Source organism: Ipomoea nil, unplaced genomic scaffold (assembly GCF_001879475.1).
Source record: "Ipomoea nil cultivar Tokyo-kokei standard unplaced genomic scaffold, Asagao_1.1 scaffold0222, whole genome shotgun sequence".
In the NCBI taxonomy this organism is placed as follows: Eukaryota; Viridiplantae; Streptophyta; class Magnoliopsida; order Solanales; family Convolvulaceae; genus Ipomoea; species Ipomoea nil.
This window is the reverse complement of record NW_017616650.1, coordinates 474,761-546,544: the sequence shown is the minus strand read 5'-3', so window position 1 is coordinate 546,544 and position 71,784 is coordinate 474,761. Positions and strand designations below refer to the sequence as shown.

At 34.7% G+C, this 71,784-nt stretch overlaps 7 protein-coding genes and 2 long non-coding RNA genes across 10 annotated transcripts; 2 read left to right on the top strand and 7 right to left on the bottom strand.

The window, feature by feature from the left end:
* Nucleotides 1-14,217: 14,217 nt before the first annotated feature.
* Nucleotides 14,218-18,165, bottom strand: LOC109193107. The gene is made up of 3 exons (XR_002056205.1): nt 18,100-18,165; nt 14,435-14,531; nt 14,218-14,330 (listed from the first exon to the last, which is right to left on the bottom strand). It is a non-coding gene; the product is annotated as an uncharacterized LOC109193107 (long non-coding RNA).
* Nucleotides 18,166-20,168: 2,003 nt separating this feature from the next.
* On the top strand, nt 20,169-23,165 carry LOC109193089 (gamma-glutamyltranspeptidase 3-like). Its single transcript, XM_019343896.1, has 7 exons — nt 20,169-20,373; nt 20,717-21,027; nt 21,194-21,712; nt 21,803-22,038; nt 22,109-22,373; nt 22,557-22,694; nt 22,783-23,165. Exons 1-7 carry the CDS (start codon nt 20,259-20,261, stop codon nt 23,032-23,034), a joined length of 1,836 nt encoding a protein of 611 aa, XP_019199441.1. The 5' UTR covers nt 20,169-20,258; the 3' UTR covers nt 23,035-23,165.
* On the bottom strand, nt 21,741-22,630 carry LOC109193102. The gene is made up of 2 exons (XR_002056204.1): nt 22,520-22,630; nt 21,741-22,421 (listed from the first exon to the last, which is right to left on the bottom strand). It is a non-coding gene; the product is annotated as an uncharacterized LOC109193102 (long non-coding RNA).
* Nucleotides 23,166-23,224: 59 nt separating the features above from the next.
* On the bottom strand, nt 23,225-25,495 carry LOC109193098 (AP-4 complex subunit sigma-like). Its single transcript, XM_019343909.1, has 4 exons — nt 25,263-25,495; nt 24,410-24,496; nt 23,598-23,666; nt 23,225-23,508 (listed from the first exon to the last, which is right to left on the bottom strand). The coding sequence occupies exons 1-4, from the start codon at nt 25,401-25,403 to the stop codon at nt 23,374-23,376; spliced, it is 432 nt and encodes a 143-aa protein (XP_019199454.1). The 5' UTR covers nt 25,404-25,495; the 3' UTR covers nt 23,225-23,373.
* Nucleotides 25,496-32,007: 6,512 nt separating this feature from the next.
* On the top strand, nt 32,008-32,739 carry LOC109193692 (uncharacterized mitochondrial protein AtMg00810-like). Its single transcript, XM_019344547.1, has one exon. The coding sequence runs from the start codon at nt 32,008-32,010 to the stop codon at nt 32,737-32,739; it is 732 nt and encodes a 243-aa protein (XP_019200092.1).
* Nucleotides 32,740-35,135: 2,396 nt separating this feature from the next.
* LOC109193059 (putative dual specificity protein phosphatase DSP8) lies at nt 35,136-38,142 on the bottom strand. Its single transcript, XM_019343856.1, has 6 exons — nt 37,551-38,142; nt 36,910-37,032; nt 36,537-36,630; nt 36,374-36,456; nt 36,170-36,259; nt 35,136-35,611 (listed from the first exon to the last, which is right to left on the bottom strand). Exons 1-6 carry the CDS (start codon nt 37,749-37,751, stop codon nt 35,348-35,350), a joined length of 855 nt encoding a protein of 284 aa, XP_019199401.1. The 5' UTR covers nt 37,752-38,142; the 3' UTR covers nt 35,136-35,347.
* Nucleotides 38,143-44,597: 6,455 nt separating this feature from the next.
* Nucleotides 44,598-46,446, bottom strand: LOC109193068 (acid phosphatase 1-like). The gene is made up of 3 exons (XM_019343866.1): nt 46,036-46,446; nt 45,064-45,288; nt 44,598-44,975 (listed from the first exon to the last, which is right to left on the bottom strand). The coding sequence occupies exons 1-3, from the start codon at nt 46,401-46,403 to the stop codon at nt 44,798-44,800; spliced, it is 771 nt and encodes a 256-aa protein (XP_019199411.1). The 5' UTR covers nt 46,404-46,446; the 3' UTR covers nt 44,598-44,797.
* A 13,529-nt stretch (nt 46,447-59,975) lies between these two features.
* On the bottom strand, nt 59,976-61,197 carry LOC109193074 (acid phosphatase 1-like). Of its 2 annotated transcripts, none has more exons than XM_019343880.1 (3): nt 60,841-61,197; nt 60,528-60,764; nt 59,976-60,275 (listed from the first exon to the last, which is right to left on the bottom strand). In XM_019343880.1, the coding sequence occupies exons 1-3, from the start codon at nt 61,191-61,193 to the stop codon at nt 60,098-60,100; spliced, it is 768 nt and encodes a 255-aa protein (XP_019199425.1). In that variant the 5' UTR covers nt 61,194-61,197; the 3' UTR covers nt 59,976-60,097. The 2 variants fall into 2 exon arrangements, with proteins under 2 accessions (XP_019199425.1, XP_019199430.1); XM_019343885.1 differs by having other exon boundaries at nt 60,844-61,197.
* A 449-nt stretch (nt 61,198-61,646) lies between these two features.
* Nucleotides 61,647-64,338, bottom strand: LOC109193052. Its single transcript, XM_019343844.1, has 2 exons — nt 63,622-64,338; nt 61,647-62,616 (listed from the first exon to the last, which is right to left on the bottom strand). The coding sequence occupies exons 1-2, from the start codon at nt 64,221-64,223 to the stop codon at nt 61,968-61,970; spliced, it is 1,251 nt and encodes a 416-aa protein (XP_019199389.1). The 5' UTR covers nt 64,224-64,338; the 3' UTR covers nt 61,647-61,967.
* Between the last annotated feature and the right edge of the window lie 7,446 nt (nt 64,339-71,784).

Below are 71,784 nucleotides of genomic sequence, written 5' to 3'. Positions count from 1 at the left end.
TTAGAGTAATAGAACAAAGAGACATCTGTCTTGGATGCTTGAAAGCCAACCGATAGTAAGAACGTATGTAGTCGATTAAACCAAGCTCTGGGAGCTTGTTTTAACCCATACAGAGATCTTTTTAACAAACAAACATGATTTGGGAAGTTAGCATCAATATAACCAGGGGGTTGTTTCATATAAACTGTTTCAGCCAGATTACCATTCAGAAAAGCATTATGAACATCTAGCTGTTTGATAGACCACCCAGATGATAAAGCTAGAGATAGAAGGAGTCTTACAGTCGTAGGCTTTACCACTGGACTAAAAGTGTCGAAAAAGTCCTGACCTGGAACCTGATTAAAACCTTTCGTAACCAGCCTGGCTTTATGCCTTTCAATAGCACCATCAGCCTTTCTCTTCGTACGAAACACCCATTTACAACAAATAATATTCATACCTGCAGTGGGTGGAACTAGAGACCATGTGTGGTTATGCAGGAGAGCATTGAATTCTTGATCCATGGCTTCACGCCACTCAGGATATTTGACAGCTTGAGAGTGACATGTGGGTTCCGTGGGATGCACCTGAGCTGCTAGAGCAAAAAGAGGAGCATCTGCGTTGCTGCGAGTGGCCATAGAGTGAGTACGGACATTGGGCCTGATGGACCGCCCACGTGGACGGCCTCGCCGGCGAGCAACAGGCTCCACAGGACCACCCGACGAGGCAGCCTGTCCGGGATCCACAGCTGGTTCGAATGAAGCAGGTAGCGGCGGTTCTGGCGGCTCATCATTGGACACGACAGGAATAGGTGTGCTGTGACTGAGAACAGATTCCGCCCAAGGTCCAGAAAACGGAATAGATAGATCCTGCAAAGAAGTTTTAGTAGCAAAGGGGAAAACTTCTTCATCAAATCTGACATGCCTGCATGTGTAAATCTTATTAGTATGTAAGTCCATGCATCTGTACCCCCTAAATGACTCAGGATAACCTAGGAAGACACATGGAGAAGACCTGTATGACATCTTATGACGATTATATGGTCGAAGATGAGGGTAGCATAAACACCTAAAGACACGAAGAAAAAGATAGGAAGGAGGGGATTTATGTAAAAGGAGATGAGGACTGGAGTTATTTAATACAGAAGATGGCATTCTGTTAATTAAATAGACAGCAGTCTCAAAGGCAAAATCCCAAAATTTCAAAGGAACAGAGGCATGAGCTAGAAGAGGCAGACCAGTTTCAACAATGTGACGATGTTTTCGTTCAACACGACCATTCTGTTCATGTGTATAGGCACAGGATTGTCTATGTTGAATTCCTAATTGAACAAACGAAGAATGCAACTTTTTGTACTCAGCACCTAAATCAAACTGAATGGCCTTTATTTTGCAATTAAAGGACCGTTCAACAAGAGTACGAAATTTATCAAAGATGCCATAGAGATCAGACTTTAATTTCATAGGGAAGAACCATGTATAACGGGAATAGTCATCCACAAAGATCACAAAGTAACAGAAGCCAGATGTAGATAAAGTGGGCGCAGGACCCCAAATGTCTGTGTAAATAAGATCTAGTACATGAGAACTAGAGGAAGCAACACGAGGGATGGGAAAATGGGCAGATTTGCCTAATTGACACGCATTGCATAAAGAATTAGTACAACGAATATTATCACGAGATCCACTAACTAAACAAGATCGAAGTATATGGCTAAGAACACGGTTATGAGGATGACCCAGACGATTGTGCCAAGTGGAAGCTGAGGCACGAGCGGAAAGAAACGCTGACGGAGACGAACTAGGTAATGGAAGTGTGTATAGTCCCCCAGAACTATTGCCCCGAAGAAGTATTTCCTTGGTATTGATATCCTTCACAACAAAAAAAGAGGGGTGAAACTCAAAAAAGACTTTATTATCGGATGCAAACTTCTAAACAGATAATAAAGAATTAGACAAATGTGGAACGTGAAGTATATCAGACAATATGAATGATCTAGAAGGGGTATTAAAAGAAGCATGACCAACATGACTAATAGATAAACCCATACCGTCACCGACACGCAAGGTGTCATTGCCAACATATTCTTCTGAGGTGGTCAAAGCAGCAATGTCCGGAGTAACATGATTAGTTACCCCTGTATCCGGGATCCATGTCTGAGGAGTACCAACATTTGAATTATCTTGATATGTTAGATTGGCCTGAGGTGGGGAATCATACCGGTTATAGCATACATGAGCCTCGTGACCAGTCCGCCTACATATCTGGCACTGAACCTGATTGCCACCACTGTTGCGTCCGCGACTGCGGCCACCACGGCCACGGCCACCTTGCTGTCTACTGCCACCACCATGATTGGACCCGCCGTTGCCACCGCCTGCTCGTTGACCGCCGCCACGGTTCTGACCTCCGCGACCTGATCGGCCGCCACCGCGCTGAACAACAAGAGCCGCCGGAGCACCGCCGTAATCACGGCTGGCGATAAATTCCTGGGCGCCGAGGAAATCCGCCAACTCCTGGAACGTGACAGGCTGCCCACGGACGGCAAGAGACGCGGTGAGGGCACGGAATTCCGGTCTCAAGCCGCGAAAAACAAAGAGATTCTGATCGTCGAGGGAGACGACGCGGCCGGCGAGGGTGAGCTCTTCAACAATCACCTGAGCTCGCCCGATGTAATCCGCAACCGACAAATCACCCTGGTCCAGTCCCTGCAACTGGCCGAGAAGGTTTAACACGCGGGCGCGGGAGGAAGACGACAACGTCTGAACAATGGCCTCCCAAAGGGCACGACTCGTGCGACGTCCGACGGCGATTGGCATGACCTCGTCAGAGAGGGAGGAGACAAGCATGGACAACAATGCTTGATCTTGACGCATCCAAACAGCATAGGCGGGGTTCGGCCGTGGCATAGCGTCGGCGGTGTCGGCGTCGGCAGGAAGAAGAACAGCCGGTGAGGGTTTTGTACCATCAACAAACCCCATTAGGTCATGCCCGTGAAGAAACGGAACGACTTGCGTACGCCAGAACAAATAATTCTTGTAGGTTAACTTCGTACTGATGAAGTGATGTGCGGTGGATAGCGACACAATTGACGACGAACTTGACGACATAGCAGCATCAGACACGGTCCGTTCGGAGGAATTAACAGATCCGTCAGCCATAGGGACGAGAGACAACGAAAAAAAAACCCTAGCTTACTGATACCAGATGAGAACTGATTGTATTGTATTTACTGAACTTGATTACAATGAGATCAGATGATGTGAATATATAGAATAGAGAGTCACAGTGTGACAATGATAAGAAGTAGAGAGTCACTGTGTGACAAGGATAAGAAGTTCTAAATAGACTCATATACATAGAGTCCTAATATTATGGAATTGAAATTCGTACACCCTCATGTGAATTCTAATTCAGTGGTAGCTTGGAAAGGAAAAAACAGAAAAAGGACTAAATCGCCCTTTAATTTGTTGTTGTTGTTGTTATTACGCAAAAATATTTAGTCCTCATATCACTTCTTCCATTCTCATTCCCTATAATTCAATTCCCCCTACTAAATAATGTAATTTGAATTCCTCTACTTTATTCCCACCGCATTCCTTTTCCACCAAATTATAATTTTTTTCCTTCATAATTCCCTCCCCAACCGAACGCGCTCAAAGGCTTAGCAAAGAAACTCCAATATTCTTTCTCCTTTCTCCTCCACCTCCCCCAAAACTTGACAAAAATCCCAGCCGAAAGTCCAAAACCTCTTCATGAATGCTCTAAAACTTTTATGGTGTTTATCGATACCATAAATGTTCCTTGAAAATATATACCACTTTTTTATAATTAAAAAAAAAAAAACAAAGTAAAACAATTAAAATTGTTGAAAAAAAAAATCAAGAAATGAAGAACAAACAAACAAACAAAGAACACATGATTTATTTAGTTCGACATTGTGGTTACATCCATGAGAGCAAAATTGTTCTTCTATTTAAGTGTGATAACAACAACAACAACAATAATAATAATAATACGCACACACAAATATATATATATATATATATATATATATATATATATATATATATATGAGGTTATAAGCATCATATTTATATGTTACTCTAATGATACATTTACAAAATTATACATGTACATCCAGAATTAAAAATATATGTTCTACGGCACTCACTTCACTCTATTATGCTCTAACACCTAATATCTTTCAGTAACATATGACACACCCTACGCAACAAAAATAAAAAAATATATTAATGAGTGATAACCAAATCACGAAGACAACTAGGAGCTGAGGTTCAATATCCCAGACATCAAAATCAGATTGAGAGTCTGTAGTTTTAGCTAAAATATGAGCTCTCATGTTCGGTATATATCCCTTTTTGTTCTCATAAAATATTAAAAGCGACACATTTATAATAGTTGAAAAAGTTGATCAATTAGGGGGGGGGGGGGGGGGGGGGGGGTATAAATACTTGTTGCATTTGTTGTGTGTAGCCCGGCCCCTACCAAATTATCCAATATATATACTCCGTATTAAACACAACACACTTACACACAAATCTTGCATATAACATTATAAATTAAATATCGTACAAACGCTACCAATAACATTTTAAATCAACACTTCACTATTTAAACAATAATACACTAATAAATGTGACTCAAAATAATAGTTAAGTGCTTGAAACATGATTATCGTATTTGAAGGTCTTTTCTAGTAAACACTCTCCTAGTCAAACATGTTATATGGGATTTTCCTAATACAGTTTACTTCTCTTCTACAATTTGCAAACTATTAAATAAGAGAAGTTTACATAGGGTACACCTCGCATAGTGGTTACGACTTACGAGTTTCCTAGTCACTCAAAATATTAACAATTAACAATAATAATAATAATTCACTAAACTTTTAAATATTAAATATTCATATTTAATTGATAATGATTCATTAAATTAAAAAGTGTGCGAATAATTTACGTTACCATATATATATATATAACTCCCTATAAATACGGACAAAAAATGGTACAAAATTCCTGTGTTCAACTTGATATATATAATGTAATAAAATAACCTGATGTAGCTTTCACCTACTTCACAAGATTGCTTAAAATCATAAAATTTGACCAATTAAGTAGTTGTAGCATCGGATATGGACAAGCATGATTTGGACTAATAATAGTCCCATTTCATTATTATATTATTATTAAGAAAAAACTGTTCTCACCCTAAGTTATAGGGTAATTAATTATAGAATTCGCTTATAAATAATGTTGGTCTTACTCCCTTTTCGTCCCTAAACTAGCATTGATGTTGCACTTTTTGTCCATTTACTAACAAAACATTAGGGACGAAATGTAAGCACGAGAAGTAAATAAAAGGACGAAAAGTGCAATACCAATGATTGCTTAGGAAGTGAAAAATGAGCAAGACCAACAACTAAGGACGAATTCTATAATTACCATATAACTTAGGAATGAAATGTGCAATTTTCCCTATTATTAATTATAATTATTATTCAAAACCTACCATCAAGTGCGTACGGAATAAACATCGCTCTTGTGTCCTGTGTAATAGTTAAACTACACATGAGAGATAAATAACATTATAAATTATATATGATGAGCTCAAATAAAAAAAAAAATACAAAAATTATGTTTTACTTAGTCGAGCACTTCTTTCTGAGCAATTATATAATTATTAATAGAGTTCTATTACACATACTCTCAAATTCTACTCTCTCACTTTTATTCTGTGATATTTTTATCATATAAATCCCATAAAAAAATATTTACATTAAAGATTTGTAAAAGTAAATAACAATTATGATTAAAAAATGAGCGTACATATAGTATTTTTCTTATTCTTCCAAAGGTTGAACCCTAACCCTAAGAAGTCCTTATTAATATTGCAAAACGTTAGCTAGGTAGGGATAATTATAAAAGGTTTTGGCCACTTGTTAGAGTTGTTTGGATGGGTTGGTGAAGGATTGACGTAAAGCAAATGGGATTGCGAATTCCGGTGAGCGGATAACAATGATGTTATGATGGCTTAGCTTCCCCCTCCCTCCAAAGTCCAATCGTTGTGGATTTATCTCCTTTTATTCTTGTCTCTTTTAATTATTGTTTAGCCTTTTACCATAATGCATGTCGTTTTATATCAAAATATGTGAGTCCATGATTTATTATTTTAATTCAAAGGGACACCACGACTTGATTCAATTCATTCAATGTTCTATGTTGTATTCTCCTATCCATCCTCATCCTATTCTCGTTTGCTTTACTGATTTGAATTGTTAAAACGACTTTAATTTATCGAGTTAACACTACGGGAAATTATGAAATTTCCGACCACCTGGAAGTGATCTTAAATCAATTCGAAAACAAAAAGTGGTCGGAAATAGCAACAAAGGTTTTTTCGGATACCAAAAATGGTTGGAACAACCCTTTCGACTTGATTTAAGATCACTTTGAGGTGGTCGGAAATTTCATAATTTTTAACAGTGTAATTTATTCTGTAATCTAATTTAATAGATGGTGGATTAGGAATTTAGAGACTCCGTCATCTAATTTAATAGAGGGTGGATTAGGAATTTAGATATCTGTTAAAATGACTGGCTAACTTAGCCAACTCGTATCAATAACAGCATAAAAAATCATTATTTTTTATTATCATTTTATCATTTTGAGTTATTAAACTTTGTACTAATTTTGTTTTTTATTATTTAAACTCATTATTGAAATTAAAATTTTGTATTAATATTTGTTTAAACAATCTAAGTTATTTTATTGTTCAATTATTAGTTTTTTAAAGTTAATTTTTAATTAAATATAAACTTTGCGGAATAAACTATATTATATATTTATTTTCTTTGGCAATAATTAACATTTTTAAAGGATCTTCATGTAATATACATGTTTTAACGTCCATCTAGTTGTTTTCTCTATAATTTATTTCAATAACGACTTCGAAAATCAATAAGCATACTAAAAATATATTTAAAATATGAATTTAATTAATTAATTAATTAATTATTAAGATATAACCTCATTCAAGAGAGTCTAATCTCTTTCAAGATTGTGAGGTAAAAAGATAAAAGTTAGAAGAGAGAGAATGTGAGAGTATTCCCTACAAGTAAGGTTTTCTGTGAGGCTCGTAGGAGGAAAAAGAAAAAAAAAATCTACGCACATCAATTGCACCCCATCGGCATATAAATGAAAATGCTATTTTATTTTTACTTTTATTTTTCTTTACTTTTTCCCTCTTTTTCTCAACAAATTATTGTGTGGACCATAACAAAAAGTACATTTTTAATATGTTAAATGTATATTATTTGTGTACATACATAAATAATGTACATTCCTAAATACAAAGTACATTTTTTTTTTAAAATAAGTACATTTTAATATATTAAAAGAACATTATTTTTGTACTGAATGTACATTATTTTACAATATACAATAAAACAAAACTATGAACCACACAATAATGATTGCTTTTTATCCTCTCCTCTCTCTCACACTTGACAACAAAAATTATGACATAAAAATCACAGTATTGAAGTTGCTTTGATGGGGCAAATTATGATGTGTATAGTGTACACTGTTCTATGTTTATAATTACTGAATTATATGTTCATAATTATAAAGCTATATATTCATAATTATTGAACTTTATATTCACAATTACAGAACTATATATTCATAATTTTCGATGTTCATATTCTCAATTGTTGAACTCTGTATTCACAAATCACAGAACTATATGTTCATAATTGATAACTATACAGTTCATAAATTATGAATCTACAGTACAGAAATTATGAATCTACAGTACAGATATTATGTATCTGTAGTACAGATATTATGTATCAGCCGTATAGAAATTATGAATCTATTATATAAAAATTATGAATTTACTGTATTTAAATTATGTATCTACAATATAGATTTTATGAATCTATAGTATAAAAATTATGAATTGAAACTGTGTGCACCTTGCATGGTGCACACGGTTGCATAGCATAACTTTCCCTTTGATGGTTTTTAGGCTCTCTTGAATGCTTTGGAATATGGACTTGTAACATTGGGCTTTTTCTATTAACAAAGATTAGCCCATTAAGATGAAAAGTGTTCATTCACTATTACCTTAAAAGGCCCATAAGAATAAAGAATCCTATATCTTCGAGCCCAAAGCTTGTGTTAATTTTCATGCAGTCCATTTGATAAGCAACTTGCATCCAACCTTTATGAACCTCATAAGTCATAACCTCATTGTTATATTACAATCTTAAACCGTGTTTGTGTTCGGCTTCAAAATGTTTTCGTGTGGGCTATGCTTGTTCCATTCGGCTACATATGCATCCAAAAACAACAATCGTTATACCGTGCGCATCCCAAAACGACGTTGTTTTATATTCTGTTATAAAATTTAGTGTTTTCAGGTATAAAATTTTGTACATTCGAAACATGGAATTTTATCCTTTCAAAAAAAATTATGTGTTTTCAGGTATAAAATTTTGTGTTTTCTATTATATAATTATGTACATTCAAAGCATGAGAATTTTCAGTTATAAAATTCTGTATTTTCAGGTATAAAATTTTGTATTTTCAGGTATAAAATTCTATGTTTTCTGTTATATAATTCTGTACATTCGAAACATGGGGATTTTCAGTTACAAAAATTTTGTGTTTCCAGGTATAAAATTCTGTGTTTTCTATTATACAATTACGTATATTCGAAACATGAATTATTTTTTTAAGGGGTTAACAACAGACACGCAAAAAAAGTACAAAACGACGTCGTTTTGGGCCAGGACGCACAATGCATTGTGCGCCCTGGTGCACAGTATAATTTGCCCAAAAACAATAATATGAGCCACCCTTATTTTAAATATTAAATATGAAAATATGATAAATGTATCCTCTTAGTCAAATCCTAGAGTTTTTTTAGTGTAGTTTATTTTTGTGTATATAGTCTGTGAACTATTACACAAAAGTAGGGTTTAACCAATATATACTCTCAGTGATCTCGTGTAATGGCTACAAGTTTCCTTATTAGCCATTGGTCCAATAGGTAGTATTTGGAAGAAGATACCAAAGTTTAAATTTCGGTGATAGCAGTGTGGGGATTTCCTTATGCGCACTGACATTTGGCGGTCACCGTAATTTACATCCCTTCAGATACTTTGTGTGGTGATGATGAGTTATGCACAATTAAACAAATGTCTAATCAAAATATGAATAAAGATATTATAAAATAATAAATATAGCAATATCCATTTAAAAAGAAAGCAAGATGGATAAATATGGTCATATATAGTTGTTGTAGACGTGTGTTAAGCAATGAGTTATTTGTTTTGTGTCACATTTTTATTCAATAATAACAAATGGTGTATATTTCATAAATTGAGTAGTGAGAGGACCAATTGGCTTAATTAAGTAATTAAGTTACATGTCATTATTATAGATAGGTAGTCAATTATAAACCAAATAAAATACTTCTAATTTACTAAATCACTAATTGGTTTAGTCAAACTTACACATTACTTAATGCCTTAATAAATATACAAAAGAGAACATTTCAATTTCGGTCATAGGGATTTTGTAATTTCAGCACCTGACTTTCAAAAGTGTCAATTTTGTATCTTGACTATGCAATTTTTATTAATTTTGGTCATTCCGATCAAATTGTCGGTCAAATTTTGCCGGAAAATTTTAACAATTAAAATAATAAGGGTATTTTAGTCATTTCACATCTCTTCCTTCTTCTCCGGCGAATTATTTTTTTTCGGCGAATTTTGGTCACTCCTGTTGCACGCGATCTGATCGCGCAGAATATTAGCTTACCGTTGGTCAAATTAAACTACTATTGGCCCATCTCCATCTCCGCTTACGGGGATACTACCAAGATCTCGCCATCGGTTCAGCAAGCCCTCAATAACACCGGCATCGCCCTCAACCATGTCCCTGCAGGTATGTATCTCTGTGTTTGTAGTGGTTCTGGAAGGGTTTTAAGCGGAGAAAACGGCGTCGCAGAGAGCGCACTTGAGCAATGGTGTACGAGTTGGTGCCGGTGGTCAAGGCTGCTGCAAAGCAACTGAGGTTGTTTGGCGTGAACATCGTCGGCGTTGAGCCTCGGGGTGTTGACGCGGGTCGGGGCGACCCGGATCGCGATGATGGTGTTCTCTCCGCCGGAAAAAAGAATTCGCCGAAGAAGAAGGAAGAGATGTAAAATAACTAAAATATCCTTATTATTTTAATTGTTAAAATTTTCCGGCGAAATTTGGCCGGCAATTTGACCGGAGTGACCAAAATTGATAAAAATTGCATAATCAAGGTACTAAATTGACACTTTTAAAAATCAGGTGCTAAAATTTAACAAAGCCCCTATAGTCATATGATAAAAATTGAAATATTCTCATATACAAAAATATATATAATATCGGAAAATATTATAAATGTAACATCTAGAGTAGCACGTATCAAAATGATGATAGCTTTTAATTATACATTAGTCCCTAACAACTTCGATCAATGTTGAAAAAACGCTAGGCACCCTCTAGGCGCCTGACTTGGGGACCGCTTAGGGCGCCTATGAGGCAGACCGCCTAGTGCCTAGGCGCGATTTTTATAACAGTGACTTCGATAGAATAGAAAAAATAGAGTAAATACTAATTTTGGTCCCACGAGTATTTGCAAAATGACAGTTTTGATCCACATGTTTAATTTTTACCAATTTTCATCCACGACTATTGTTTGAATGCCAAAATTTATCACACTGGTCACCCATTCGTTTAAGACATGCCTAAATATGAAATTATGAAGGATATTTTCATCATTTTCAAATTAAAATTCCAATTTGAGCATGAATAAAGGAATTTAAGCCCTAAGGTCGATCCAAATTCGCAGTTTTTCTCCTCAAATTAAGGTAGGATGAGGAGGAGAATTGCGAATTGGGATCGATCTTAGGACTTAAATCTATTTATTCGTGTTCAAATTGGGATCTTAAGTTGAAAAGGTCAAAAATACCCTTAAAATGTTTATATTTTGACATGTCTTAAAAGGAAGCTAGGGTGGCTAGTGTGATGAATTTTGGCACTAAAACAATAGTGGTGGATGAAAATTGTTACTAAAATAATAATCGTAGATAAAAATTGATAGGAATTAAACCTGTATTTCAAAACTATCATTTTGTTAATACTCGTAGGACTAAAATTAGTATTTGCTCGAAAAAATAAGAAAGATAATATCGTAAATATTTTTTATTTTTATAAGTGTATAAGAAAGTAACCGCAGGTTATGATTATATCTAACAACATATTTAATGCTATTAATAATTTAAAAAGGAAAAAAATGATAAAATAAAATTAGAAAAGAACTTACAAGTGTATTAAAAAAAAAAAAAAACCCAATATATAAATTATGATTAGAAATTGATATACCAACTCATTATTTATTCATTAAAATATATATAATAATTATTTCACTATTATGTATTGGATAGATTAGATAAAATAGATTAAGGTTGCTTGTGGACAATTCCAATATATTGAGGTTTTTCAACTATGAATGCATATGCAAAAAAAAGGTAACATGCACGCAACACCAATTTGGTCATCAACTTGAATTGGTACTTGTTTTCATATTAGTCATTTTCCTTTAATTTTCCAACCTTTCATCTTGCGTATCTTGAATGATATTAATTTTGAAGATTTATCAAGATTCTATATCAGAATCAACAATGATGGTTTGATTCAAACTTTGGTATTGAAATCAAAATCAAAATCAAAAACTCACTAATTAAAATGAATTTTAATAATAAAAGTAGCTAGCATGTATGTTTGGTTATTACATTTGTGTAACATGGGCCATTGTTGAAGGAATCTGAACCTAAATCTCGTCCAAATGCATTTTATTTTATTATTTTGTGTAGTAAGATATATATAGATACACTGTAATACCTCATTCAAGCCTTCAGACACATTTTAATAAATTGATTAATCTAAAATAAGTTGATAGCTTAATTTTGTTAACCTTTATGATATTGCGAGTAATTATGATTTCCAACATCTAATTTGAATGTACGAATGTAGAAGTAGTTGTGTTAATCTTAATTAAGGGATGGTGCCGTTTTAATGCTTACACCCATTTCTAAGGCACTGACAAATATGATTACACCACAGTTGTTAATGCTTTTTTTTCTTTTTTTTTGAAAAGTTAATGTTGTTAATCTCGTAATATCAATAGTCGATTTTTTCTTAACATTACAAACATTTAGAGAAATTGTAAGTCACGTTAAGACATATACAATTTCTTCTCTCTTTATTTTTTATATACATTCCGCCTCCTCTTTTATTTATATATTGTTCTGCACTTCTAATCTTAACCCGATTTGAGAATTGTTACAAAAGATTATGTGAAATGACTTGATTAGAAAATTTGTTAGCAAACACCTACAAATGGACTTCACCTAATATATATTGCTTTGTTTATATAAAATTATTAATGTATGTAGTAAGTGACAATAATGTTAAGTGGGGATGAGTAGATATATATATATAATTAAGTGGGAATTGGTAGGTAGATATGATGGATGTCCATATTGAAGTTATGCAGAAATGTTTTTGTATTTGAAAAACACTAAAAAACGTGTTTAATTTTATAAATTTATGTGTTAAATTTGAAAATAGAAGTGTTTCGTTTTCTTTTTGTTATAATCTATAAATAATTAATTTCCAACCAATAAACTCTATATTTGATATTTTAATTTTTATTTTCTAATTATTACGGCATATTATCTTTTTGGTTAGGCTATGAAGTATATTGAGCAGGCTTTAACTGTAGAATACACCTTTAATCCTGTATCATATTGATGTTCCTATATGAGAGGGGTTTGAACTTTCGATCTCTCTTATGTAATGCGTGACACGAAATAAATGTTTTTTGATTTTTTTTTAAAGAATGATGTTTTACTGAAATAAAAGGACAAAGTTTAAATAATACTGCATAGCGCAACTAGTAAAAATTAAAAATAAGATCTTAAATTATTATCTCTAGAAGGAAATATAAATTATACAAATGTGAATTTCGAAACAAAATAAAAAAAAAATTGTCATAAAAACAGACAACATAAAATAAAAATTGAAGAAAAGAATTTCATGAGATAGGTCAGTTATAAGTATTGCGATATTTATCATTAATAAACAATTTTACCTTAAATAATATCATAATTTCACATATAAATATTGTAATATCTATCACTTACAAATAACGATTTATTTTTAATTCAAATTGGTATTAAATTTTCTATAATAAGTATTATAATTTCTTTGAAAAGTAACATTTCACATCTAAGTAATACAATATTTATATTAGAATAAATACTTTGTAAGTATCATAATTTCAATTATAAGTATTACAATATTTATCATTAGTAACAACTAGTATGATACCCGTGCGATGCACGGGATGAATATTGTTCATCTTATTGTGTAATTGTGTGAAAATTTTAAGAGATGATGTAATATATAAAAAGTTGGAACAGAAATATAAAATGGAAAATAGAAACAATAAAGAAATTACTTTAACATACAATATAGAAAAATAAGAGTGACAAAATTACAAATTATTGAAAATTTCGTGGTATACCACATTCGTTGTTGATGTAATAGAGGAACTTGAGTTCTTGGCAATCAATATTTTAAGACCATCTGGGTTGTTAACTCGAGAAGCAGCCACATACAACTAACCATGCACAAAAACTGGTTTTTTAAGTAACAATCCTACATGTGACAATGTTTGACCTTGACTTTTGTTAATAGTCATTGCATATGATAACATCAATGAGAATTGTCCTCATTGAAACTTGAATGGCAACCTGGTATTAGATGGTGACATTGACATTCTGGGGATCAATAATTTTGTTCCTTTGTTAGCACTTAGCACCATCCATTAACTCAGCTTCAATTACACGGTCTGCTAACTTGGTGATTACAACCGCGTACTATTACACAATCCAACTGAATGATCAATATTTCTTAACAACATGACTAGTGAGCCAATTTTTAAAGTTAATGAATGATTTGGTACTCCTAAAGCTCTAATGCCGTTAAAAAATTTCGGTGTGTGTACATCACCCAGTATTCCAACGTCTGCATCGGCTTTGCACACTGTGTCACAACTAAAATATGTTCTAGTTTCAGCCGTATGCAACTCACTCATATGCTGTACATGTTTGCACGACAAAACTGAATGAATAAAACAACTGGATTAGGGTTGTCATAGTTGACATGCTGTAATAGTTGATCAACATATTGCTCCCAAAATGTGCAAGGTAAACGTCTCTCTCTGAAAAGAGGAAAAAAAAAAAGATTGTTATAAGGCGTACACACATTAGGAAACACATATAATTCATGATTAAGTATAAAGTTGATTAATATAACATGACTTACTCATGATCCTGAAGAACAAAGTGGATGAACTTGGTCTCTCGTCCATTAATTATGGTTGTACGTGGAGATTCAATCGAGACAACAGAACCAACCAAATCTATAGAGATTTATCATCATAACAATAATTACTATATATATATATATATATATATATATATATATATATATAGATTTTGGTTCATGTGAGGTCATGTCTTCCCGTGCGGTCAGTGCGACATACACCATTAGGTATGTATAAATGCACCATACAGTGTTCGAAAATACACCAGAATGAAATGTCAAAAATACACCACAAAAAAAAAAAAAAAAAAATACACCACACATAATGGTGTATTTTCGAACACTGTGTGGTGCATTTTTACATACCTAATGGTGTATGCCGCACTGACCGCACGGGAAGACCTGACCTCACAGGAACCTGACCCTATATATATATATATATATATATATATATATATATATATATATATATATATATATATATATATATATATATATATATATATATATATATATATCTACTATACTAATAAGAGCCCAAGAGAGTTAGGCCTATAATGGGTAGAAAAAATGGCGGTCACAGATTTTAATCAAATGAATGGCTCAGATTGATTAAAAGATTGATAAGATTTAAATTTTACACTAAAATTTCCTAAAATAACCACACACCGTTACTAATTCCGTTAAAATTTTAAGAATTGCCGTTAGTTCACCGTTAACTTACTCATTGATTTCAATAATAATAATAATAATAATAATAATATAAAAAAAAAAAAAAAAAAAAAGGTCTTAGATTCGAACCTCATCCCAATCAAAGTTGGCATAATTAGTACTTTATTTTACTCTTATTAAATTATATAAATAATAATTTAGTAGCTACAACAAAAAATTATAGATATGCATTTCTTTAATTTAGAATTATGTGTCCACAATGCCTTTATTCAAAAAAAAAATATTCATTATCAATAAATTAAATAAGAGAAATAATTGTATTAGTTATATTGTCTTTATTTTTCTACAATATAAAAATTCTTTATATTCAAATTTATTAATTGATTATATTCGCTACATTGTCCTTACAATGTCTTAATTCAGTGAAAAAAAATTATTCATTATCAATAAATTAATTAAGAGAAATATTTTCATTAGTTATATTGTCTTTATTTTTCTCAAATGTAAAAATTTTTACATTCAAATTCATCAATTGATTATATTCACTACATTGTCTATTATCTTTTTTTTTTGCACTATTTTTCTAATTAAATATCAAAGTTATAATACAAAATAATGCTATATATTTATTTACCAAGTATTTTATTAATATCATGAAAAAAATTTAAAAAATATATAATTAATAATGCCAACCATATTAACTACTTGAGAGATTTTGTGACAAAGAGAGTATTCAAATCACACAACAAATTGAAGTGAGAACTACCTTGCAATGTCCTTGTTTGACAATCAGCATTTAGCGCGTGGATTATATTAGCGGATTTGACCAACGAATTTATTTAATTATTAACATTGGGTAGAAAAAATGACCGCCAAATTATTAAATCAAATGAATGGTTCAAATTGTTCAGGTTTTAATTTTTTTTAAAATTTTTCTAATTTATCCTTAATTATATGATTATCCATTTAACTTTTCCGTTAAATACCGTTAATTCACCGTTAGTCTAATTATAATATTAACGTCTAATATAGAATTATAATTACACCATTAATCTAATTCTAATATTAAAGTCTTAATAGAACTTAACCACAAATCCTAATGTCGAAATCTCCTCAAACAATATTAGTATATATTTAATATTTTATGCCCTAATTTTTGTTTGTTCTCCCTTATGTCCCGTATTTGGTTTCAACCATACCTATACAATTATTTTATTGACAATTATAATCAATCTTGACTATATTATCTTGCATTTGTAAACTTAGAATTACCTATTTAACCCGCATGGGCTTAGCTCAATAGTTTAGTGGACAGTATTTGGGAGAAGAGACCAAGGTTTGAACCTTGGCGGCGGCAGTGCGGGAATTATGTCCAAAGTGGGCAGATTCCTTGTTCGCACCGGCATTTGGTCATGTCTGCTGAACCATTGAGTCACCGTGATTTACAACTTCCTACAATGCTCTGTCGGGTCAGAGTGTGGGGGGCCCTTGGGGTAGGGGACTCAACCTTTGGGAGAAGAATTACCTATTTAAATACGCAAATTCAACCTTCAATTATCTATGCATGAACAATTTCAATATAATATTGCCTTAATATACTTTAAAGTACTTATTTAAAAAAAACATTGGGCATTATCCCAATCGCGCAATGTGCGTAAAAAACTAGTATATATATATAGAGGAAGGTTCAAGTGCGGCGGTGCGGTCAATTGTAGGTCATTAGATTAGATAAATCCAATGAATCACATTCGTCAGGGCTTCTCTGATATTTTCGCGCACGTTCTCACTCTACGCGAACTGCAAGGCTAAAGTCGTCACTGGGCACCAGAAGAGGGCAAATCATAGTGTTGTGTGTTTTATATTCGTTATTGGTGCATTATTAACCTTACTCGGGTGTATTTGTGGATTAGTGTTGGTGCCTTCCCCTGAGGTCAGTGCGACCGCACTAATAGTTATACAAATATACATCATCCATGTTAGAAAATGCACACAAAAAAACATGCACAAATTCGGTACGCATCACCAGGGCACACCATTAGGCAAGGTTGCAAAACTCGGCCGCCTAGGCGCTAGGCGGCCCCGAGCCTTGGAGTTTTGGCCAAAACTCGGCCGGCCGCCTAGGCGGCCTGGGCGGCCAAACTCGGCCGAGTCGACCGATTTAGTCCGATTTTGACCGATTTTGTTCGATTTTGACCGATATCGTCTTTCATTAATTATTGATTTTAATATTATTATGACATTATGACTTATAAATTATCATTATTTTATTTATTTAGATGTGTTATTTGAGTGAACGTTGAAAACAGCCTCATTAAAATTGTCGAACTACAAGTCTGTTACTATTTTTTTTAATTTTTTTGGTGCCCGCCTAGCGCCGCCTAGAATCCGCCTAGGCGCCGCCTAGACCGCCTAGGCGCTAGGCGCTGTCCGGCCGCCCGACTAGCGCCGCCTAGAATCCGCCTAGGCGCCGCCTAGACCGCCTAGGCGCTAGGCGCTGTCCGGCCGCCCGACTAGCGCCTAGCGCCTACTGCAACCATGCCATTAGGTATGAATAAAAGCACCACACAGTGTTCGAAAATACACCATTGGGGTGGTGAGTTATATGATGTATTTTTTGGGTGTGTTGTGTGTTATTTTGGTCTATTTGTGCACTTCATTGTTGTGCATTCCTAACACTATTAGTGTCTTTTGTTAACACTGTTGGTGTATTTTGTTAACACTGTTGGTGTATTCTGTTAAACGACTGATATAAATGATCACTATAATTACCATAATACCCCCGCTTACCAAAATGTGCTTAAATCTTCAGAAATTAGCTGCTGCCGTCAGATTAAGCAAAATGGACGATGTTGATATAACCGCACCGCCGCACCTAAAGACCCTGCCGCATATGAGCCTTATATATATATATATATATATATATATATATATATATATATATATATATATTACTTGAAATGATAAACAAAATGAGGACCGTAAATAGGTATTACCAATTGTTCGGAAGCATTAATTTGGGTAGGACCAAGTTGATCGAAAGCTTTCAACATGTATGTCATGTTTGGAAAGTCATTGTTGTTATACTGAAAGGCTTTTGTAGAATGCATGAACAGGATCTTGTATTTGTGGTGAGGAGTTTTGTATCTCATGTCATTTGTTGCAACGATAAAGTTTTTAATGGAGTACAAATGACCCTCAAAAAAGATTTTAATAAATTACACATGCATAGTAATTATAGTAATAATAATTCGTTAAAGCTAATAGGGTGCAGGATTCCGCGTTTCTGTATGTGAATAATTCGTTTTGTAAGGCTAATTCGTTATTATAGTATAGTATAGTATTATTAAATTTTATTATTATTATTATTATTATTATTATTATTATTATTATTATTATTATTATAAAGAGTAATAGTAATTATAGTAATAATAATTGGCTAATAGGATGATTTCGCGTTTCTGTGTTGTTATTAAGGCTGATTTTACGTTGTGTATTAAGGATTGATTTAATTATGATTGATTTAATTTAAATAATTTAATTAAGGATGATTGAATTTAATTTAGGATGATTTAATTTAATTAAGGATGATTATTTGTAATACTAAATATATAGACTGATTTAATTAAGGATGATTTAATTTAATTAAGGATGATTTAATTTAATTAAGAATGATTATTTGTGATACTAAATATATAGACTGATTTAATTTAATTAAGGATGATCATTTGTAATACTAAATATATATATGGTGGTTTAATTTAAATAATTTAATTTAATTAAAATGCTATATTATAATAACGAATTAATAATAATAATAATAATAATAATAATATTAATAATAATAATAATATAATAGTAACCAATATTATATTCTTCTTTTACTCAACATGTTAAATTACATGAATTTATTTATAAATTGGCTTATTTGTTATTATAGTATATTATTATTATTATTATTATTATTATTATTATTATTATTATTATTATTATAATAGTAAATAGTAGTTATAGTAATAATATTTCGTTAAGTCTAATAGGATCCATGATTTCACGTTTCTGTATGTGAAAAATTCGTTCTGTATGTAAATTATTATTACTATAATATATATATATATATATATATATATATATAATTTTATATAATAATAATAATAATATTAATATTATATTCTTCTTTTACTCAACATGTTAAATTGCATGAATTACATGAATCTATTTATAAAATAATATGAATACAATAAATATTTTCACATTTGGAGGGAAAATTTTTGAGAATTACATGAATCTATTTATAAATTAATATAAATACAATAAATGTTTTCACATTTGGAGGAAAATTTTTTGGGACAATTATTTTGCTTTAATATATATAGAGATCATTTGCCTTAAATAATATCTCAATTTCACATATAAATATTACAATATCTATTATAAGTAATAATTTATTTATTTCAAATTTGCATTAAATTTTCTAGCTGTACTAAATATTATGATTTCTATCATAAGCAACAAACAACTTAACTATCATAGATCCTACCCGTTTCACATATTAAGATATGTGAGACGGTCTCACACAAGTGTAAATCTAATATATATAGTTAAAATTGAAGGAGATTATAATAATATTAATAAGTGTCAATGACTTTATGGTCTAGTAACATGACACTTTTAAATGGGAGGTCACAAATTCAATCCCCATGGTACCTTTCTACCTGCCTTGCAAGTCTTGACGCCCACATAAATGTGAAACTCTTTCACTACAACTATCAGGTTTCATTGGTGCAATCTTTCACCGGTTACAATTTAGATTATTGTTGGAAGTGACGAATGGAAAGGTACTGTTTTGAGCAACCAATTACAGAAACGGCAAAATACAATAATGGAAAGTTTCCTACTTCCCGAGGCCAGGTATAAAAAAATATCATATCACGGAGTACATTAGTGGCAGTCCTTTTCATGCAACAAATTAACTGCGTTCTTGAGTGGCCCAGTCAGCTTCAGCAATCTTTTCTGATAAATCCTTCATATCGTCAGATTCCCCGTGGCCCACTAAAAAAATACAGCATTGAGTGTGAGTACAAAATACAAACAAATTTACTATTCGTCACTTTCTCTCTCCTGTTCCTCTTCCAATTTACAGAGAGAGAGAGGAATGGGGAAACAGAAGGGCCTGGAGGCCACACTCTTGACTGGCAGCGAATTGGGTTTCAACCAGAAGAGATGGAGGAGAGCTCTCTGGGTTTTACTCGCCCTCATAGCCATAGCTTGTAAGTTTTGGAGTATTTGACTTTCATTTATTATTTTTCTTGTTCTTGAAATCATGGGTTTATTTGTTATTATAATCGGAAATTCAACCATATATGATCTGAATTTTGTGTTACTGTGATTGATGGTCTGACTTCTGGAACCATAGGTTTTGAACTTATTTATCCAAGTTGGAAACTTTTTAGGTGATATATATGTGTGGTCTGATAATGAAGCATATCAGCAGGCAAAACGACAGATTTCCCAATCATCAGAATTTTTTACCTTGATTAAAATAGAGGTTTTTGTGTTTTACTCCCTCAATGCTTGGAATCTTTAGTATTTTGGTTCTTTATTGGCATTTAGGTCTAGGGGTAGTTCTATACAGCAGCTTGAGCATTTGGACAGCAGGAGATGGGAACAAGTTTAGTGGAAGGCAGGGCCAGAAGGCGGCTGTTGCTGCTGATGATGGTCGTTGTTCTAAGGTCGGGTTATCCATACTTGAAACGGGAGGTCATGCCGTTGATGCTGCAGTTGCAACTGCTCTCTGTCTCGGGGTTGTCAATCCGGTGTCTAGTGGGATTGGAGGCGGGGCTTTCATGCTCGTGAGGTCTGAGTCAACCTCAGAAGTTGAAGCAATTGACATGAGGGAAACTGCTCCTTTAGCTGCTTCAAAGGTTTCAACTTTATCTGTTTAATTAACATTAGTTTCTCCAAAACATAGATTCTCAGTTCATGAATTCGACAGATCAAACATAGATTGCAGGAATCTCAAGTTCTGTTGTTTGTTTGTTTGTTCTGATCCTCTGTGCTCTCGTTTTTTGTTTTATTGTTATCGAACAGGACATGTATGAGAACGACATTGATTCCAAGACGGTGGGGGCTCTCTCGATGGGAGTTCCCGGTGAGGTAGCTGGCCTTCATGAAGCTTGGTTGAAACACGGGCGATTGCCATGGAACACTCTATTCCAACCCGCCATCAAGCTTGCTAGGTATGGGTTTGTTGTCGCTACATATCTAGCAATCGACATTGCTAAAAACGAAGACCTTATAATGAACGACCCTGGCTTGCGAGGAGTATATGCACCAAATGGGAAATTGTTACAAGAGGGAGATATATGCTACAATGTAGAACTTAGCAACAGCTTAGAGGCAATTGCAGAACAAGGACCCGAGGCATTCTATAATGGAACGGTTGGCGAAAAGCTGGTTGAAGATGTACAAAAAGCCGGTGGGATATTGACAATGGAGGATTTAAGGAACTATAGAGTGAAATTTCGAGATCCAATCGTTGTTAATGCAATGGGATATACCATCTTTGGCATGCCTCCTCCATCGAGTGGAACAGTGGGTCTCTCTCTGGTGGGGACCTTGTATTAGCTGCTGCTGATTTTGTGAACATAAATTGTTTCATTTGACTAAACAAACAAGTAGTACATTGGTGAATTGCAGATTCTTAAAGTCCTAGAAAGCTATCCAAGTTCTATTGCTGCAGAAGGTCCTCTAGGTCTGCATCGCATGATTGAAGCGGTGAAGCACATGCTTGGTGTACGAATGGACCTTGGCGATCCCGACTTTGTGAATGTCAGTAGCATTGTCTATGACATGCTTTCCCCGTCTTTTGCAAAGATGATTCAACAGCGGATATATGACAACACCACTTTCCCATCTGAATACTATATGCCAAGGTGAGGAAAGAATATCTGGAGTTCTCCTTACAGTTTTCATGGTTGTAAACCTTCCTTTCGTTTTTTCCAGGTGGAGTCAGCTTCGAGACCATGGAACCAGCCACTTCTGTATCGTAGATGCTGATCGAAATGCAGTATCAATGACAACCACGGTGAACTATGTCTTTGGAGGTGGTGTCATGTCTCCTTCAACTGGCATTGTGCTCAATAACGAAATGGGAGATTTCTCAGCGCCTACAGAAGTATCCCCCGATAAGCTCCCTCCCTCTCCAGCCAATTTCATTAGCCCGAACAAAAGACCATTATCCTCCATGACCCCCATCGTTGTTCTTAAGGTACATTCTCCATTGATGATTGTGAATGAACTCTTTTCATTTCTTCCTCTGCAAAACAGTTTACAGTAAAAGTAAAGACAAGGATACTTGTGATCTTTAGACAACCATATCCTCAATTCTTGACTAATAAGTAATAGCTGTGTTACCTGTTCTAAGTAGCTGTTCCTTCTGCAATATTGATAGGATAATCAGTTGGCTGCTGTGATTGGAGGTAGCGGTGGGACGAACATAATTGCAACAGTAGCCCAAGTTTTCCTCAACCATCTTGTCTTGGGCATGGATCCCTTAGAAGCAGTTCAGAGTCCAAGAGTTTATCACAAGGTTACACAGCTTGTAATCCATATAACTGTATAACTTCACCATTTTCACAGTTTATAACCATTGGTGACCTGCATTCTGGTCTCTGCAGCTAATTCCCAACACAGTATTGTACGAAAACTGGACCATCATGGATGGTGAACACATTGAGCTCTCGGGTGGCAGGCGGCGTTTCTTGGAAGATAGAGGTCATCAGCTGCAGGCACAAGAAAGTGGAGCAATCTGCCAACTTCTTGTTCAGAACCTACCAAAACCTGGGCAATGGTTGAACAATGGAACCTTTCATGGCATGCTCACTGCTGTGAGTGATCCAAGAAAAGGTGGAAGCCCTGCAGCCATCTGATCCCTTCATCTTCCATTATTTCTTAATTTATGTATCATAGAGGAAAAAGGCTTGGTTACAACAATGGCTGCCTGTTTCACATGTTGATACATTATACATAAGGGAGCATATCATTCATAATTTCTATATCATTAAGAAAGGCTTTTTTCTTTTTTCTACTCTTTCTGTATAGGTAAGTTAAGTACTTGAATGGTAAATAAAACAATTTGCATTTGAACATAATTGGATTGCCTGATAAGTCATTAGTACAAAACACACAAGTATTAAAAAGGGCACTAAACAAAATAAAAGTAATACATGCAGAGGGATGGCAATGCTCATTGTGCTTCGCCCCGCTATTTATGATGCTTTTTCCATAAGCTGTATTGGAGCCAGAATGTTGGACTTGCTAGTCTCGACAACACACCCATTCATTACCATCTCCTCCAGCATGAAATGCGCTTTCTCGAGATGAAACATGATATCCAACTCACACTATTAAATCCACAATGGAATGAATCAGAAAGAGAAATCTATTGATAATATGATATGTAGTGCGAAGATTCTATTCATTGCTAGCTCACCACATTGCCAAAATGACGATCCATTGTCTCAACTAGAAGGTGAATAAATTCCAAAATGGCAAGCTCATTCTGCAAATAGAAGAGCACATGACATGAAAGACAGAAAGTCAAATAGAACACTAAAGTTTCATGTTTAAATTAAAAGGCTGATCGATAGTAGAAATGTGCATAGGATTACAAGACAGTTCGTGGTTAGCTAAAAAGCATTGCCACTGCTGTCAAAGATGTTGCTTATCTACGTCTACAAACTTAAGAGCCAAAATGGGATTATATTTTGTTCTTTCTCTTCACTCTCCCCACACAAAAAAGAACAGAAACATTAAAGTGTTTGTAAATAGCTGTTAGCTGGTTGGGTTAGTGGGTTTGACTAGTTGATAGCATTAGTTGATTATAGAAAACTCTTTAGTAAATTAGCTGTTAGTTGATTACATGCAAAATGACTTTCTCAAAAAGCTTATCGAAAAAACTGTTTTGAGCAGTTTTTTGAATTTTAACATTTTGGAGCAATATGTTGTTACAAAAAACCAATTAATCGAACACTCATATAGTCATATTGATTGTTTAACCAAGACAAACTGCTAATAGTGGTCAAATAAGCCAAAATTGGCTAATAAGCTAACTATGTTACCAAACAGGGCCTTAGTGTGTCTTAACTCTTAATACAAGAAAAATACACTCATTGAAAGTAGGAATCTAACTCATATTGTTGCAGATGAAAATGAAATAGATAGGAAGAGAGACCAAACTTGCATATTATGTATCTATAATTCTATATCAATATACAGTAAATAAATACGTCAAACTAAACTTACTTCTTCATTGTCAACTCCAACCAGGAAAAACAGTGACGCGTATCTCCTGTACACTACTTTGTAGTTACGATGCTCCACAAATGAACACTGCATTCAGAACCCAGGGAAAGGGAGGCATCAAAATGATTTATAAAAGCCTATCAGCAATCAATAAAATTCCTACCAGTATCAATCAAGCATGAACTTCAAGTTCCAAGATAAGATATGTAAACAACAAACTGTTTAAAAATGGCTTCCCCTTCAAGGTCATGTAACTCGTAAAGCAACAATGCCAATTCTATTGTTAATTCCGCCTACTCCTGACAGCATAAAATCCACTATCTAATGAGTCACACATTCTTCTGAAAATCATTTTTGCCATTAATTTCACCCAGAGAGAGAGAGCACCTTTCAAGTCTTAATGCTCCTTTGGTGCTCAAGCATCATGCTAGCTCCTTTATAAACACTTATTACACCCGTATTAATGTGGATCTTGACAGGTCTAATTCTAATTCTTCATAACTTTGTTTCGGTAATCCATACAAATCAAGAACCCTACAATCTCATACAACTGACTTAGTTCCTCTTACTCATAAACAGCAAAAGATTGAGAAGACAACAATTTCATGATCATTGATAACTTCAACCTTATAGCTCTTCCCAATTCTTCAAATTTCCTACCTCACAGAAACACCATAAATTTACAAGTCTCAAATACTAAATGAAAAACATTCAAAATGCTCCAAACCCCAGATTTCTAGTCAAATTTCACCCCCACCACGCACACACAAACAGTAAACTAACGACCCAAATCCAGATTCAGAGGAATATAACAAAATTTGTGTTGATTACAAAGAATTTAGAAGAGGATGACCTGGTGTTCGGTACGAGTGAGGCACTTGCGAACAATTTCACCTTCAAGGGCACGTCTTTGTTCGAGAGTGAGGTATTCGTAGTACTGGGCTAGCCGAGTCTGCCCTTGCTTGTTCACCATCAGTACGAATCTAATCCCCATCTCTTTCTCCTTTCCACCTCTACTGCCGACAATTTCGTGATTCTCTCTCTCTCTCTCTCTCTCTCTCTCTCTCTCTCTCTCTCTCTCTCTCTCTCTCTTTCAAGTGATATTCTCATATAGGCGTTTACACTTTATTGTGTTCCGTCTATTTCAGGCAGCGATAACTCCAATGTATAGTAACTCCATCGTAATTTGTTTTGAGTACTAAGTAGATATTGTATCACTCAATATATATATATACCTTCTGATAAATTCATGCACAAAATCTCATAATACGGTTTATTCCCTGTGTGGTTTAAACGCTAATTACACATGAGCGGAATTTACATCATACACACATTTAAATAATGCACTTGAGTGTGCGCAAACACACAAATTGATAATTAGTATCATTGATAATTGATTGCAACCATGTAGTAATATGTTTTATTACAAAATCGATATGATACAAAAGGCAAGTTGACTTATTTGTTCAAAATTACAAAAAATTTTATTGTGCATTTTTTTTTTAATTATCTTCAATCTGGACTGTTGATTTGGACTGCATTTATGATTGAGATTTAACCCTATTTTTTTTTACCTAAAGACCTCTTACGCATTTGATCCGCATCCTATAAATATAAAGGAATAAGGGTTAAATAGGCCACTCAACTGCACACCAAAGTGCAATTAGGCCATTGAACTTAAAAAGAATGCAATTAAGCCATTGAACAACACAAAAATAAACAATTTAGCCCAAAATGACTTGTTTACCTAGAATAGTAAGTTACCAATTTCAAAATTAATTTTTTAAAATAATTTTTAATAAATAAATAATTAAATTATTATTAAAAAAAAAAAAAAAAAAAAAAAAAAAAAAAAAACAGAAACTTCCGGCCGGCCGGCTACGTCTCCAGCCATGGAGACAAAGACCTTTGTCTCCATGGCCAGGGAGACGAAGGGACGTCCCTTCGTCTCCCTGGCCATGGAGACAAAGGACGTCATCTCCATGGCCGAAGACGATTCGTCTCCATAGCCATGGAGACGAAGGTCTTTGTCTCCATGGCTGGAGACGGAGGTTCGTCTCCAGCCATGGAGACAAAGCCGGCCGGAGACGATTCGTCTCCGGCCGGCAGTTTCTGTTTTTTTTTTTTTTTTTTTTTTAAATTTATTTATTTATTAATATTTTAATTATTTATTTATTAAAAGTTATTTTAAAAAATTAATTTTGAAATTGGTAACTTGCTACTCTAGGAAAACAAGTCATTTTGGGCTAAATTGTATGTTTTTGTGTTGTTCAATGGCTTAATTGCATTCTTTTTGAGTTCAATGGCCTAATTGCACTTTAGTGTGCAGTTGAGGGGCCTATTTGACCCTTATTCCAAATATAAATATAAATATTATGACAAAGACAAGAATGTTAGTTGAATGAACATATATAATATATCATTATTATTATTATTATCAAAACTTTCCTCCCATGAGATAGTCCAAGCTTTGGGTACTACTCATTGACAACAGATTTCACCATCTCTCCAAGTTCTTCCCATCTCTGATAGCAAAACATAAAAAAATATTAGCTCATCATTATATATATATAAAGTATGTGGACATTTAAAGAGCAAAAAACAAAAAATTTGGAGTAAAAGGTAAAAAAATCTTACATTTTCCTTGACGGAACGATAATGCACAGTACAAACAAGCAAAACTTGTTGTTTTCCACTTTGACTTTAGGGACAGATTCGGTTTTCTCCAGTAATACTTTTTATATATTTGAAAGTGAAAAATTATACATTCAAGTAAAAAAAAAAAAAAAAAAAGTTACTCCGTAGTACGGAGTACATTTTAAGGGCCGGGGATGTTTTAACTTTTACCATATACTGAATACAAATACACAAGAAAAACCCAACATCTTCAATCATGAGTAAAAATTATTTGGCAGGTTGGTAGTTTACAATTTAGTTGATTGCCTTTAAAGGCCCTATAGGTTAGGGGTTTCAAACTCATCTGCTCCTCCCGATCCGTGATGCCCTTTGCTTCTTCTGATTCTCCGCCCAAGACTCCCATGAATTGAAACCCCTAACCTATAGGGCTTTTTTTTTTTATTTTTTTATTTTTTTTTTAAAGAGGGGGGATTAAATCCTAGATCAATAGTTGATCCTCACAATGCTCTGAGCACCAAGAAAGCCGATCTCGTCTTCACGCAATAATTTTTGAATGTTCCTTGGTGGGCAATCGAACCACTTAAACTCGTTGTCGTTATTGCAAGCTTCTCTCGTTAATGCGTCAACTACTCTGTTTTGTTCTTTCGGAATATGGTTGAAAGTAATCTCATGTATCAGTGATAAGCTCCACTGCCTTTTTATAATCAGATTCAAAAGACACTTTTTTATAGCCTTTCTCCCATGCTTTCTCCATCCCCATAAGGATGCACCTAGCTATAGGGCTTTCACACACACATACATGCATCACTCCCTCTTTTGTATATGTAATTAATGAAGATACTATCTAGAAAGGATGCTTTTCTCACCTTTATCACCAATAAAGTTGGATTATATTGCTCTATCCCAATATTAGTTTTATAGTAACGGGCTTCTTTGTTTTTGTATATATATATATATATATATATATATATATATATATATATTGCTCTAATCTCTAGGGTTAGAAAATTCCGATAAGTGCATTCATTAAATTACTTATGTATGTACCTGTTTTGCAATGTACGTATGTAGTCCACCTTTGATTCATTCATTGATCTAGTATATATGTGGAAAGATTGATCTAGTATATATATGTGTATTTATTAAATATATTAGAACCATTTGCAAAGTACCTGTTTTGCAAGACAGGTACCGTTGATTCATTCATTGATCTAGTATATATATGTGCATTCATTAAATATATTAGAACTCTTTACAACAAAAATACTTGGTTACTATTTAAAAAAAAAGTTTAGTAACAATTATAATAAATCTCTTATATTATATTATATTCATTTACATATTTAAATAAATAAATTCGACATTATTAGGCAGTTAGTTTTTGGTTAGACTTTTATGTGTAGTTAGAGACTAATAAGGAGTGGTTATCTATTTCCTTGTTAACCTCTTCTGTATAAATAGCGTTGTATTCCCTTGCTTTTGTATAATCAATATATTATAAACTTCATCTGGTATCAGTCAGTCACTCCCAATCTCATGGCCACAAATGACAATATCTCCCTCCCGGATACGGCGAACACTTCCACAGACGGCTCGGCAGCGGCTGTCACCGTCTCCGAGCAACGTTCGTCCTCCATGCTCCAACAAGCGCACCACTACGTCTCCCTCAAGCTGTCTTCTTCGAATTTCCTTTTCTGGAAAGCCCAACTTGTTCCCTTCCTGCGTGGCCAAAGCTTGTATGGGTACGTTGATGGCACCCATCAGTGTCCACCGGAGTTCCTCGCAGCTTCGTCGACTGCCACGCCTGTTCTGAATCCGAGTCATGCCATATGGATCCAACAGGATCAGTCAATACTCAGCATGCTCATTTCATCCATGACGGAGGAGATACTTTATCTAGCCATTGGTCACTCCACGTCTCGCGCTGTCTGGGTTGCCGTGGAGACGGCGTTGGGTTCTGCTTCTCGCTCCCGGTCGCTCAGCCTGCTGTCTCAGTTACAAGGTCTTCAGCAAGGTGACTCATCTCCGGCTGTATATCTCGGTAAGGCGCAGGTTCTAGTTGAGCAGCTTGCTCAAGCTGGACGCCCTATCAGCCTGGATGAGCAGAACCTGCATGTTTTCCATGGACTTCGGCCGGAATACCGCGGCCTTGTTGCATCCCTCACGACGAAAAGCTCCCCTCTTACGATTCTAGAGGTTGCCGATCTTTTAGCAACTCATCAGTATCTGTTTCCAGATGAGACGTTGCCACCACCGCCCGCTACACCGACGATCATGGTGGCTCAGCAGTCCCAACCGTATTCAAACGCTGGGCGAGGTCGTGGGCGCAACAACAGAGGTCACCGGGGCGGCGGTGGAAGAAGACGAGGTCGCGGTGGGGTTCGTTGCCAAATTTGCGACGGCTCTGGACACACTGCTCTAACGTGTTACCGGCGCTTTGTTGATGTTTCCGGTCAAAGGATGGTCGCCGGACAGCCTGTAGCCCCAATGCCCCAGGCCCACATGGTCTCGCGTCAACTGCAGGACGACTACAATACTACCCCATTTTCCAACGTCTGGTTCCCGGACACGGGTGCGAATGCTCATGCAACCCCAAATGCAACAGCGTTAAGTAATGTTGAGCAATGCACCGGGGACGAGGCGTTGCGTGTGGGTGATGGTTCAGCACTCCCCATTCATAACACAGGTTCTTTAAATTTCTTTTCTAAGTCTCGGTCACTATCCCTAAATAGTGTCTTGCATGTTCCCAAATTACGTGCCTCCCTACTGTCTGTCCATAAATTCACCCGTGACAATGATGTTTATTTTGAATTTCACCCTACCCATTTTCTTGTGAAGGATCGTATCACCCGGGAGATTCTTCTTAGAGGTCCAAGTCACGCCGGGATGTACTCTCTCACCACGTCATCCCCAGTTGCGTTTCTCTCAGCCAAAGCGTCTCCCACAATATGGCATAATAGGCTCGGGCACCCTCATACCCGAGCTCTGCGTCAGGTTCTTGCTAGTTGTCCTGTTAGTGCTTCGTTACGGTCAATAAATTCTTTATGTACCGCGTGTCAGATGGGTAAGTCTGCGCGCTTCCCACTCACGCATATTGAGACTTCGAGTCAGTTTGTACTGGATTTGGTATTTACAGATATTTGGGGGCCATCACCGGTACCTTTTGTAGATGGTTTTAGGTATTTTGTCCTTTTTGTGGACGATTTTTTCCAGTTTATTTGGTATTATCCGATGAAGTTCAAATCGGATATTTATTCAATATTTGCTAAATTTCGTGCGTTAGTGGAAAATTCCTTTTCGACCACTATTAAGTGCATTCAGTCGGATATGGGTGGTGAATACCGAAAGTTGAACACGGTCTTTACCGCCGCAGGGATTTTACACAGACAGTCATCGCCGCATACACACGAGTAAAATGGCCGTGTGGAGCGGCGACACCGTCATGTGGTCGAGACTGGGTTAACTCTTCTTGCCCAAAGTCACGTACCACAAAAATATTGGCCTTTTGCCTTTGAGTCTGCCGTCCATCTAATAAATCATCTGCCCTTCACTGTTTCACAAAACATCAGTCCCTACTCCAAGTTGTACCATAAGCCACCTAATTACAGTTTGCTACGTGTGTTTGGGTGCGAGTGCTTTCCGTGCCTACGTCCGTACAATAGGCACAAGATGGATTATCGATCTACTTCATGTATATTTCTGGGTTACCCAGATTCATGTCTTGGCTACAGGTGTTTGGACAAGCAAACAGGCCGCATTTACATTGCCAGGCATGTGCGGTTCAACGAAGAGGTGTTTCCTTATGCAACTCACCCTACTGTTCAGACTGGGCCGAACACCGAAGCAGCAACACCACCTTGGGTGTCTTCACCGGTCTTATGCACGTCGGTTCCAATTCAGCCCGCATTGGTGTCCGAACCGGGCATAAGTCAGCCACAACTGCCGCAATTGCCGCCCCTCCCGACTTCTTCATCGACAGCAGGTGCGGCTTCCTCGTCTTATCAGCCGACCACTTCATCCACTACGTCAGGGGGGCGGCGCCGCGTCCGGCCTACTGTTCGGACGCATGTTATGCAACTACGGACGTCAACGCATGCGCAACATCGAAATCCGAGAACTCGCCCGACTGCGATGGTGGCCTCCGTAGATGATGACGAGCCCACTTGCCACTCGCAAGCTGTTAAGTCCTCACATTGGCGGGCGGCTATAGACACTGAGTTCAATGCTTTATTACAAAACCAAACCTGGCGGCTTGTTCCCCCGCGTCGAGATGTAAATGTAATAGGCAGTAAATGGGCTTTTCGTATTAAGCGGAAATCCGATGGCACCATTGACCGCTACAAGGCCTGACTCGTGGCAAGGGGTTTAACCAAGTGCCCGGTGAGGATTACTCCGAAACGTACAGTCCGGTGGTGAAACCAACCACCATTCGGCTCCTACTGGCTTTCGCCGTATCGAATAAGTGGGCTATGCGTCAATTGGATGTCCACAACGCATTTTTGAATGGGCACATTAACGAAGACATTTATATGCGGCAACCGCCCGGCTACACAAATCCAAATTTTCCTGACCATGTTTGTAAGCTACAGCGGTCGCTGTATGGGCTTAAACAGGCCCCTCGTGCGTGGTTTAAAAGACTACACGATTTTCTCTTACAGGTTGGATTTCGTCCGTCCAAAATGGATGTTTCTTTGTTTATTTTCGACTCTGGACAGGTCCGGGCATATGTGTTAGTCTACGTGGATGACATCCTTCTACTAGGCAACAACTCAGCAATGGTCGAAACAGTCATGGCCCAGCTGTCATCTACCTTTCGCATTCGTGATTTGGGGCGGCCTCGGTTCTTTTTAGGTATCGAGGCGACTTACAGCGATAATGGTCTGATGCTTTCACAACAAAGGTACATGAACGAACTCTTGCGCAAAGCCGGCATGGAATCTTGCAAACCGCTGTAAACTCCAATGGCGCTAGCTGCTTCAACTCCTACTGCAGGGTCTCCACCCCTCGATGATCCAACCCCATATAGACGTCTGGTTGGGTCCCTAATGTATCTACTAATCACTCATCCGGATCTGGCTTTTTCTGTGAATCGACTGTGTCAATTCATGCATACACCAACACAGGACAATTGGGCGTCACTCAAACGGGTGTTGCGCTATGTGCAAGGCACGCAGAGTCTGGGACTTCGTCTCACACAGTCATCTTCTCCGGTTGTGCATGCCTTTTCTGACTCCGATTGGGCGGGATGTTCTCTGGATCTAAAATCCACCGCTGGCTACGCCGTGTTTCTAGGCCCGAATCTTGTCTCTTGGACGTCTAGGAAGCAACGGACTGTCGCACGCTCTTCTACCGAAGCCGAGTACAAGTCTCTCGCCGACGTTGCTGCCGAAGTCACCTGGGTCCAGTCCTTGCTACGCGAACTTGGTTTGCTTTCCCCGACTATCCCGGTATTCTGGTGCGACAACTTAGGTGCAACATACCTGTGTGCTAATCCGGTGTTTCATGCCCGGACAAAGCACGTTGAAGTCGATTATCACTTCGTGCGAGATAAAGTGTCAACGGGAGCTCTAAAAGTGAACTTCGTCTCCACCAATGACCAGCTCGCCGACATCTTCACTAAGCCTCTCTCCTCAGCTCGCTTTGGTGATCTACGGTGCAAGCTTGGCGTGGTCCCGTGTCCCGCTTCAGCTTGAGGGGGAGTATTAGGCAATTAGTTTTTGGTTAGACTTTTATGTGTAGTTAGAGACTAATAAGGAGTGGTTATCTATTTCCTTGTTAACCTCTTCTGTATAAATAGCGTTGTATTCCCTTGCTTTTGTATAATCAATATATTATAAACTTCATCGACATTAAATTACTTATGTATGTACCTGCTTTGCAATGTACGCCCACCTGCTTTGCAATGTACGCCCAGTCACCCACTAGTTGCATTCTCTATATATAACCAACAAACGAGAATGATACACAAGTAAACGGAGGCTTAACACTGGGACTGGTAGAGTAAATTAGAAGCTGTGTACTCACTATGAATAAAGTCCACCGCTTGGTTAATACAAATGAGAATAACGACGGAATAGCAGCTGGAGAGAGAGAGGATCACGGAATAGCCATGGCTACCGGCGTAATATAGTTGAGGTAGTCTCACAAAGTCATATACCAGCTTTTGTGAAACTGCTCAATTGTATTATGCATGTACCCATGGTATCAACATCATGGGACCAACTGAAGGCAAACTACCAACCTGCCAAAGAATTTTTACCCATGATTATATTGAAGAGGTTGATTTTTTCTTCTTTACTTGTATTCAGTATACGGTAAAGGTTAAAATATCCACAACTCTTAAAATGTACTCCGTACTACAGATTAACTCTGTTTTTTTTTACTTGAATGTATAATTTTTCACTTTCAGATATATAAAGTTTTATTGGAGAAAATCGAATCTGTCCCTAAAGCCAAAGTAGAAAACAACAAGTTTTGCTTGTCTGTGCATTATCGTTCCGTCAAAGAAAATGTAAGATTTTTTACCTTTTACTCCGAATTTTTTGTTTTTTGCTCTTTAAATGTTCACATACTTTATATATATATATATAATGATATAATGATGAGCTACATTTTTTTATGTTCTGCTATTAGAGATGGGAAGAACTGAGAGAGATGGTGAAATCTGTTGTCAATGAGTACCCAAAGCTTGGACTATCTCATGGGAGGAAGGTACATAATAATAATTATATATTTATATATGTTAGTTCAACTAACATTCTTGTCTTTGTACCAAGACTATGTGGTCTAATGGTACCCGGGTTGGAAGATTGTGAGTTCAAGCCTCAGTGGAGGTGTTATTGGCTCCTTGTGTTTGCGGATTAATTGCGTACGAGGTCTTTAGGTAAAAAAATATGGTTAAGTCTCAACCATAGATGTAATCTAAATCAACAGCCCAAATTGAAGATAATTAAAAAAAATGTGATGTTGCATTCTTGTAATTTTGAGTAAATAAGTCAGTTTGTCTTTTGTATCCAAGTGCACATTTGTTCTTTTTCGAGTACACATATTCCTTTTCTTTAAGTGCATACTTTTTCTTCTTCGAGTGTATCACTTTTATTTCAGTACTTAGTTTCTATTTTAAGTGCACATTTTTGTGCCTTAGAGTGCAAATCTTTTGGCCTTAAAGTGCACGTTTTGTAACTTTCGAGTGCATGATTTTCTTTCTCAGAGTGCATAATTAATTTCATTCAATTTTTTTTTTTAGTGTACTTTTTTTTTCTTCCTTGCCTTCTAGTGATCCTCTTTATGCTTTCAAATTAAATGCTCAATTTAATGCCTAAAAGTGTATGTGTGTCTTACTATTGTGTAAAAATTAAAATAAAAAATAAAATTAAAAAAAAAACTTAGCATTCAAGTGAACCCTTTTGCTTTCAAGTGCACAGTTTTATGCCTTCAAGTGCATGTTTCCTTGTTAACCGAACCCGACACATAAAATGAGAATGATTGAGTATTATTTTTTGAAAGAATAATACGGAGTATTACTTATGAAGTGGAGGAGAGAGGGGAGAGTTGGTTGCAGGAGGTTGGGGATTTTGTCCCCTTGTGTAGGTCCCACAAAGGACTGCATATTCGTGCTTTTTTTTTTTTAACCTCTTTCTCTCATTTTTTTCTTTCCTAATCACACCTACAAAAACTCTTAAAATATCACACCAAAATACCTACTATTGGAAATGCACTTACCTTTGATTAAGAATGAATAAGTCTTTTCCACTCAACCACACCCTCCAGGTTACACTTCTAAACTAATTATAATATGTATTTAGTTGATTAGTATCATTGATAGCAACTAATGGCCCCGTTTTGAAAAAAATAGTTAACTTATAAGTCAATGTTGACTTATTTGACCACTATTAACTTTTAATTTGATTAAAAAATCAATATAAGTATTCATTTAATTAACTTTTTATAATTTCAAAATGCTAAAATTCAAAAAACTGCTCAAAGCAACTTTTATCAATTAACAACTAATTTATCAAACACTTTTCTACAATTAGCTAATGCTATCAACTAATTATACCCTCTAATTAACCCAATCATCTAACAGCCATTTACCAAACAGGGCCAACATGTTTTATTACAGAATCGATGTGATACATTGTTGAAGGATCTTCAACTGTATGTTTTTTTTTTCCTATTAATATTGCATGGATATTTACTGGTGGGCAAAATAGTAAAGATTTTTTATATATACATTACTGTACGAACTTATTGACAGTTCTCTTCCGCAGAAGCTGGTAGATTAAGATTACGAGACAGGAATTAGCAGGCACGAGCCTCTGTAAGCTGCCGGGTAACAGGTCCATAAACACCAGACACTTTCAACGTTGCGAATAGGCAAGAAAGTTTTGCTATCATGGGCCTTGTCCGACCCCCCATACGGGGGACGACTGCCAGCTGCCTACCAGAATAATCGTCGGGTGAGCTATGGTACCCTTCGAGATCTGCTCTTGTGATCAACACGGCATCTGCAGGCGAGAATGTAGTAGTTGATGCAGCACGCCACTGCTTGAATTCTTGAACAGCCTGTTAAATAGACAGATGGCAGAGCATAATGGTGAGCTTAGCCCCATCTTTAAACTACGCAAAATAATGTTAACCGAGGCTCCCTTGAGCCAGGGTTCATATGGGAAAAGGGTCAAATAAGCCCTTAAACTTTACTTGAAAAGCCAATTAGGTCCCTAAACTTTTAAAAAGTGCAATTACACCATTTTAACATGTTATATTGAGGCAATGGAGTCCAAGAACCGGTTAATGACCTGCTATTACAGGTCATTTCGGTTCAGAAGGTGACCAATTGGTCGCCTTCTCTGGTAGATGGCGACCAGCGACGGTTCGGCAGTCGTTAGTCGCCGGAGATGATGCCTGAACTGAAATGACCTGTAATAGCCGGTTCTTAGACTTCATTGCCTCAATATGACATGTTAAAGGGTATAATTACACTTTTTAGAAGTTTAGGAACCTAAGCTTAGGGACTTATTTGACCCTTTTCCCAAAAAAGAATCAAGTATTTGGCAAAATTTAAGAGAGACTCCCGGTATCAATTTAGCCTCTATACAATAAATGATCAGCTTATGTTCTTACCTTCCATTGGGAAGGAGCCAACAGTACTCTAGGTCTCACAGAGCGGACATATTCCAGTGCAGCTGCAGGAGTCATGTGTTTATACACCACCTGAAAAGTGAAAACCACGAAAGCATTGAAACCCACTTCCAATCCATATAACCGCCCCGAGATTTCAGAAGTAAACATGCAGCCTGAAAAGAATTAACTAGTAAAGAACCTTACCAAATAGCAAAGCACAACGGTGGTGCTCCTTCCTCTACCTGCTTTGCAATGTACGTATGTAGTCCGCCCACTAGTTGCATTCTCTATAACCAACAAACGAGAATGATACACAAGTAAACGGAGGCTTAACACTGGTAGAGTAAATTAGAAGCTGTGTACTCACTATGAATAAAGTCCACCGCTTGGTTAATATTGCCAAAGGATGGCGCAAAAAGATAATCTCTAGTTGGAATGACGAGGTGGTCTATCTCATGTGCCTAACAATTACAAAATAGAAAAAATGTGAACAAAGATAATCCCTTGAACTTGCTACACGTACTGAACCTCTTTGGTACATTTCCAAGGAAAGAATAGATTCCGGCCAGCAGCAAAATGTGAAGGCACATAAAAAAGAAGTTAACAATATATGTTCATAAACCCTCAGGAAAAAGAACTTGTTCTTTCCTAGCAATGAATGCCCGACAAGGGAAAAGGAATATATCACAACCATCTCTTCAAGAAGAAAACGATATTAACTATCAAACATTCAAACTTACACGATATAAAGACGTTGGAACCAAAGTTTCATAGGGCTCGTTCAAAGTGATCACACCACCAACGCCAAGCTGCTTCAAACGTGGAACATCCTTCGGAAATGGTACAGCTCCTAGCAAAATAAACTGTACATCCAGAACGAAATCACGCAAGCTTTATGTGCTCGTCATTTAGAAGTACCAAATGACCAAGGAAACAAACCAAAAGATACATATTCAGTTCTTTAACTTCTCCCAGTAATGTACAAACAAAAGAAACAAATTATTACTTCAATAATTATACACAGTTCAGACAAATTTTCCAAAATAGTTAGATCACCATAAGACTGAACTTGGCACCTCATTTGTGCCTGCTATAATAATATTTTCTATTTTCTTTAATCTCCACCATTTTTCTTCATAATTAAACAAAGAGTGACTGCAAATAACAGCAAATTTCAAATTCAAACACATCATCAAATACAAACAAGCATTCATCTAATGAACCAGCCATCTAACATCCCAAAACAATCAAAGGTATTAGTAAAGAATCTCAACAAAAGTACCGAACTTTCACTGTCTAGAAACTAAATTATCAAATTTTCACATCCTATAAACTAAATTAGCTAAATTAATTAATTTAGCAATAAAATTGGAAAACATACCTGATCAACCCGATCCCACCATCGAAACTCGGCCTGAATTTTGTTTCTGAAGACATTGTAGAGTAAGGTCGGGTAAAAGAGGATCCTAGCTCCAGCTCCGACCAGCGCTCTCTTCGCGTCGACCCGAACTATCATCAGGCTTCTCTCATTTTCACTACCACACTTACTCTCACTACTATCATCCAATTCTTCGATCTTCATTTCAGCGTGAAATACTCGAAAACCCTAGCCCCAATCCAACCGATTGCTATGTCCCCAAATCCCCAGCCCTAATTGACGAAACCCATGAATTGGGGTGCAAAAATTTAGCGAAATTCGTAGAAGATTGTGCTGATGGATACTATGCTTGGTGATGATTTCGACGAAAACGCGCTATTCTCAAGAAAAATTATATGAATCGAGAGAGGATAAGAAGGCCGACACGTCGGCAATGGAGGATTAAAGGGTATTTCTCCGATTAATGGATAAAAATCGTCGTTTTTCGTGTTGAAGTTTGATTGAAAGAGCAGAGGGTCCAGATGATTCTTGACTGAGCCGAGAGGATCAGAGAAAGTAGATTACAGAGAGGGTCAACCTCTGAAATGGTGTAATTTTCAAAATGACCCCTATTATATTTATAGCAAGACCCTTTTTTCATTTATATTATTTCTTTTGCCCCGTTTAGTTTTAGGTGGAACACGATTAATTCTAACATTATTGAGAACGTACGTTATTATTATTTTTTTAAATGACATCATTTAATAATTAAAATGACATTTATCTACCTTGGAAATTTAATTACATTATGTTTTTATGCTATCCATCTTTATTGGTAGGTGTACATAAAAGGGTGCTGCTAATAGAGATTAAACCTGCAACTTCTAAGCTAATCACATAAGTATCAATCCACCAAACCACACTATCTCTTGTTTATTAAAGGGCAATATGTTTTACTTAGTCATGTGAAGATGGTTAGCATCTAGATAATGAGAGGATTTGTTCTATAAAAAAAAGAAGGTAGTGAGAGGATACATGTATAGCCAATAATGAAAATAAACGTACATTTATCAAACATCGTGAAATCTGCAACAATATAAATAGAGTGTTTTGTCTCTCTTAAATCATCATCCCTTGAATCACTAATGTCTCCCTAATTTAGTGGATTGTGTTCCTAATAACGTTCAACTCGTATATTAGGGTTCAATTCTAGCAGTAGTATTTCTGAACTGTTATTTTGTGCCCGTATCTCGAACTTTGTATGTATTCTTTTGAATAGAGCATCCACACTAAGGGGAGATTGTGGAGTTATTTCAGAAGAAATAACTTGGATTGAGTTATTCACTAGTGTGGGATGGAGTTATTAGATGAAATAATCATCCTGCAAATTACAAAATAATGTCAGAAAATAAAGAAAAAGAAAAAGTGAAAGGAAGAAATGCTGTGCGCGTTTCGCGCACAGCAGGGCCAAAACCTGGCGCGTGCAGTGCACGCGCCAGGTGGCGCGTCAGGCGCGCCAGTCGGCGCGACTGGCGCGCCTGACATAACTTTTTTTATTTTTTTTTTTTAATTTTTTTTTATTCTGTTTTGTTTTATTTTATTTATTTTTTCTCTCCCCTCCCACCTTCTCTTTCCTAATCACTCTTACATTATCTCCACATTCTTCCCAACTAATGTGGATGCTCAGCCTAGGCTAGGGTGCTAATACTACTACTTTTCGATTCTATTCTGACAAAACCATCACATTTTATACTAATTTTGGAAACATAATTTTTTATTATTTTCTTTATATGTGATTTATGAGAGGATAGGTTTTTGACTTTCTTTGTTTTGTTGAGTACAATAAAAGAGAGATAAGGGTTGAAATGTATACATTTGTAGTCAAACTTAAATTTAGCATATTTGGTCATCAATATACTAAAAAAAAATTGTACGTTTCGGATAAAGGAAAACGTTTTTTTTAAATAGTCTGAATGATAAAACTTAGGAGTTAAGGAAATTATCCTTAGACACACTTCTTTGTAAAAATGGACAAACAAATATTTGAAGTATGAATACATTTATAATGCCAATAGTTATGCTGTGCAACCGTGTGTACCATGTTTGGTACACACGGTTGCAAAACAATATCGTTTTGACTAAAAACGCGCGTCCTATTAAAAAAAAAAAAAAATCAGTTTCGATTTCCCTCAACAACATTATGTTGTTCATTTATTCTAGATTTTTAGTTCATTCATTGTGGATATTTAGTTCATTCATTCTGAATTTTAGTTATTTATTCACTGTGGATATTTAGTTCATTCATTGTAGATATTTAGTTCATTCATTGTAGATATTTAGTTCATTCATTGTGGATATATAATTCAAATTATGCACACACAAAAATGATATTGTCGGGAATCAAACCTGAATTTTTTCTATTAAGTGGGACACACATTTTTAGTCAAAATGACGTTTTTGCAACCGTGTGCACCATACAAAGCATGATTTGCGTTATAATTCTCTATATATATAGTACCATGTCGTTTTAAAAAAAAAAAAAATAAGTAATTTTATTTGCATTTTTAAAATTTAAAATACAATCTTGTAGAAATTGCTATAATGATAACATACAATAACTTATTCTAGGCAAATTATGCTATGCGCACGACTCTAAAACGGCGTCGTTTTCAAGTTCTAACTAAAAAAAAAAAAAAAAATTGTTCAAAAGGCCGTTAACGGTGTTAACAGTGTATTCGGTATGAAATTATGAATGTACAGTTATGACATTATGAATGTACAGTTATAGAATTATGAATGTATAGTTATGGAATTATGAACTTACAATTATGAACATAGAGCTTCGAAAATTATGAATGTTCGGTATGGAATTATGAATATACAGTATGGAATTATGAATGTACAGTTATGGAATTTTAAATGTACAATTATGGAATTATGAATGTACAGTTATGAAATTATGAACACCGAACTCTGACATTATGAACTTACAATTATGAACATAGAGCTTCGAAAATTATGAATTTACAGTTATTGAATTATGAATGTACAGTTACGAAATTATGAATGTACAGTTATGGAATTATGAATGTACAGTTATGAAATTATGAACACAAAGCTTTGAATATATGCTCCTATAACGAAGCGGTCTGAAATTTTTTTTTTAAAAAAAAAAAAGAAGAAGAAGAAGATAACAGTGCCGTTGCTGGGCACGAGTCCACAGCATAACGACTCCTTATTCTAACGTAACTAACTTAATTACATCTTTTTGGACCATAGAAAAACAATCAAAATTACTTTTAAAGATTTTAGTTGTTTAAGCATTAGTCTCTTTTCTCAAATACTATCTATTAAATCAGTGAGTTAAGTCCGTCTCAATAATCACCACTCATCTCAATAATCATCTTTATAATAATCGCTTAATTATATTAATCGTACACCTTATGCCACCATCGTGATTTTAACGTTTGCAAGTATTTGATGATGACGGTGTACTCCTTTCTGTCCATCGCTAATTATATTATTTAATTTGTCGAAATTGCAATTTCCTTAACCACTCCTTAGCTTTCACGAAGTGACTAATGCTCAATTGACCAACCTTGCCCATATGTTTAGTTATGGGCCATTGTATTGTCTTCTCAAGTTGTTTTATGGTAGGATTGAGTCATCTCATATAATTCCAACAACACTAATAACATCTCATGTATCACAGTATCCAGTGCTGGTTTTTAGATTTTTGTGGCCCTATTCTGGTAAATAAATGAGACCCCACCAAAATCACAATCTTTAAAATTAATACCGTATTTTTTTCTAATAATAATAATAATAATAAGGTGGTAAAATGTTACTATGCGCAAAGAAAAAATCAAAAAACATATTATGGAATAAATCATAATTATAACAATAATAATAGTGTGCGTAAACTCGCAATGCAAAAGGATTAAAAAATAGAGAAAAGCCAAAAGACATATTATGAAGCACACAAGTTTCGAACCTTTGACCTTCAAGTCAAAATAAAATAAATAAATATTCTTACCATTTCTTCATAAAGCCTCTTAAAGTTAAGTGAAAACTTTTATTTTTTATTTCTAAATTAGTTAGGTAAAAGTTAAATATTAGACCTCTAAAATTTGGAGACCCCTCTAAAATTTGAGGCCATGTGCGGTAGCCCAGCTGCACAACCTAAAATCCGGCCCTAACACTATCACATGATGAGTTGTTGTACTTCAGGTACATATTCCCATTTTATTTCGTATACCGTAATATATGTTGATTGACTAGGTCCTGTTTGGTAAATGATTGTTAGCTGATAGCTGACTGAGTTAATTAGATAACATTAGCTGATTGTAGAAAAGTGTTTGGTAAATTAGCTGTTAACTGACAGTTGTTTGGTATAATTTCTTTTTTCAAAAGCTAATTAACCAAACACTTATATGGATTTTTAAACCAAGTAAAACAATAAGGGCGTGTTTGCTGGTTCGCACTTAGGAATCGGAATGGGCATCAAATACTTGGTAATGGTAATGAGTTTTAGTAAAAGTATTTTGTATGTTTGGTAGTTGGGTGGGATGTGAATGATTATCAATAATGTTATTTGATTATGTATGATCCTATAATGGGAATAAAGATTTTAAAAATACAAGAACACAAAATTAAAACAATTGATTCTAATATAAAGACATCCAAAACACCAATATGAACAAACAAATAAAAACAAAAATCTAAAAGCACTAATCAAAGGGGATGAGAGAAATAAGGAAACAATCCTTATGCCATGGAACCGTGTTCACCATCCATGGTGAACACGGTCTCAACGATAACGGTGCACCGTTATCTTTTTTTTTTTTTTTTTCTTAACTAACTGCGCGACTTTTCTTCTTCATTTTCACATTTCGCGGTTTCACTTTCTCTTCGCGCAAGTTTCTTCAACATTCATAAATTATGAATGTGCAGTTATGAAATTATGAATTTTCTTTTATGAAATTATGAATTTTCTGTTATGAGATTATGAATTTTCTGGTATGCGATTATGAATTTTTTGTTATGAAATTATGAATTTTCTGTTATGAGATTATGAATTTACAGAAAATTCATAATTACATAACTGTAAATTCATAATCTCATAACAGAACATTCATAATTTAATAAATGTTTTTCTTTTATGATATTATGAATTTTCTGTTATGAGATTATGAATTTACAATACATTCATAATCTCATAATAGAAAATTCATAATCTGAACAAACGCGCGCCGTTAACAACACATTAACTAACAAAAAAAATTTCCATAAAAACGACACCGTTGGTGAACACGTTTCCAGGACATAATTTGCAATAAGGAAATGAAAGGGGATGATACCCTTATTTTATTTGGGCATGAGTTTTTCAATTAAGGGAATATTTGAAACCCATAGTAGTGTTTTAAAATCCTATCAACCAAATAATACCAATTACTTTGATATCCATTCCTTAAAACTAAACTTGTCAACCAAACACAATCTAATAATGGTTAAATAAGCCAAAATTAACCTATATGCTAATTATTTTACCAAACAAGACCTATATATTAATTTCATGAGACATCTTACTTTTATTCTTTTATTATTATTATTAATTTTTTTTTAATTTTCTTTCAATTAATATAAATTACGTGTAAGAATATAGACTCTTAATTAAAAGTATAATTAATATTTTTCTCATCACACTAAGTTACTAAACAATGACGTGTCTCGAAGAGTCACTTGCACGTACTTAGCGTTTAAAAGGGGTTAATTAGGACCCGTTTACATACATATTTTTCATTTGAAGTTGTCCACACCCATGAGTGACGCAAATTATGCCATGGAATCGTGTTCACCGAGAATGGTGAACACAAGGCAAAACGACGTCGTTTTTAGGCCAAAAAAAAAAAATTTTGCGGATGTGGAGTTAACGGCGCGCGTTTGATCAAATTATGAATTTTCTGTTATGAGATTATGAATTTTATGAAAATTCATAATCTCATAACAGAAAATTCATAATCGCATAACAGAAAATTCATAATCTCACAACTGAAAATTCATAATCTCATAACAGAAAATTCATAATCTTATAACAGAAAATTCATAATCTCATGGTTCCAAAGTGAATGTGTGGGCATGGTTCCAAAGTGAATGTGCAGGCATGGATTCATAATTTATGAATGTCCGTGATTTCGGACGGGAATATGTAGGCATGGTTCCAAAGTGAATGTGCAGGCATGAATTCATAATTTATGAATGTCCGAAATTATGAATGTAATGAAAATTCATAATCTCATAACAGAAAATTCATAATCGCATAACAGAAAATTCATAATCTCATAACTGAAAATTCATAATCTCATAACAGAAAATTCATAATCTTATAACAGAAAATTCATAATCTCATGGTTCCAAAGTGAATGTGTAGGCATGGTTCCAAAGTGAATGTGCAGCCATGGATTCATAATTTATGAATGTCCGTGATTTCGGACGGGAATGCGTAGGCATGGTTCCAAAGTGAATGTGCAGGCATGAACTCATAATTTATGAATGTCCAAAATCTTTGTTCACCTCAAATTAAAGTAAAACCGCAAAATGTGAAAATAAAGAAGAAAAGTCACGCAATTAATTAAAAAAAAAAAAAGATAACGGTGTATTAACACCGTTAGAACCGTGTTCACCATGAATGGTGAACACGGTTCCATGGCATAACGTCTGCATGAGTGAGTGGCCAAATATCACATTGAGCATTGTCAACATACACCACAAATATTAGACGGAGCATATTTACCTGTCTTATTTTCCTTTTTAGTTTGTCCCAAAATAATATTATTTGTTTTCAAATTTGAACATAATTATCATTTTACATTTTTCAATTTACACTTTTAACTTTTTAAAATTTTTAGATAATTAATGAGGTAAGTACAATTATACTTTGTACAAATTACACCTACTTTTAAAGGACAAAATTAAAAAATTTGTAACATTTATTTTGTTGCATTATAACCCGTGCAAAAAAACAATATAATAAGCAATTAAGGACAGGGAAGTATATGACAGACATAATTTAAAATTAAACAATTTGAAATTTTTTATACTCAATACATGTTTTTGTAATACATAAGAATCAAACTTAACATTATTACATAAATTTAGGTCACAAAATATTTGTAGTACATTTGACAAATGAAATCACACTTATAGTTTATTTAATCCTGTCACCACAATATATAATTTCATATATAATACAACTTATATATTAATATAATTTACTTGGTATAGTACATCAAATTTGGGAATTTGAAGGATCGAACGGCCGTGGCATATCCAAGCAAATCAGACCACTGATCACCACAGTTCCCCTGAAGGATGTAACCTTCTTCCACCACTTCTATCCTCTTCTCAGACTTGAACACTAATGATGACTTATCCTCATCACATGTATCCCTGTTTTAATATATTGCATGACAAAAAGTTACAATGAGATATATAATTGTCACAAAATACGTATGTATAATATTAAAAGTTTGAATACCTTAATATAAGTTTGTCCCAATTGTTATATCCGACTTTGCAAAGATTTTTGACGGTATTGTTGAGCTGAGACTGTTTCCTTTCGGATATCAAGAAAATCTTGAACCCTAACTTCTGAATAGTCTTGTACAATTGTAAACTTGCTGGTAATGATGGTAAGTCAAAGTCATCATCATCCAAAGAAGAGTTTTTACAGTTTTTAAACCCTGCAGATTTCACTGATAATCTGCATCCAGACAACAATCACAACACATATCAACATGCATTAAGTAAATAATAATGTTCCCTAAAAAAATTCAGATTAAAACATTCACATTAGTAATTTTTTGTAAAATTTTTACAGAAAAAAAAAAAAGAATTTTTTTTTCAATAATGGAGTGTAGAGTTTTTATGGAGTTTTTTATCATACAAATTAAATTTTTTGTAGGCCCGTCAATGGGCAGACACCCAAGATGCACATTTCACACACTGCGCGTGAATTGCAGTAAAAGGATTTTTGTTGTTGGAATTGTTTTTTTTTTTCTCTTTTTTTTTTCTTTATTTCCTCTCCCAGTGGTCTGGCAAAATCCAAAAAATTCTATTGAAGTTGGTCTTACAAGTTTAACTCCTAGCATGAATAATTTATTGACATTCTTAGCTTGAGCGTATCAATTATAAACAACCTAAGTTAGGCTTTTATTATCCTTACTCTATATACATCCTAGGTTACAAGTTGACTTCGAGAACTAGGACAGTCTATTAACTTTCTTGGTTTGAATTAATTATTTATAAGCAACTAGTCTCTTTGGTAGTACTTTATCAGCTAAGATCACAAGACATGATTTGACTAAGTCACACATTCCAACATTGACAATTCATTTTTGTGGTTATTAACACACACACACACACACACACACACACACACACACACACACACACACACACACACACACACACACACACACACACACACTTTCCTTCATGTAATACTCACTCATCGCAGTAGGAAACGCGCGAGAGCAAAGTGTCGTCGATGTCGAAAATCCAAGCGTCCCGGTGGGTGACATTCACCGACACGGCGTACTCCCTGGCGTAGCTGGCGACGGCCATGGAGTCGGAGAGGTACCGGTAGTCGGTCATATAGGACTTGGCGAAGTCCTCGCAGGTTTCCTGGTCCCAAGGCCCGGCGTTGTTGTTCTCCACCGCCAGTTTCCAGCTCTCGCAGTACCAGTGGTCCTCACCCACGCCTGCCGGGAGTTCGATGATTGGTTCTGGACGGGAAGTTGCGGCGGCGGTGGTGGTGCCGCCGGAGATGAGGAAGATGCACATAACAAGGCATTGCATGAAGGCCATGGCGGACATTATATTATATTGCCAGCTGAATATATAGTTTGAAAAGAGAGATTAGATAGTTGTGGAGATTGAGAATTGAAGATTGGTGTGTATTTATATATAACTGGAAATTTGGATTATATATTATTAAAACATTGACAGTTGCCTGGTTTGCATTTATGTGTTCTGGCACTCACTCCATTTTTGTTACGTACTATAAAATAAATTTGAACGCTGTTTTTTCTTGCGATTGGGATTATGTTTGATTCAAGCTAGGTTGAACATGTGAGCCAGTTGTAGCTGTATTATATTGTGTGTAAGATGAAATTTTTAGTACATTTTTTCATAGTGGAATGTTGCAACATCACAATCGGAGCAGGGATTCTTTGCGAGGTCAATTAAAATATTTTGATTTACGAGAAAACATGTCGGTGCAAATTGAATGTGCGTTGTAGGTAAAATTGGTATTTTGATTTTAGCTGACAAAAGATTATAAAAAAGTAAACAAGTTTTTATTGTCAATAGAAAAAAAACAAATCAATTAAACAGCTACCATGGAGATAGTAATTCCATAACTTAGTTAAGGCCAATGAATCTCGAGTAAATTGGTGAGAGTGAAAATTCTCCCACCCAACGTTAAGAATTTAACTCATACAATACGTTACAAGTCATCTTATAGATAAACTTTGATAAATATTATTGTTGGGACGAAATTATACACAATACCCAAAGTTTTATTTAAATTGACGAATACTTAAGGATGTTAGTTTTAATTCGTAATAGATGAGTTAGTACAAAAAGATTAAGGTAAAAACTTGCGTGAGACCGTGGGATATTGATACGGTACTCAAGCCAAGACCCTAACTCCACCACAAAAGCTAGCTTATGAGTGGAGGTTTGGTCCCAACTTAAGTACCACTCCACAATATCTTGTGGAGCCGATGTGGGATCGCGGCGGCTTACACTCCGGACTCTTCTCGGCACCAGGTAGCCCTTTTCTCCTTTGGATGGCTTCACTCCGGACCTTATCAAGAACCAGGTAGCCCTTTTCTAGGTCGCCCCCGCCGCTAGGCCGACAACGGATGAGTGGACGGCTTCACTCTGGATAGGTTTCACTCCGGACTCTTCTCGGTTCCCTTTGAACCTTATCAAGCACCGGGTAGCCCTCTTCCAGGTAGCCCTTTCCCACCACACTCCGGCCTCTCAACAAGAGAGCACCAAATGATACGGTACTCAAGCCAAGACCCTAACTCCACCACAAAAGCTAGCTCATGAGTGGAGGTTTGGCCCCAACTTAAGTACCACTCCGCAATATCTTGTGGAGCCGATGTGGGATCGTATCATTACCCACCCCTTGAGAAGCCGACGTCCGTGGCGGCTTACTCCACAATGATACGGTACTCAAGCCAAGACCCAGACCCTAACTCCACCACAAAAGCTGTGGGATCGTATCATTACCCACCCCTTGAGAAGCCGTCGTCCGCGGCGGCTTACACTCCGAACTCTTCTCGGCACCAGGTAGCCCTTTTCTCCTTTGGATGGCTTCACTCCGGACCTTATCAAGCACCAGGTAGCCCTTTTCTAGGTCGCCCCCTCCGCTAGGCCGGCACCGGATGAGTGGACGGCTTCATTCTGGATAGCTTTCACTCTGGACTCTTCTCGGTTCCCTTTGAACCTTATCAAGCACCGGGTAGCACTCTTCTAGGTAGTCCTTTCCCACCACACTCCGGCCTCTCAACAAGAGTGCAACAAATGATACGGTACTCAAGCCAAGACCCTAACTCCACCACAAAAGCTAGCTCATGAGTGGAGGTTTGGCCCCAACTTAAGTACCACTCCACAATATCTTGTGGAGCCGATGTGGGATCGTATCATTACCCACCCCTTGAGAAGCCGACGTCCGTGGCGGCTTACTCCACAATGATACGGTACTCAAGCCAAGACCCTAACTCCACCACAAAAGCTGTGGGATCGTATCATTACCCACCCCTTGAGAAGCCGTCGTCCGCGGCGGCTTACACTCCGGACTCTTCTCGGCACCAAGTAGCCCTTTTCTCCTTTGGATGGCTTCACTCCGGACCTTATCAAGCACCACGTAACCCTTTTCTAGGTCGCCCCCTCCGCTAGGCCGGCACCGGATGAGTGGACGGCTTCACTCTGGATAGCTTTCACTCCGGACTCTTCTCGGTTCCCTTTGAACCTTATCAAGCACCGGGTAGCCCTCTTCCAGGTAGCCCTTTCCCACCACACTCCGGCCTCTCAACAAGAGAGCACCAAATGATACGGTACTCAAGCCAAGACCCTAACTCCACCACAAAAGCTAGCTCATGAGTGGAGGTTTGGCCCCAACTTAAGTACCACTCCACAATATCTTGTGGAGCCGATGTGGAATCGTATCAGATATGTCGGGTCAAGATGAAATATAATAGTTATACTAATACATGTAATACAAAATTATTAGTCAATCAAGAATAAAATGTAACGTTACTTATAATGGAAAATATAATATTTTTAATGAAAAAAGTAATACATTTACATCAAAATATAAAAATATTACATTTGTTCCTTAAAAGTATTATAGTTCCCCTTATAAGTAAGGGTCATTTTATTCCTGATTTAGTATTACATTTGTTAGTATTAGTATTAAATTTGCATGACTCAACCTGTATCACGAATAAGGATTCGTGAGACAGTCTCATACAAGTGTGTTTAATAGGTTAGGTAAAAAAAAATGATCTCAATAATCTAAAACTTAATAATTAGACATGATGGCTCAAATGGTAAGAGCTGAAAACTGAAGAGTTGTTAAGCTAGCTGAAAAGCTAATAATTGAAGTAACTAAAGCTATGTTTGGCAACCCTAGCTAAAAAGTAAAAAGGTAGTTGAAAGCTAAAAATGAGCTGAAAGCTGAAAAGCTATAAGCTAAGAGCTGAAACAGAAGCTAGGTAGCTGTTATGCTTGAAAGTGTTTGGTAAAATTAGCGTTTTAATAAGTTGATAAATGTAAAAAGATAAAAAAAAAAAAAAAAAGAATAACATTTTCATAAAATTTAAATTAATTTGTTTACATATTAAAATTTAACATTTTGTCTTTAAAAAAAATTAACATTTTGAAATAAAACTATTAACATAATCATGATCTAGCATATCATAATAATAAAGTAACAATATTGTTGCAAATTTCTTTCATCTCAGAAAAATGATTTTAATTGAGAAGGGTAAATGATGTTATTTCTTTAAAATAATAAGGATAAAAATGAAAAAAAAAAAAGTTAAGAAGCTACTAGCTTATTTTGGGACGCTACCTAAGGTACTAGCGTTCCAAAATAAGCTGTTATTTTAAGCTAGCAACTTATTTTGAAAACATTACCAAAAAGAATTTATAACTTATTAATAACTTAAAATAAGCTATAAACTCCGCCAAACAGAGACTAAAAAACATGAAAGATGCTGCAAAAAAATAAATAATAAATAAATAAATGAAAGAGATCGGAGGAGGAGATAAAGAGTTATTTGTACTTTGTATAATAGAGTGTTGCTGTCTGCATCTCTCCGAGTCTTTTGCTTGGTTGAGTTGAGAGCCTATCAGTAACTCATATTCATTTACTTACACAGCTTTTGTAATAAGTTAAATAGTAAAAAATTAATAGTAAAAGGTAAACCAAAAGAAAAGTTTACTTATTATATTACTTGTAACTTTACACTTTCATTCACAAAGAATTGACAATATATTTTACTTAAGTGCTATCTATGTAACTCAATGACTTAGTAGATAAGGTTAAATGTTGATGTGCCGTTGTGACTGAGTTTAGAATCTTGATCTCTTCTCCTAAATATTGTCTACTGAACTAGTGAACAAAGTTTGTATGGTATGAGTTGACAATTTTTTTTTTTTTTTATACTGGAATGTTGTAATTTTTAATATATAATTTACACTATCAAGAAAAAAAAAAAAACAAAATAACAACAGATTAAATAGCTACACTTTAAATACATTCAGATCCGAGTATTTTACCTACTGAAATGCGCTGGTAAATTAATTAAATACATACTAATTCCAGTAATTTATCTATGAATTTTTTATTAGTAAATTTTATTTTTCTTGTAGTGTTATGTGCAAGCATAAGAAAATCATTATATTATATGATTTCTTAAGTAAAAAATTATATATAGTTGTTACAACATGTAAATATATATATACCTTATATTAATATGTCAAATTTTAAAGATTTTTAATATATATATATATATATATATATATATATATATATATATATATATATATATATATATATATATATATATATATATATATAATTGTATTTCTGGTTGGTATAATTGGTCACAAAACATAAAAACATATTTGAGTTTTTTTTTTTTAAATCAAAATTTAAAATTTTGAATATAATTATTATGGCAAAAACTTGTGTGAGACCATCTCACGGATCCTTGTATGTGAAACGGGTCGGGTCAACATGAAATATAATACTTATACTAGTGAATGCAATACTAAATCAGGAATAACATGTTTATTACTTATTTACTTATATGAGAAATGTAACACTTTTGAGGGAAAATATAATGTTTTTACATTTTGATGTAAAAATATTACATTTTTCATTAAAAGTATTACATTTTCATTTATAAGTGCAATATTATTTATAAAGGTAAATATAATACTTTTTGATGAAAAAAGTAATACTTTTACATAAAAATATAAAAATATTACATTTGTCCTCAAAAGTATTGGCCATATTTGGTTAATTAGCTTTTTGTAATTTCAAAATACTAAATTTCAAAAAGCTGCTCAAAGCAACTTTTTCAATTAGCTTTTTGAGAAAAGAAATTATACCAAACAACTATCAGCTAACAACTAATTTACCAAACACATTTTTACAATTAGCTAATTAATGTTATCAACTAATTATACCTTTTAATTAACTCAATCAGCTAACAACTACCATTTATCAGGCCAAACAGGGCCATTATGTTTTCTTTATAAGTAACAAACATTTTATTTCTTATTTCGTATTACATTTGCTAGCTAGTATAAGTATTAGATTTGCATATTGACCATGCTCATCTCACGAATAAAGATTTATGAGACGGTCTCACACAAGTGTGATCCAATTATTATAAGATATAAAATTTTGATTTTTTTCCTTACCAATAAGCCTATTTTATAATATATTTATACATAATGTATGTACGTATTTGGTGTGTCATACTCCTTACTTTCCGCAATTTGCAAGCACCGCACAGATCAGAAGATATATACAATATATAATAGCAACGTAATTTGCATGAAATCGTACGTAAATAGAAAGTTAATAAAAATGTATATGACACATGGTTCAAGATAATTTAAACTTGCATATATGGCACCTATGTATGGGTACGTTGGTTGCATGAACCTTAATTAATTAGTCCGCGGGCCTAGCGGGTTGACATGCATGTAAAGGCTCGTCAAAACTTAGGTTCACGGTAAAGTGAGTCGGTCCGTTTTGACAATATTAAATATTAATTGACAGTTTTAAGCAAATTAAATAGTAGAATGAATATTTTTAATAATTTATGTTTGGATGAGTAACTTAATTGATCATAAGGATGAAATAAGTTTGGGTACAATGACTCATGATCGAGTCTCACCAACAACAATAGTGTGGGAGTAACCTCTCAAAGTGAGGGGCTCCTTGTATGCAATAAGCAAAGGTCAAGCCTCTATATTTAGCTGAGTTACTATGATTTACATCCTTTCAGATGCTTTGTCAAGATAAGGGCATGAAAACTTTTAAAATTGGAGATTCAACTTTTTGAAAACAATAGTTGTTAATAATTTCTTTTCAATTATTCAAACAATTGAACTCTTTTCCATAGAATTTAATTTTATTCTTTATATTTTTTACTGGACCAAATGGGCCGTTATAGTGTGAGGTTCAAGAAATTGAATTTGAAAGAGTTAATTTTACTAGGTTCATTCTTTTTGTGACAATTTCAAACTTAGTTCCAAATTATTGTTTTTGCTATTTTACATTTTAGACTATCATTTTTTAAACACTTTTAATTTTTCTTATAATTTTTTCTATTTTTAGTAAGGAAATTTTTGTCTCTTCATATTTTTCTTTTGTTATTTTTTCGATTTCAACCGATTTAATTGATTTAGGACTTTACTAAAAATCAATTGAAAAATATGGTTACTAAAAATCAGAGGTTACCTAAAGTAATAAACCAATTAAACAAGTTGAAACTAGAAAAATATGAAGTGACAAAAATGCCCTTACTAAAAATAGAAAAAATCATAAGAAGGACCAAAAGTGTCCAAAAAACGATAGTCTAGTATGTAAAATGGCAAAAACGATAGTTTGGGACTAAATTTGAAATTGCCACCAAAGACAAGGGACCTCTAGTGGAATTAACTCAATTTGAAACAATGAGGAGGTGTTTGGTTCAGGTTATATAACATAACCAAGGAGATGTGATATTCCAAAGCTTACATTCATATGTTTGGTTCATATTATCTTAGAGAATATAACATTCTCAATGATTAAAATATTCCCTCCATATATGATTTTAAAGGGAATGTGATTCTCTTCTCTTTCTTAGGTTATGTAAGATAACCTTGGATATTAAATTTTGGAATTTTAATTCTAATTATTTAAAAATATATATTTTATGTTAGCTTATTATATATATATATATATATATATATATATATATATATATATATATATATATATATATATATATATATATATAGAGAGAGAGAGAGAGAGAGAAAGAGAGAGAGAGAAATAGGTTCAGGTGCGGTGGGCAGCCACATGTGCAGTTGTGCGGTTAAAACAAAGTCATTGATTCTGTTTAAATCAACGTTCAAGATTACCAAAATAAAATATAAAAAAAAAACGCAGTGGCAATTTGGTAATTTTTTTATCTAGGTCAAAACTAAGGTGAGTGGTTTTGTGATTAAGGTGTGTGAGTTTTGTATATAAGGTGCGTGAGTCTTGTGCGTAAGGTGCATGAGTTTTGTGCTTAAGGTGTATGAGTTGTGTACTTAATGGTAGTAGTTGTTTAAATTTAAGGTGTGTGAGTTTTGTGCTTAAGGTGCGTGGATTTTGTGTTTAAGGTGCGTGAGTTTTGTACTTAAGGTGCGGGAGTTTTGTGGTTAAGGTGCACGGGTTTGTGCTTAATTTTGAGTAGTTGGTGAAACTTAGGTGCATGAGTTTCCTTCTTAATGGGCGTTGTTTTCATACTTAAAGTGTATCAGTTGTGTGAAACTTAAAGTGAACCATTTTTAAAACCTTAAGTGCGTTGTTTGTGTTCTTAAGGTGCTTTGTTATGTGCTTAAGGTGAGTGGTTTGTGTTCTTAAGGTGCGCGATTTGTTTCTTAAAGTGTTTTGTTTGTGTGCTTAATGTGCGTGTGTTGTGTACTTAAAGTACGTCAGTTTAATGCTTAATGAGTTAATGTGCGTCCAACCGCATAACCGCACGGGAAGTCATTCCCGCACCTGATCCCTTCATATATATATATATATATATATATATATATATATATATATATATATATATATATATATATATATATATACCTCAATATATATTACATACCTCAATTTTAACCAAACACGAAAATCTAATATTCCCAGCAATCTTACATTCCCTAAAATCTAAAATTCTGTGAACCAAACAGCCCTTGAGAGTTTTTTTTTAGGTAAATTATTGTGTGGATCATTGCTATACAATGTTGTGTGGACTATAACAAAAAGTACAATTTTAATATATTATAGTACCTTATTCATGTATTGAATATATATTATACAAAATCATATATTTTTGAGTAAATATCCAAAATGGTCCCTCGACTATAGCTAAATTCACAAATTAATCCTTGACTTTCAATTTCAACCAATTAAGTCCTTAACTTTGCAATTTTGACATGATTTGGTCCTCCATCTATTTGACTGTTTGTTGACCGCGATCTTTGAGGATATATATGTAGTTTCACGTGCAAAGCTCAAGAGAACGCTCTTGGAGGTGACATCGTTGTTTCGGAAGAGGAAGTGCTTCTCCGCTTGGTGCTTGGGGATCACGAGCCGATTCAGCTTAGAGAACGCTCTTGGAGGTGACAGCGCCGTTTCGGAGGGGGGAAGTGCTTCTCCGCTTGCTGCTTGGGGATCCCGAGCCGGTTCAGCTTGCCTACATCGCTTGGAGTCACGGCTTTCTCGAAGAGCCACTCCAGGGACTTCGACGATCTATCTATCAAAAGCTATAATCTCTCCGGCATGGGGTGCAGCGCCGGCAGTAGATTCAAATGTAACAGTGCGGTTTAGAAATGCAACCGGAATCTTAAAAAACCGACGATGGACCATGAAATTACATATATATCCTAAAAAAGCGCAGTCAACAAACAGTCAAATAGACAAAGGACCAAATTGTATTAAAATTGCAAAGTTAAGGACTTCATTGGTTGAAATTAAAAGTCGATGACCAATTTGTGAATTTAGCTATAGTCGAGGGACCATTTTGGGTATTTACTATATATTTTTTGTACTCAAATAATTTACTTTCTGAATACAATGTATATTTTTAATTTAATATATTAAAAGTACATTATTTATATACTGAATATACATTATTTGATAGTATATTCCACACAGTTGTGTAGACTATGATCCACCGTCCACGGAATAATGATTGGTGTTTTTTTAGCAAACCAATAATGATTGGTTTATTCATGTAACAACCATTGCAATTTCATAAAGGCATTGTTTGGCAATTAGTGATTAACGGTTAGTGGATTAGGTTAATAGTTAGCTATTAGTTAATTGTGTTAGTTGTTTCAACCAGTTAATAATATTAGCTATTTGTAAGAAAGTGTTTGGTAATATTAGTTATTAACTTTAATTGGTAAGTGTTCGTTACTTATAAGAAAAAATATACTCTAATAAGTAATGTTGGCAAGTGTTTGTTACTTATAAGGAAAACTATATTACTCTTAGGAAAAAATGTTATACTTTTAAATCAAAATGTAAAAATATTATATATATATTTTTTTTTAAACTTTACTCCCTATGACCCATTTTGCCTGTCTTGTTTAATATTTATTGATCAAACTAATTTTTTCTCCATTACTTATTTTCTTTAGTAATTTTAATTATTTTTAAATATTTAATACTTTAATAGTACTTTTTAATGTAGTTTCTAAATATATAAATTTTATATATTAATACTAAACTTAATATTATAAAAAATTAAATTTAAAATAACTTCTGTCAAGCTCATAAACCGAACTAGACAAACAAAGTTAGATGGGGGAGTATATATATATATATATATATATATATATATATATATATATATATATATATAAAGTAATAAGCATTTTATTCTTAATTAGTATTATATTTTCATATTTACCCGACCCATCTCACATAAGATGGTCTTACACAAATTTTTTCCTTAAAGAAAAACATTTACCGAGTATCAAACAAGCTAAGGGAAAAATCGAAAAATCAACATACACTTTGTTTTTTGTTATTTTTTTGTTTTTGTTTTTTTGTTTTTTGTTTTGTTTTTTGTTTTTGTTTTTTGTTTGTTTTTTGTTTTTTTTTGTTTTTTTTTTTTTGTTTTGTTTTATTTTTTTTTTTTTTTTGAGTTTCTTGCGATTGGGATTAAGTTTGATCCAAGATTGAATAGGTGAGCCACTCCTAGCTGCTTTGTTTAACTTGAAATTTGTAATAATAGTGTGGAATGTTGCAACATCACAATCAGAGCCGGGATTCACGAGTTAAGATCAACGGAAGGCAACCTAGCCAACTTAGTTAAACAATTGGCTTAATAGTAAGAAGACTCTAAGTTTAAATTTCATGGTAATTGTCTATTAATTTTGTTAGTTTAAGTTATTAGTTATAAGTAGCTTAAGCTAAGTTATTTCATTATGATTTTTTACCATTCTAAGGTTATAATGTGAGATTTTAACAGAGCACATATCTAAATAGTAATTCTGTATTTTCTCGTAAATCAAAGATGAATATTGTTTAGAAAAATATTACCAGGGTTCTTATCCCTAACTTAGTAGCCGACCTAAATAGTTCGGACGTCGAGCCTGAGTAGATCGGATAAAACACATTGTAGATATATATGACCTACCTAATAGGTTCAGTGAAGGGGAAAGGAAAATGAGGATTAACAAATGGAACAAGTATTTATGAGAACTATTACTGGAAGAGTGGAAGTGCTCCTTGTGGAAGAAGTAAATGTATTACTCCTTCTGGAAAAAGCAAATGCAACACTCCTTCTAAGGAGAATTTTTGGCAGTAGTTGGTCAAAAAATTGGAGGGCAAGCTCAAATGTGATACAAACTACATAGTTATGCACTTAATTAAAAAATTGAGGAAATTTCAATTTTGGTCCTATGACTATATGGGTCTTGTTAATTTCAGTCCTTGACTTTTAAAAGTGTCAATTTAGTACCTTAAATATGCAATTTTTATCAATTTTGGTCACTCCGACCAAATTGCCGACCAACTTTTGCCGGAAAAACATAATTAACTAATTAATGTTTGATATGAAGGGCAAATTTGTCTTTTTATTAGCTTTCTCCCACACTCCTCCCCTCCCTCACAAACCACCAGCCAAATCCATTATTTTCGGCGATTTAGGCCATGGATCGGCTAAGGCACTCTGATGAGAATTATACTTCTTGTGTTTCCACAAGAAATTACATCTCTGTCACACATTTCATCAAACAGCTCCCGTGCAAGTTCCATTCCAAATTCTGTATACAAATTCAGTAGTGAGTTCTGGATAGAGTGTACAGCTGAAAACCCACTGCGAATTACGTAACCATGAATCTTCTGTCCATTAAAAAAAGTTGCAAGGTTTCTACAAGTCTGAACCACAAGCACCAAGGTGGAGACATTGGATTGAAACCCAACAAGACAAAAGTGAATGCTGCTGCGAAACCATGCTTGAGCATAGATGCGTGGATGGAGGCAGCATGTCCATGTGTGAAGGAGAGCGGGAGGTTTAAGCAAGCTTTAAGAATGGGAGGGAATACCGAAAAGTAAAGCTGAATACCTGCCAGATTTAGACTGAAACACAAGAAGCTGTTGCCTTTTCCGATCCATGGCCTAACCATCATCGCCGGAAATAATGGATTTGGCTGGTGGTTTGTGAGGAAGGGAAGGAGTGGAGGGGAAAGGTAGTAAAAAGATGAATTTGTCCCTCAGATTAAACATTAATTGGTTAATTATGTTTTTTCGGCAAAATTTGGCCGGCAATTTGACCGGAGTGACCAAAATTAATAAAAATTGCATAGTCAAGGTACTAAATTGAACTTTTGAAAGTCGGAAATTAAAATTAACAAGACCCATATAGTCATAGGACCAAAATTGAAATTTCCTCTTAAAAAATTTTAATAGTCAATGACAAAATGTGATTTATGTGTAGTAGTTTGGAGACGAAAAGTGAAATTTTATCTTGTAAATAATTAAGAAAAGAGAAAATAGTCAAATAAGCCCTCAAACTTTATCAAAAAATGCAATTAAGCCCTCAAACATTAAAAAGCTCAATTAAATACTCAAACTTGTCATTTTGATACATTTAAACGCAAATGACCTTTGAGAATAATCCAGCGAATTTTGATAAGTGGATCGCAATGTGGAAAATAAAAGTCCCCCCGAAATGGAAAACTTTTTTGTGGAGAGCCATATGTGATATTTTGCCAACAACCCTAAACTTGATATTTAAAAGGGTGGAGGTGGACCCAACTTGCTCTATGTGTGGTTTAGATCATGAAGATGTGTTGCATGCTTTAGTGCTCTGTGAATATTCTAGACTTGTTTGGAATATAACACAATTGCCTATTATTAATATTGTTGCAGACTCGTTTACAACATGGCTAAAAGGGGTTATGGCAGTCCTAACGGAGGAGCAGATCCGGTTAATGGTAGCAATATTATATTATATTTGGAGAACCCGAAATTCAGCTGTCTGGAAGGGATCAATGATGCGGCCTACCCAGTTGGTCAGAGCAGCCACCGTAGCACTGCAGGCGTACGGCACTGCTCATGTTGGCCGAACCAACCCGGCACCGGTGGCGGACCATGTGAATGGCCTAAGAGGGGGTGGTCTACGATGTTATGTGGACGCGGGTTTTCGGCACAACACGGGCGAGGCTACTTACGGCATGGTAATTATAGCGCCAGATGGCTCGTTTGTGGCAGCAAGGAATGGCAAGTTACCAATTTGTTTTTCACCACTTATGGCGGAGGCTCAGGCATACAAGGAGGCTTTGTCCTGGCTACTTGAACGGGACACCACATCAGTAAGTTTACTCACGGATTGCATGGAATTGGCAGCGATGCTCAGGCACCATCATACGCCGACCCATTCGTACGTTGGGGTCACAGTTGACCAGTGCAGGACATTTATGTCGTTGTTTAATCGTATTACTTTGGATTATATTTCTAGGCAGGTTAATTTACATGCGCATACTTTAGCTACGTTAGCATTTACTCAGGATCAAGCTATGTACTGGGATGCTATCCCACCTGACGCTATTTCGACTTTAATTCATTAATACAATCGCAAGATTGACCTTCAAAAAAAAAAACGCAAATGACCTATTATTCACCTGAAACAACCAGTCATCAATTTTCCGTCCAATATTCCGGCGGCCGGAAAACTTCAACTATCTGGAGAAGACAAGACGAACAGTTTGTTCGTCTAAAAGACTACGTACTGGTGAACAAGGTAATTCATTGCTTTTACTTTGTTATTTGTCGTCACTGGTTTGCAATCAAACTCAACCACTAAGCCTTTCTTATCTATCAGAATATGAGACCAACGATTTCTGTGGACTGCCCCCTGCCATGAAAGCTTTGATTGAACAGTTTGAGTCTTCACTTGCTAATGATGGGACCTTGAGTTTGCTCGATTGGAGAAGACGAACAGGCTGTTCGGGAGTTCCTGTTCGTCTTATCCTCCAAACAGACGACGAATAGACTGTAACAGTTCACTGGAGAAGAACGACCAGCAATGGAGAAGAATGATTGGGGGTGGGTTTTCCGGCTAAACTGAGCTTTATGGGCTGTTGAATAACCAGTAACCTATTGGTTACCGGTAAAGATGGTTTATTTGATCTATTTTAACAAGTTTGAGTATTTAATTGAACTTTTTTAATGTTGGAGAGTTTAATTGCACTTTTAGGTAAAATTTGAAGGCTTATTGGCCATTTTCCCTTAACAAAATAATGTTGATAAATGGATAATTCAGAGGAAGAATGTATTATAACAATGCAATTCATAGAAGAAATTTAAAACCAAAAAAAAAAAAAAAAAAAAAAAAACATTTTCCCCCTTCAAATACACTATACCTATGATATTGACTATTCTTGAACAAATTAAACAATGAAATGAATATTCTCAATTGTTTCTTTTTCACCAACCATTCTTATAATTTGGCCCTTAGGGTCGGGGATTCAACATTTTGAGAGAAGAATATAAATTTTACACCCTCATGAACAGCTCAACTGGATTGATTGTAGAAGCTAAGTGACAAGAATATAAAATTTGCACTTATTCTTTTCTATAAAATTTAAATTTCATTTCTTATAAATTTTGTTGGGTAAGCCAATGGCCTTTTATAATGCAGGCTTGGGAGATGGAATTGAAATACAATGACAGTTTATTCCTGTAAAAATCAACATTAACAAAAGGAATAGAATCACTTGATATAGTACATCAAATTTGGGAGTTTGAAGGATCGAACGGCCATGGCATATCCAAGCAAATCAGACCACTGATCACCACAGTTCCCATGAAGTGTGTAACCTTCTTCCACCAACTCCATCCTCCTCTCTGACTTGTACAACAATGCTGTCTTATGGTAATCACATGTATCCCTATTTTAATTGCCAGTTAAGTTGATTAGACTGTTAAATTTGTAATCACAAAATTTTATATTTGACTCTAACTGAAAACGATCAATTGATCTTTTAGATTTGAACTGATTTGCTATAGATAATTTATATTGATTTGTTTCATTATGATCTTTTACCAATTAAGATCAGAAGATAAGTTAACCCAACATACATACTCAGTTGTGATTGCGGATTTTTCTCGTGATTAAAAATCATCATAAAATAGTGTAATACCTTAAGATAAGTCTGTCCCAGTTGATATATCCAACTTCCAAAAGATTTCTGACGGTTTGATTCAACTGAGACTGTTTCCGTCCGGTTAGCAAGAAAATCTTGAACCCTAGCTTCTGAATATTCCGGTACAACTCCAAACTTGCCGGTAACGCCGGCAACTCAACCTCATCACCACCCAACAATGAATCTTCTTCCCACCCTTCAGATTTCACTCTCTCCTGCAATTTCCTTGATTCTCTGCATTCAAACAACACATTCATATAGTGCAAAAAAAAAGTATTATTGTCTTTGGATTAGTGTAATATATACTCACTGATGATTAGGTGAAAAGAAGTGGGGAACATGAGAAAGCAAAGTGTCGTCGACGTCGAAAACCCAGGCGTCCTTGCCGGTGACATTCACCGACTTGGCGAACTCCAGGGCGTAGTTGGTGACGGTGATGCTGTCGGCGAGGTAGCGGAGGCCGGTCATATAGGACATTGCGAAGCCGAAGCAGGGCGGAAGGGGCAGGCCCCAAGGGCCGGCGTTGTTGGTCTCCACCGCCTGTTTCCAGCTCTCACATAACAGGTTTTCGCCGTCTAGGGCGGACGGGAGCTTGATGGTCGGATTCCGGCGGGCGGCGGTGGCGCCGGAGATGAGAACGAGGCAGATAGCAAAACATTGCATGAATGCCATTAAAGTGAAAACAGAGTTGGTGCAATATATAGTAATTTGCTTGTGGAGAGAATCAAAGATTGGCATTGTATTTATAAATGGGAATTCAATTATTAAAACAATGATAGTTACCCCGTGTAACTACCTCAATCAGTTTGTTTAATCACTTTAAAATCTTATTTCAACTTTCAGTATAGGATTTAAATTTCATTAGATATCGAGATTAGTAACTTTATCCCACTTTAATCAATCACTTTAAAGTCTTATTTCAAGAGTCAGTATAGAATTTGAATTTTATTAGAAATCGGGATTAGATTTTAGTCTATTATAAGCTAGATACAATTATAACATTATATTTCTGTAGCAGCAGTACGATATTCGGATTGGATAGGTGAGCCACTCCTTTAATCCTGTTTGGTTTAATTTGTTGGGAATAAAAATGAATGCCAACGTGAAAATGAAATCTCAGCACAATAATAAAAAGAATAAATAAATAAATTTTAACAAACAAATCACTCGTCCTGTCTGTACAGTAACACTGTCCATCTGTAATACAGGAGTTCTATATATGTGGTGAGGATAAAATTAAAGGAGAAAAACAGCAATAAATAAATAAATAAATAGACATTTAAAAAAAAAAAATCCTCAATTTTGTCACTCTTACTTGCCTCTTTAATGTAATGGTTTGTGATATAATGTCAAAATCTGTTTGAGAAAATTGTAAAAATAGTTATCTTCCTTGCTCAAACCTGAATGTGGTAATCACTGCACAAGAAGAGATTGATCTTAGAAGTAGGAGTCGTGTTCATCATGGCAGAATTCTTTCCTGAGTTTCGTCGAAAAAAGCTGGCAAGCATCCATGCTCAGATCAATGGCGGCAGAAAGGGCGACGAACAAAGCAGCATCAGCCATGCAATTAACATGGTTCACTGCAACCTGAACCGAAAGGAACCCGTTTTTCCCTTCAACACTGGAGCACATCACAAACCCCCGAACTGGGGATAACGAAGAAGCAGAGTGTTTTCTTGCATTATCTATGCAAAACCGCCCCCCTTTCTTCACATTCATGGCGCCTTCTGCAATGGGGATCCCACTCGTGAACCCAGCATCAGTAACAAGCTCGAATTTATAGCCAAGCCCATCAACTGAGCCTCTCTCCCGCCATGCCTCCAGGCGGCCCCAGGGCTTCCAGCTACTAACCGAGGGGCCATTGGGGCGCAGGATGAGCCATGCCCCGGGGTTTGATCGGGAAACGCGATCAGACCCCGGGGATGGAACGAACGGGGTGATCATAGATGCAGCTGCTACAGAAGAGCCCGAGAGATCATAGATTATTATCATCCACCCTTTTCGTTCCTTCCCGGGCCTGTCCCTATCCCCAGAAAATGTTCTCATCCATCCTCTGCTGTTCAAACTAAAATCTGATGGCAGAGATCTGGGGTTTTAACATACCAAAACACCAATCAACCATTTGATAAATAAGACAGGTAATGAAACATATTATTAAAGGGAATTGAAATGAGAAAATTATTAATATTTCTCAAGACTTTCAACCAAATCTTTGCACATGGAGAAGGGAATCAATGGAAGTTGCTAATGACAGTTGAGCAGGGGGACATAACACTGTCGGTTGTTTTGACCAAATGCTAAAAAGTCATTAACTTTATAATTTAATCCAAGGTTTTCATTTCACTAATTTACCTCATTAATTAATTAATTAACTATCTTAAACACATATACTGCAAGAGAACAGGATATATAGAATCTTCACTGTAAAGAACCTTATCTTTAGCTATCATTCTTGACAGAAAAACATACTATCAAATAGCAAAAATCTGCTTAATACAAACATCATAACCATTACCTAAGACTCACGCCATCTTATTCACACACGACCAGATTCTCCCCACTATTTGAACCAACCCGATTATTCAGGCTGGCCAGACAATTAACTTAATAATCACAGATTTTGAGTGACTATGAGACAATTAACTTAGTAACCACAAAGTTCTAGGACCAGTATTAGTCTCATTTTCTGTGTCCTGTTTGCTCTACATGGGTCAACTAGTTCTTCAATTTTTGTTTATATTTTTTAATTAATATATTTTTTATAATTTTAAATTTGATATATTGTACATTGATAAAATATATAAATTTTATAAACAAATATGACACTAAATATTTCAAAATTTTGAATTATAAAATAGATATATGCAAATGATTAGTTAAAGTAAAAAAGTTTACCTTAATTAAGGTTTTGAGAAATGAAACAACTAATTGATTAGCAAAGAATTATAAGGCGGGAAAGACAAGCAAGTTCATCAGTTGTGGGGGGCGACAGCAAAGCACAATGATAAGTTGAAGCAACTAACGGCGCACGTTAGAGAAACAGAAAAGGTGCTAAAATGAGCGGAGGGGGGGAAGCGTGAGTGAAACTCACCGAGTTCGGTTGTTCCTCTCGGCGCTGAATTTGCAGCTGAAAACCGGCTGCCTGATACTCCCCTGGATCTGGAAAACCACCGGGCTGCACTCCGGTTCACCGCCGAACTGGAAAACGAACCGCGGGTCCGGTTCGGACCGGACCACCACATGCAGCATCGGTTTATCCGCTCCTCCGCCTCCGAGCTTCTTCCACCCGCTCTGGAACACGACCGGTCTCGATTGAGCCCCACTGAGATCAACCGCGACCTGCACGACGCCGAGCAGCTTCCCGGAGGTGATCCCGCAGGTTTGCCCCATTCGGCCGGCGAAGACGGAGAGTTTGAGAGCGACAGGCTTTTCGGAGAGGCGGCGGAGGGCGGAGGGATCGAGGTGGAAGCCTTCGGCGGAGGCGAAGGAGTCCGTGGGAGAGGAAGAATCATCCTTGGGAAGGGCGGAGCAGAGAGGAAGAAGGGCAGTTTGGGAAGGGAAACTACTGAATTTCAACTTGGCATAGCATGGGGTAGTGGAAGGGTGAACTCCGGGACCGGCGGGTTTAGTGGCGGTGGGGAGTTTCAGAGATAATGACTCGATGATCAAACGTACAAATGGGCATGGATCCATGGCAGTACTACTGATTCTGCTCTTTCAATTCTCTTCAGATTATTAAGTAGAGTTCAGAGAGAGAGAGAGAGAGAGAGAGAGAGAGAGAGAGAGATAGGTGTAATGGGAATGGTGAGAGGAGAATGGGAAACATGTATAAAAATGGCCAATACTATCTGCGCGCCATTCCCTCACTCTCTCTCTTTCTTTGTCGTTTTCTTCTGTATTAGTAGAAGGACGAAAAGTGTAACATCCATAATTTAAGGACGAAAAGTAGGTATAACTCATACTTAGAAATGAATTCTACTGTTACCTTATAATTTAATAACATTTTATGTAATATATTTTTTGAGTTTGTAATTGACTAATTGTATTAATAATTTGCTTATTAGTTTTTTACTTTGCAAGGGTAACCCGCGTACATATTTATTTTTAGTAAAATATATATTATTTTTAGTAAATTTATTATATTTTAATAGAAATTCAGTTTAGTGTACGGTAAGCTCATTCAAGTCAAAATAAACATATATTCAAACCGGGTTCATCTTACTATGTAAATCCATATAAGCTTTACTAACTACCCTAAATAATTGGGTTATAGGTAGAAGAATCAAGACTTATACAAAATAAGAATGCTACTAGTTTAAACAGAAATTAAGGTATTAATCAAAATACTTGAAAAAAACAAAAACAAAAACAAAACTAATCAAGAAGTGTTATATATATATATATATATATATATATATATATATATATATATATATATATATAAATTTTGGAACGTAGCATCTATATGATTTTGCCTTCTTAGTTTGAGTCGGTCAACTATAAGTAACATATACTCGTTTATTTTTATTGTCAACAATAATCACAAGACATGATTTATCATGTCCAAACCCTCAGATAGTGGTTGCGAATTTTCATCGTTACAAAAAAAAAAAAAAAAAAAAAAAAAAAAAAAAAAAACCAACGAATTTAGTGATATATAAGCTAAAATAAGTTAATGTATTCTTATTCTTATATAAAGGCTCTGTTTGACAAAGCTTATTTAGAAACTTATAGCTTATTTTAAGCTACTAATAAATTATAAGCTTTGTTTGATAATGTTCTCAAATAAGCTCGTGGCTTAAAATAAGAGTTTATTTTGAAACACTAACTAAAGTAGCTAAAATTTAAATTAGTACCTGAAGTACTTATTGTAGCAAGTAGAATTACTAATTGTTACATTTAAATTTAAATTAGTACCTAAATAAGCTCGATCTTTACAGTTTGACTTACTAATTGTTAAATTGTTAAATTAGTATCGTGATTATACTAATAGTTTTATTTCAAAATGTTAAATTTTAATAGGTAAACAAATTAATTTAAATTTTATGAAGATGTCCTTTTTAGTATTTTTACATTTATCAACTTATCAAATAGCTAATTTTACCAAACACTTTCAAGCATAACAACTCTTTATTTTTCAGCTCCTAATTTATAGCTTTTCAGTTTTCAACTACTTTTCAACTTTCAGCTACCTTTTTCAGCTAGGTTTATCAAACATAACCAAAATTTTAAGATCGATGAATTAGATATCAGTTATTTATTGTAGCAAGTAGAATCTAAAATAAGAGTCAAACTTCAACATATATTCCTTCAAATATGCGATTATATTACCAATGAATGAGCAATGATAAACTAATTAACTACTCTAACTAACATTCATCACATATAAATGATATAATATACATACTAGCTGCCAAGGTCTGATAAGTTTTCTCCAAAAATAAGATTTTTTTGTTTACATATAAACCCTAAACACGATGGTCCTCACCCCTGTTTTTTGAATTGTGATAAAAGATAAATTGTGAGATGTGCTTTAGTGACGCAAGGTCTGAATTTTCTAATTGAGAATTCAAACCTAAGTATTTGTTAGGTCATTACATATACACTTAACTTTTCGACCATTAAACTATGCCTCGAGGACAATCAGAATTTTTTTTCTTAGTTTCAACACGTATTGCATTCATTTATGCAGACATATATGTTTCAATTAATAATTTCATTACCAAATTATATATATATATATATATATATATATATATATATATATATATATATATATATATATATATATATATATAAAATACTCCTTAGTATGATATGCAAAGAACAGAAGGATAGAATACAAAAAATTGGATTTGATCCACATGACAAAGATTTTAAAGAACATGACAATGGTATATATATATATATATATATATATATATATATATATATATATATATATATATATATATATATATATATATATATATGAAATAAACCTATGCATTTATGGTGTTCCGTCCGGTGCTATTTATAATTTAAATTTTAAATTTTAAATATTTAATTTTATTATCAATGAATAAAATTTATATATTTAAAATTACATTAAAAGTCAATTTAAAATTAGAGCATCCATAATAGTGAAGTCTTTTTTTGTGGTTTTTGAGGAGTGTTTGTAAGTGTGATTAGGAAAGAGAATATGAAAGGGAAGAAAACAAAAACTGATTTAAAAATAAATAATAATAAAAAAGTATGTCAACGCGCTTGACGCGCTCGCTAGGTGCACTTGTGACAGCGACGCAGCTCGGCACAACTAGAGAGTGTCTTTAGTGGGTCCCACATTTTTTCAAAAAGAACTCCTCCCTTGCAGAGCAACCTACATTTTCTCTCTCTTGCCTTCTCTCTCTACCAACTCATCATCTACTGTTCTTAAAATTCTAAAATATTCATTGATATTGATGTTGTAATAATAATTTCCTAAAAATAAGAAAGAATAATTAATTTGATCATAAATACGGAGTAGTAAATAGAACATAAATAAAGGGATAGATGTAATATTGCTTTCTTAAATTATTTAAATTTTTAGCTATCTATATGTAATAGTGTAATACGGAGTATATGTGAAGAGTTGAGAGTTGAGAATGAAAAGAAAAGGAAAAGGGGTCAAATAAGTCATCGAACTTTAGCTTAAAAGTCAATTAGACCCCTAAATTTTTTAAATGTGTAATTACACCCATCAACAATTCATTTAAGTGCAATGAAGCCCAAAAACAAATTAAGGACCTGCTATCACAAGCCATTAGGGTTCGGGCCACCTTCCGACAAAAAAAAAAAGTGACCGGTAAAATTTTCGGCAAAAAAAAAGTGATCGGCGACTAACGAATAGTCGCCGACGGTCACTTTTTTGCTAGAAATTTCGCCAATCACTTTTTTTTTTTGTTGCCAGAAATTTCGCCGGAAGGTGGCCTGAACCCTAATGACCTGTGATAGCAGGTCATTAACTTATTTTTGGGCTTCATTGCACCTAAATGAATTATTGATGGGTATAATTGCACCTTTAAAAAGTTTAGAGACCTAATTGACTTTTAAGCTAAAATTCAAAGGCCTATTTGTACCTTTTCCGAAAAGAAAAAAATAAAAACGATATTTGAGTGAAAAAGGCGATATATTGAATGAAGTGTTGTGGGCTCCACAGTACTAGGGATGGGACCCATCCAGCTTGGCTATAGCTGTATACGTTAGCTCTTTGTCTATAGTGTACACTACATTATACTACTCCGTACTCTCTACTACTTTTAAAAGGCTAAATACTCCGTATATTCTATCACCATTTTTGGAAGTATCATCAAATACTTTCTTTTTAAACCAAGAAAAAAAAGTTAACACGTTATGGTCTAATGACATCCGAGTTTAACTCCTATATGGGATGTGATGTTGTAAGTTAGAGCCTTAGTGGAGGTATTATTGGCTCTTTGTGCTTCATTAGATTGAGAAAGTAGGATATGTACTCTTATTATTTTCCTTATAAATTATTTGATTTTATATTAAATAAAGTAATAATGATCAAATAAACATTCAAATTGTTTTTATATACAAATGTAACTAGACCCTTCAAATAAAATAAACTCTCAACTTATAATAAAATGTCATTAGTCCCTATTTATTATTAAAAGTAAATAAGCAAATAAATAAGGATTGAATTGATATTTAAATCCAAAATATAATAGATAAAAATAGAATTATACATATTGAAAAATAATTTTACTCGTTTAATTGGGATATAGGAGTTTTTTTCACTTTTGTTCCCACGACTATAGTGTTATTAACAACTTTGATCCACGACTTTCAAAATTTGCAGAATTCGTCCACGACTATTACTTTCTTAGTGAATTTAGTCCTTCCGGTGCATTCTTCGTTCAATTTTAGCCATGAATTTTTTTCACCTTTTTAACGTGGGTAATATTGTTTTTTTTTTTTTTTTCCATATCACCATCAGTAATAGTGTATTTTACCCTTTCATCTTTTTTTTTTTAAAAAATTCTTATATTTAATAATATTACAAAACTGATTACTTAAGATGCATTTGACGATTTATTTATTTTTCGTAGTGGTCATAATTGAATAAACAACGTGCAATGTTCACTTTCGCATCTCTATCGCCCGTCAGCATATTCAAGATAAAATATACTTAAACACATAATACACAAATTATGTATGCAATTTAACTATTAATTTAAATATTTAATCAACGTCGAACAAAGTGACTAATTCACTCGTTGAATTATAAGCAACCATCGCGTATTTTACTACTTATATTTATAATGCGTGTTAATTTCTGAGATTTATACGGAGTAGTTTGTTACGTATTAGTATGTATATTTATAATGTGCATTAATTTGTGTGATTTATAATATGTTATATGTGATAATAATTATTTAAATATAATGGATTTGGTATAAAATATATTTTGTGATTTAGTCATAACAAATATTTTTTTAAATTTAATTTTTATGAATCATTTAGTCAATGTAGTCTACAAGTTTATTTAATATTTTATCGTATTCAAATTAATTTAGAAAAACTTAAATTTGATCTAACTAGAAGAAAAAACATTTATTAGTATAATAATATCAATAGAGAATTAGAGATGACGTGGTTTATAATGTATTTTTTATTCAAACTATTTTATTTAATTGATTGTGTTTCACATTTTATCATGAATATTTTTATATCATTTTCAAAGTGTTTTAAAATTTCACCCCCAATCAATTATATTTATGGCTCGACCCTTGCAAATAAGACAATAGTTTCTGTATATTCATAATAAATTTGTATTTTTTTTTCTTTTTTTTTACATTAGATTTCTTATCTTATGCTAGACTAATTTGTCCAAAGAATTAGGCACGGGAAGAGGTAAAACGTGCTTTTTTAAAAAAAAAATAAATAATTTTTGTGGTATAATTAGACTTGTGTTGGTATTTAAAAAAAAAAAGAAAAGAAAGAAAAAAAGATAATGATTTGATTTTAGTCAAAATATAATATTTATTAGGAGTTGTCGAGAGGATAATAAGTAGTAAGAAAACTGGTCGCAAGCTAATTCTGCAACCACAGTGACATGGAAAAGACAATATTACTCATGCAAAAAATGGGGAAAAAATTCCGACTAAAATTAAACGGAGAATGCAAGGATTAAATTTGCTAAACAAGTAATAGTCGTAGATCAATTCCATAGGATCAAAAGTGTAAAAAATTCGGGGATATAATGATGAATTCCTAATAACTTTACTCTTGTTTAGTGATTGGTCGACACAAGTTATGGTAACAAGATTGCCCCATGCAATTTTCAATTTATATAATGGGAATGATGGATGTCCTTTTCACTTTTGTCCTTTTTTCCATTTTATTATGGGATCATGTTAAACCCTTTATCTTCCACATACCTTTTTCCTATTATTCATTAAATTACTTTAATTTGATTTCCTTTGATATGCTTTTTGCTTTTCTTAACCAAAAAATAAACAAGCAACTAAGCCACCTCCACCCGGACTTGTCTTGGATGGGGATCACCCCAAATATCATCAACCAAAACCAAAAAAGGGAGGAGGGAGTCTCCTCCAACATCTTCATCCCATTGTCACCCTTGACAAGGAACTCAGTTACCCTATTTTGCTCCCTGTAAACATATTTCAAACTTACAATCCAAAGTCTCATCAACTCCATTCTGTAAGTCTAGCAAATTCACAAGCAGTGTTATAAAAATTGGCCTAGGCGCCCCTAGGCTGAGGAGATTTTAATCTAGGCGGCTTTTAGTTGGCTGACCGACTAACCAGCCAATTTGGGCGCCTAACTCCGCCTAGTTGGCGCCCAACTCAGCCGAGTGGTATTTTTAGCATGCTCGGCTGCTCTTCTTCTATATTCATCCCGCCATGTACTCAACTAATCATCTAACATATGTAGTTTGTGGAATTATAATAGTCTAACAGCTCACAACCCTGAGTGGAAAAAGTAGAGACGATATATTCGAATTACTCGGTCACCTAGGAAGCGCCTAGGTGCTCTAACGTCTTCTGCAACATTGTTCACAAGTGACTTTAGGAGTAGATAACCGCTTTTTAACCACTTGATAACCAGCTCCGAGTCTGATTGCATAATTGCCTTTCAAATAACCCACATTCCACGTTAGGCGCAGTTCAATGATAATCATATAAACACAAAATTAATTTAACATAAATATGTGCAAATATATTCCTTCAATGTAATTAAACCCATTGATTCATTTATAGATGAATAAGATGACAAGCCAAAAAGGTGGGGCCAAGTTTATGGTGAGATTGAATTGAATTTGGGCAGGCAGACCATTTCAATTGTCTTGCTATCCCAATCACGGCATTATCGTTGTTGCATAATAAACCTAATAATATTGATTAGTTAACAAACATACCCTCCATTATTAGCTTAGCCATGCCACTTTCTTAATTAATGTTTATTTTTAATTGGTATGACCACACAAATAAATATTATTCTTACTTACCAAAATCCATTATCATATTTTTTGTGGAACTAAAATTAAAACTTTAAATACATTATATGGGTGGCACAAGCCTGGCATATATCTGGCGTTCATGGAACTTGGCAATTTGCAATCCAATTTTTGGGTCCCCCAACACACACACACCCAAACATGTTTCTCTTTGCAATGGGGAGACACTCACTCCTCTAATTCTTGGAATGAATTGAAAACATTATCAATATCCTAAAATTTCATTATTTTTTTTCTCGAGTATTTAATTCTTATTATGATTATTAGTGTGTAGCGATTAATTATCTTTTATAAATGATAAATTTTAAATTTGTATATGTTGGCATCTACATTTCGTGGACTCATTTAGGAATAACTCTCTTAAGGGTGTTGATGCATACATATGGAAGTTAAGTCTCTTTCAACTCACTCGAGCCAACATCTTTTCGTAATATGTATGTGTTTTTCTTGGCATAATATCATTATGTATGTTATGTGTTTAGTATTATTGATACATTGGGAACTATTTGACCCTTGGAATTATGCATTTCATGGCAAGATCATGGACAATAATGCATGAGCCCCATCATATTCATGATATGAATCTTGGATATATATGTATCATTTCCCATCTTATTTTGATGATAAACCTTAAAAATAAATCAACGAAAGTGTGACCTCAGTCAACTTAGTCAAATAGTCAGCCTTTTTAGTTTAAGTCAGTCAATTATGAACAATCTAGACTAGTTTACC

Bases quoted from the DNA above. Each gene is read 5' to 3' on its own strand.
- LOC109193052 (XM_019343844.1), bottom strand. From the start codon at position 64,223: ATGGATCCATGCCCATTTGTACGTTTGATCATCGAGTCATTATCTCTG. The intron at 62,617-63,621 runs GTGAGTTTCACT...TTAAAACCCCAG, and splicing joins GAGAGGAACAACCGAACTCG to ATCTCTGCCATCAGATTTTA.
- LOC109193059 (XM_019343856.1), bottom strand. From the start codon at position 37,751: ATGAAGATCGAAGAATTGGATGATAGTAGTGAGAGTAAGTGTGGTAGT. The intron at 36,457-36,536 runs GTGAGTACACAG...TGTTGGTTATAG, and splicing joins AGCGGTGGACTTTATTCATA to AGAATGCAACTAGTGGGCGG. The intron at 35,612-36,169 runs GTAAGAACATAA...TCTATTTAACAG, and splicing joins TGGCTCCTTCCCAATGGAAG to GCTGTTCAAGAATTCAAGCA.
- LOC109193068 (XM_019343866.1), bottom strand. From the start codon at position 46,403: ATGTCCGCCATGGCCTTCATGCAATGCCTTGTTATGTGCATCTTCCTC. The intron at 45,289-46,035 runs GTGAGTATTACA...GTCTGGATGCAG, and splicing joins CGCGTTTCCTACTGCGATGA to ATTATCAGTGAAATCTGCAG. The intron at 44,976-45,063 runs GTATTCAAACTT...ATATTAAAACAG, and splicing joins TGGGACAAACTTATATTAAG to GGATACATGTGATGAGGATA.
- LOC109193074 (XM_019343880.1), bottom strand. From the start codon at position 61,193: ATGCAATGTTTTGCTATCTGCCTCGTTCTCATCTCCGGCGCCACCGCC. The intron at 60,765-60,840 runs GTGAGTATATAT...GTTTGAATGCAG, and splicing joins TTCTTTTCACCTAATCATCA to AGAATCAAGGAAATTGCAGG. The intron at 60,276-60,527 runs GTATTACACTAT...CAATTAAAATAG, and splicing joins TGGGACAGACTTATCTTAAG to GGATACATGTGATTACCATA.
- LOC109193692 (XM_019344547.1), top strand. From the start codon at position 32,008: ATGGCGCTAGCTGCTTCAACTCCTACTGCAGGGTCTCCACCCCTCGAT.
- LOC109193098 (XM_019343909.1), bottom strand. From the start codon at position 25,403: ATGGGGATTAGATTCGTACTGATGGTGAACAAGCAAGGGCAGACTCGG. The intron at 24,497-25,262 runs GTCATCCTCTTC...TTCTGAATGCAG, and splicing joins TCACTCGTACCGAACACCAG to TGTTCATTTGTGGAGCATCG. The intron at 23,667-24,409 runs GTAAGTTTAGTT...TTCTATTTGCAG, and splicing joins TTGGAGTTGACAATGAAGAA to AATGAGCTTGCCATTTTGGA.
- LOC109193089 (XM_019343896.1), top strand. From the start codon at position 20,259: ATGGGGAAACAGAAGGGCCTGGAGGCCACACTCTTGACTGGCAGCGAA. The intron at 21,028-21,193 runs GTTTCAACTTTA...GTTATCGAACAG, and splicing joins CTCCTTTAGCTGCTTCAAAG to GACATGTATGAGAACGACAT. The intron at 22,039-22,108 runs GTGAGGAAAGAA...CGTTTTTTCCAG, and splicing joins TCTGAATACTATATGCCAAG to GTGGAGTCAGCTTCGAGACC.